The following is a 68,849-nucleotide window of genomic DNA, read 5'->3' as shown; positions in this document are numbered from 1 at the left end:
TCAGTCTGTTATATCACCAGTTCTAAAGCTTATCTTCAGGAGGAAGGAAGACTTAAGCAATTAGACCATCTGTATATCTGTTTATGTTTCCTCTCCCTCACAGTGATATTTTTAACCCATGAGTAAATTTCAGCTATATTTGTCAGAGTGATATAGGTCCATGTAATTATAATGCCACTGGCTTTGTCAGAGTAGAGGACTAAACAGAGCAGATGGGTCACAGAAGTGACCAAACAAAGATGAAGTCTGCAGGATGATTATTATTAGGCAGCAGAGAATCAACATAAACAGATGCTAATGCCTCCATTGCATGGAGATATTTCAAAACAAACATTGGTGTTGGTGTCTAAGAAGCTGTGATCAAACATAGGATAGTGTATGTTCATATGATATCACATCTCATTCTTTAAAATATTTGTTTTGTAAATTAACAGACAGGAAATAAAGGAGAATTGTCTGACTTAATGACCTGTCTGCACGGTCATAATGTCATTATGTCTGAAGGATATGGAGCCAATAATGTGGCTGTTCACAAATCCCAATTCTGTAACTGACACTGAGCAGGTCAAAACTGGAGAGATGTCAGATGGGTTTTGTTTCTGACTCATTGGGTGTTTGCATTTTGTGGGATTAGACATGGACAAGATCTCAATGTTGCGTTTTCAGCTCCCCATAAATCAGAAAATCTTCAAAGAATTTTGTTTTAAAGCACTGACACCAGGTGTTTTGAAAAGGACACACAGTTCCTGTGTCTTGAACTTTCTGGCAGTTTTCCAGCTAGTTTTGCTAGTGGCCATGAAAATGTCTGGAACTTGGGAATCCTCCATAGCAGAGATCCCAGCAGCCCCACGAGGGCTGGCCCACATGGCTGGCTGGTCACTCCTGGAGCCACATTTCACCTCTGAAATGGAGCTCACAGCAAGAGCATGGCCAGAACAGCTGTGGGGCCTGGGGAACACCTGCCCCTGGAGAGGTGCAGCCTCTGGCATGGGGTAATCTACAGAACACAAACTCAGGAGCTGCTGCAGGCACTGAATGTGTTGGCAGAGCTATAAACTCTCTTCAGAATCAGTTCTTGGGTTTATTGCGGCTACTGTCCACAATTTTCTAATACCTGAGCTAAAGCCCTGAATGCTGGCAGCTGGACCAGGTCTTGCAAAGTCAAGTATCAGAAACAAAAGCTTGATTAACACTGGAGCATGACTAATTCAACAGAAAACCTCACCCAATTTTGTTACCCACTGGCTTTCTGCCTACATGCATACTGCCAATGTTGCCACTAATAAAATTCCTGTTAGCGTTGTAAATCTGTTTTGCTCTCTACTGCATATGCTATGGGAATATCTAGTAATGCAGAGCATCAAGAAAAAATGTTAATTATTGAGTACAAACTATTTGAGGTGCTATGCTGCCACGAGACCTCCTCTCCCAGATTTCTCTGTTTATTATAGGCCTTTTATATCCATAAGTGAGCAAAGAGGAGGTGGGTGGGTATTTTGCAACTTGATCTTGGCCAAGATATTCATCCTTATGTACTGAAATAATTCTGTTTTCTGCTAATCTCTAATTGGAGAAGGTAGGAGGAAGTACACCTTTTTCAGAGCTTTTTTTTTAAAATAAATAACATATAATCTAGCAAAGTCCACAAAGTTTTTGTAAACTAGAGAAGGATTTCCAAACCCACCAATGGGGTCTCAATTGTCTGAATTTCAGCAAATGATCAAGTATTTGCTGGATGAGTGTCTGGAATTCTGACCCAGCGCTGTTCTGGGCAGAGGTTTTGGGGCAATTCCTCCTTCCTTACTGACTTTATTGTTCTGAATGGAATAAAGAAATCTATCACACAAGCAAGGCCACTGGGTTTAAATCCTTTATGTGAGGTTAGAATATTGCATAAAAATTGCAGAAAATAAGAATTGTTTTGGCTTGAAAGTGTTCATGGGTGAATCTCTTCCAAAGATGCTCTGTGTAAGGAGCTGTGCACAGTGCACAGGTTGGGATGGACCCATCTGTACATATATTTACATATATATGCCTGTACCTATAGTTACACAGGGATTCTATTTTTATTCACATCATTATAACTTTGCCCACGGCGAGTCTTCACTTGGAGAAATTATATTGTGAAAGACCTTATGAAATACTTCCATCTGTCTCTGAGCTCTCTGATTTTGTCATCACTATAAAATACCAATTTCCTATCAGATTTGGAATCTTGCTTTTGGAAAAGAAATCTCAATGTGTAATCAGGTAGTTGAGAAAGCACTGCTGTTCAGAAGCACCTGACAGAGGACCAGGGGACACTTCTTGATCTGTGTTGTCACAGCCATATACCTGCCCACTTCACAGCCTCACTTCTCACAGAGTTTCTCATTATCTCTGATGTTCCCATTCATGTAGAATCATGTTTCAGGCCAATCAGTTAGAAACATCACTGCTGGAAGCAAACCATTGATTTGTAAGAAGGAATTAATAATTGGCGATTACCTCCCTAGAATATGATAATGCTTGTGGACAGCAGTTATAAGAAGTATTATTAAAACAGAGATTAAGAAATCAAAAAATTGAAAATCCTGATCAGGGGTTCCAATAACACACTTAAGTGCAGAAATTCTGTTTTCCTGTTGCATAGTCACGTGCCTTTCATTATATTTAGTGTGTTTATATGTACATAAGCAAACTTTTAGCACCCCAGAAATCACATGTAAGTCCTGTCACATAGCATTTGATGCTTCAGATGAAAAGTTGGGCCAGAAGTGACATGTTACTCATTGAAATGAAGGACATGTCATACACAATTTCCTCTCTGTGTCAGGTTGAGTCACTTTGCCCCACTGTCTGGCATGTGAGATGTGTCAATGGCAATGGCTCCTACTTTGTGCACAACATCTGTCTGTAGCTTGCTGGTTAGATGAGCAAGTCCCTGCCAGCTGTCTTCTGTGCTGTTTCAAACTGCTATGAAACACGAGGTTAGCTGTAATATGGGATGTGTCATGGGCTCTGCTCATTTGGCTTTGCTCAGCTGGACCTTTGACATTGCCTGGAATTCCTCATCGTGGCTGGCCCCGGATCTGCTGTGGGTCGGGCTGTGTCTCAAGCATGTGACTTTCAGGATAAGGGAGGGATGTGCTACCAATGCCTTGTGAAGGCTGCCCTAGAACAGAAGCTGGACAGAGCTAAAGAATAAGGTAGGGATTTATTAAAAGGCCTCAATGGATCCACAAGAGCCCAGCCAGGGCTGCACCCAAGATGAACGAAAATTGCCACAAAATGCACGACCGGTCATGGGGTCTCTCACTTGTGTCAGTTCTGGTCCATTTGCATATTAGAGTTAATTGTCCAATTACAGCTTTACCCCACGAAGTCCATGGGCTAAATCGCCATCCTTGTTTTTCTCTCTTCAGTCCACCATTGTTTGTGCTCTTGGGCCTGAGATTTGGATCATTTGTCCTTGGTCCCCAGCTAGAGAAGGAATTATTTTGTCTCCCTACTCTGTGAAGAGAGCTCACCATCCCCTAGTATGAAGCCTAAACTTACACGCTAAAGCAGCACAGATTCTGAAAAATAGAAAAGCTAAAACCTGAGGCATCACTACCAGTCTTGCTTTCTTAGCATGAGCAGATGTGAAAATTGGCATGATTCTGAGATGGGGCTTATAAAAAACAAATATAAATTTGCATCAAACTTTGGCTTGGCAACAATTTTGGGAGGGTAATTTTAATCTAGTCTAATTAGACTAATTTCTGTGACTACTGAGTTTTCAGCACATGTGTCTAAAGAACCATATTTGGGAAAACAGTAGCAAAACTTGCAGTTGTGAGAGCAGATGCAGTGCCAGTCTCTCTAAGTAGAGAAAATGGTAGATTCTCAATTTGATATCACTTTTAGAGAAAAAAGATTAAGGGATAAACAGCAAATATACTGACATAAACCCTTGCATTATGTTTGTCCTTTATGAGGTGAAGCCAAGGATTATTCTAAGATGTAAACAGGATGTAAGCTGGGTGTCTGTCTGAGGCTCAGCAGTTTTTCAGCATCATTTTGGATGGGAATTAATTACCTGTGTTATTTCATAGCCTATGAGGCCCAAGATGATATAATGTTCCAGCTAGAGTAGAAATCTCCTCATCCTGCTCTTCTTCACTGCTAGAAAGATCCTTTGGGAAATGTAATTCAAGAGTCTGATGTTTTTGAGTCCTGGGTAAGAGATCCATGAGAGCTCTTATATATAAAATTTTATTTCCCTGCTCCCAGATAGGTTCTGAATGTTGTGATTTCACAAGGGCACTACATGGTATTCCTGGGACAGACTGGGAAGGGTTTGGTGTTGAGACACATCAGTTCAGCTCAAGTTCCTTGTGCTATGAGTTTTTTAGAATCATCCAGAGAGGATGATGGGCATATTTAATAAACCCTGAAATATATAAATAAATAAAAATTATCATCAGAACTGCCTGAAATATTAAAGAACATTGATAAATAAATTACAACATTTTCAACTTGGGCCCCTTTATGAAACATGTTTTTAAAATAGCTGTAAATAGCTGCAACTAAATTCTGACCCAAGGACTGGTTGATGGATTTAATCTGCAATTTAATTTTCTTCAGAAAAATGTAACAGCAATGAGAAAGAATTGGTTGATCAACTGGTGACATGATATTGTACCAATGCTGATGATCAATCCAATTCTTCACAGGCTCATACATCACTGTAAAACTGGTGAATTCCTTAACTTCATTTATGTTACTCCTGGCTTGCACAGACACAAGTGAAAGAATATTAGACCTTCTAATTTCTCCTCCTGCCCTTGCTCAAAACACCTGCACCTCTCATTCAAGGTTTTGTTGTGCAAAGACCCCCCCTGGCTTCAGCCACGGGAATAAATAACTCTGTCATCTGTGAATATAAGTGAGAAGACAAGATAAAATGTCACCTGGGAATTATTATGCAAAATAGAAGGAATGCAGAAGGCAAAACAATGTTAAAATTTAATTTGTGTGTTTTAATATTATTGTCTTTTTATGTTTTAAAGGCACAATATAAAAATAAATATGACAAAAGGATAGATGAATGTAGCATAATTAGCATGAAAATTACACCTAATTTGTTTTCTGGATATTGCTTTGTCTGTATTATAAACGGCATGTGGATACAGTAGAAAGTGAAATAACTCAGAATATTAAATTCTTTTAAGATTGTGCCATGGGAGCCTTGATGTCTTGCTCCATTCCTGTTTCTAATTTACTGTTCTTGTGTTGTCAGCAATAACCCTTGCACAAAAAAGCCTCAGTGCCCCAGCTCTGGGCTCTGCAGGTTTCTGGAGCAGGGTCTGCAGTGAAGAATAATGAGGGAGGGCATGTGCAGTGCCAACCAGGCTCCCTCACTGTTCCCAGGCAGGAGCTGGGACAGAGCCCATTCCTCTTCTTCCTGAAAGGCCAAGCAGACATTCACACCCTGGGACCTGTAACACCCCTGTGCTTTCCAGCCAGATGTGCTGGAGCTCATGATTTAGTGGCCTTTGATGAAAGCCAGAAAAGAAAATGTGGTCAGCTGTGTGATATTTGGGCGTTATCCAGTGATCCCAAATTGGTAGCTGGGCATTGCTCAGGACAGGGTTTCCTTGTCCAAGGTAGTGTGTAGAGGCATGTTTTCATAAACATCAATTTAACACCAAAAATGATGATTCACTAGCAGCTGTCTGATACAGGTCAAAATCTAGGGGTCTGGTTTTGTTGTAGGATTGCTCTGCCCAAATCTATCTGTTAGAGAGATTGCACCTGGCAGATTGAGATAGATTTGGTAATGAGATGCATCAGTTCAGCTCAAGTTCCTTGTGGTACCAGTTTTGTAGAATCACCCAGAGAGGATGATGGACATAAAACTCTCCTATAGACCTTGAGAAATCACTGACTCCATCTCTTCTCCCTTAGGCAGAATGAACTATACCTAAAGAATTGTCAAGAGTAATTTATCATTCTAAGCTGTTTTTAAAAACCTAAAATGATGGTAAGGCTCTAACCTTACAGTCCAGTCCCATTCTTGATATACTTAGCATTACAACATTTTTCTTATGTTCAACTTAAATTTTCTCCATTGCTTTCTGATTCCATTGTTCTTGTCCTGTGCACAATGGGCAAGGACACAATTTTCATCCTCCTTCTCTCTCTCCATCTCTTTCCCATCTTCTGTCTGAGGGCGCTCAAGTTGTCTGCAAGCTTTCATGAACTCTAAAATAATTTTATTCAACATATGCTGATCTCATAGTGCTAGATCTTTAACATGGTGTCTAGACATTCTAGATAATTAGCATTTTTACTTATTGATAGGAATCAAGGAGCCACACAGACATGAGAAGATATTTTATTTTTTAAGCCTTGAGTTGAATAATAGCTTGTCTGTGCAAATGGTATTGGGTTAGCTGACATGGATTTCCATGTTTTCTATAATATGGCACTAACCTTGCTGCAGAGATATCTTTTGAACTCTTGGGGACTTCCAACAAAGAATCATTTAAAGTGGCTGAAAATCTTGTCTTTTTTCCTTGCTCCTTCTCCATCCATGCCTGGATATATGGGAGCAAGCCAGGGGACACCTGGCTAGGTTTTACAGTTAATGTCACCAGCTGGCATTGACTCCATGAAGTAGGAGCTAAGTGATGTGATGGAAATGGATTTGAAATATGAGGAAGACTGTGAGGATGTAGCTTTAGCTTAGCACAGTATCCCTCCTTCACTTTCTTTAATGATTTCCCTTTTGTTGAATGTGACTAACAGATCTGCTCAGTTCTGAGGCTGCAGAGAACTCATTTGTTACAAAAATTCAAACTCATTCTTTTTAAGAAATTAAGCTGGATAATGAAATGATAATATTGATGTTACTATCTTGCAACATCATAATTTTAGAATTGAAATAAAGTCTACTCCAATTAAAATTTTTGCATGGAACATAAAACCAGAATGCTGTGATACTGGAAACATTTAGACATTCACACAAGCATTTAAAAAAGTTCCCAGGCACAAGAACAAACCTTTTCTTCATTCCAAGGATAAGTCAACTGAAGTGATCTTTGTACATTGAAATTACTGGTTGCACATTGTGCTGAAGAGGACACACTCATCACAGGAGGCTGAGCACAATAAACCAGAGAATGATCAGGCTCGAAAGAAAATGTAGTAGCATTTTAATAAGAAACACAGTTTCTTTATGAGGCCAAAATGCTAAATAAGTTAGCAGTGGGCTTTCATGCAAATGTTAAATCAGGAACAAAGACTGAGATGAGAAGCATCTATATATTAATATTACATACAAATTTCATTCTGTTCTCCGAAGTCTTACTTGTTGTGGCATAGTAAAGACCAACATCATCCCTAAATTACAAACATGAAAGACCAAATTTCCCACTGGAACTTGCTCTCACTAAGAATAAAGTTTTGTAGCAGAATCCTGGTTTCAGTCTTACATTTTTAAAGGGAAACAATGAGTAATCCATGTCTAAATAATACAGCCTTTAATTTCCATGGGAAGAGCATTTTACAGAATACAACATGTGTGGTTTTGCCTCCCTTTAAAATAAATCCTTCATTTACATCTTATCCACTGGAAAGCCAATCCTCAGGATGACATCAGGTCATTCACACACTTATTTGAAGTGGGAGCGAGAACATCAGTCACCTGCAGGTGAGAGAGAAAGGTGGGAGTGAAAAATCAACTGAATGATCAACCCTTTGGTGTGTTCAAGGACAGGATCTGTCTGTCCCCACTTCTAATTCCCCTTCTGTCTGGCACTTAGCAGGATCAAACCCTCTCAGTGCCTTTGCCAAGCAGGAATGTTCTGGGAGCAGCTGAGGGAAGGGTGCTGCCAGCACAGAAACCTCTGCTTTGCTCAGCAGCTCTCTGCTCCTTGGTGTGTTAAAAGCAAGCAGATCAAATAGTAATTGGCTACTGAACTTTATATTAGAATGAGAGTGAATTTATCTCATGTAGTCACTTTGGAATATCAGATTTCTTGGTTTCCCCACTGTTGGTGGTAAGATTTAGGTGCCTCCCAGGAGCAGCTCCAGGAGCCCCAGCCAGGTACACAGAGAGGCCAGCACCTGCCACAGGAAAGCACCAGCTCTCCAGGGAGAAAATCTCCTTCAGAATGCTGGAGCATCCCCAGAGAGCACCTGAGAGCACTCTGAGGGGCTTTTTTACAGCCCATCTCTGCTCTAATCCTTGCTCCAGTTCTGAGCTGCCTCACCCCTTCCAACATTCCCTCACCAGGCTCATTGAGTGCCAGACAAGGCAACAGGGCAGAAGGGCTCAGTTCCTCTCTAACTGATTTTTTGCCAAAACAGAAGCTCTGAGTGAAATTTGATATGCCTTCTTGCAGAGCTCCCATGGTAGTGGTGGGAGCATTGGTTGGCAGATTTTCCAAGTACTTTTGTTTTCTAAATAAGTCCTGTTTTTTGAGCATTGTTTGCAAACCTAATGCTAGCATTCTTTCTGTCAGTTGAGATCACTGCTATAGTCCATCTTAGACAAGGAGAGGTATGTCAGGGAGCACATATTTAAGCAGGTTTTAGCTGTGTTTCAAGTTGCACTTGGGATTGGGGAGCTGGTTGCAGTATGTAAACAAAAGCTAGAGCAGGATGTTTTGACTTCACTCACTGTGACAGCAGCCAGATGCAAAATCTACCTTCAGATGTTGTAGCCCAGAGTAAATAATGAGACTCACCAAGAACCTGACATCTATTTTTTAAAGAACTCTTTTCAAAGAGACAATCACTCAGACATGTGAAGGTCTATTTCACCTAATGTTTTGAATAAATTGGCAGCAGAAGCCAATGGCTTTGACAATTCTTTGTCACAGAGGTGTGCACTGCATCAGTATTTGTAACAATAAAGCTTTAGATTTCAAAACACCTGAGAATCTACAAAGGAAATCCCACTAAAAGAAGGACAGGTAAACTCCTGACTGGATCTTCAGTGAAAATATCCCTTCTGCCCAGTCCCCCATACCTGGTTACTTTTGGTTGCCAGAAAATCCTTGGCAATTTGCAGAATGCTGGAACTCCTTGGTTGACAGCATTGATGCTGACTTGTTTGGCACATAAAGCCATTGGGGAATATGGATGAAAAAGATAATGGACCCCTAAAAGCAAAAGCCTCAGAGAAGGAATGTCTGCTTTTCTGCTTTGGGAAAATAGTGTTTGGCAGCATGCACAGCAGTTAGTGGAGTGTACTACTGCTTATTTGCTGTCCAGCATTTGCTCCTCTAAAGGAGTTTTAGCTATGTGCTCTCTCTCACTGTTTTTGTCATAGTGAAGCTTCTGTACAGTGCATGAAATCTGTGCAAGAGCTTAGCTGCCCATGACCACAAGAGCAGGACCAAGCTGATTAATTCTGCTTATGCAAAATACTCAGACTGAAGCTTTTATTCAGGAAAATGTGTGAGTGGCTGGGTGAGACATGGCCATTTCCCCAAATCCACACTGCCCAGAAAGGTAATCATCCAGAGAACAGATGTCAGGGTACCAGTCCCACTACCTTTGCTCCTGAAGCCAGAGATACAGGAGAGGATAAGGAAAGAACACACACAGTGAGAAAATGTTTTCAGCTGTCATCAACAGTACAGCAAACTGAAAGCCTTTGGCAGAATAGGGGCTGTTATGAGTTCCCAGCTCTCAAGCTCTGTGTCTCAAGTGCTGTCCAAGCACACAGAGAGACTCCTGCCCTTGCCCCAGGAGTGTTCCCTGGGCCAGGGGGGCAGTGCCTGCTGATGGACAGCCAGGGCACAGAGGAGCAGCAAGGATAAACAGGAGCTTCAGCTTTGCAGCCAGCTGAGAATTCTCTCTGATCTGGTATTAACTGAAAATTCACAGGCAGAGCAGAGTGGCAGAAGCTCTTTTGGCTGCAGCTCTGCCTGAGTGAGAGAGGAATTTGGGATTTCTGCAGGTACAGTGCTGAGGAGTTCTCTTTAGTTCAGGGCAGAGATAAATTCTTCTCTTCCCCCTGTAAACCTTGGGGGTTTGTGTTCATGGCAAGTTAAATATGAGTTAACAGTGTGCCCTGGCAGCCAGAAGGATTCATAGTTCTATGATTCTGTGCCATTTCCCTGCAGGAAGGCAGGACAGCTAACTTCCCTAGACTCTGATGAGACGCCCCATAGCCCTGTGATCCTTTGTGCCTGCCTCTTTTATGACTCTCTGCTTGTGCATAACTTATCCTTTCATTAGCCTCATCATTCCTTTCATTATCCAAAAATCATTAACCTCTCATGCTATAGAAACTCAATCCTGCCAAACCACCAGGAAAGGTACCTGTGCAACAGACAGACAAGCCCACAATCAAATCACCTATATAATCTTAAAAATAAGCTACCTCTTCCTCCAAAAGCAATATAAGGAATGAAAATGAAAACATGCAAAATATAGAGAGGAATAAAGGGATGGAAGCAGCTTGTATTCACTTGAAATAATATCATATTAATATGAAGGGGATAATATATTTTTAGATTTCTTCAGATTGCATTTTCTTTTATTTGACAGAATAAAACAGGATCTGCTGCCTGGAAATATCACAGAAACATCTTGGAAGTCTAGTGAATAGAGAATTTTGGCAATAGCAATAGCAAAAGCAAAGAAAAACACTTAACTGAATCTTTTTAAAGCCTAACTCTCCTCCTTTTCTTTGGGTTTTGTCAGTTGTAAGAAAGGAGTTTTCCAAGGTGTGCTACTCTCAGTCTTTAAAGGAAGACATATATAAATATCTAGGAAAAAACAGAAAGTGAAGATTGCTCAGTTAAAATCCAATTTAAGTTTAATTTTCATATGGCTACCAATATTTCAGCTGCAATTCTTTTAATAACAATCAGAGGAGCCTCACTCCTACTGAGTACTACTTTCTTATAAAGGGAGCTGGACATATTTGGAGACCAAAGCTAAAGATGCAGGATTGTTTCTTCTCTGTGAAAATTATTTATTTAATATTTTTTCACCTCTTCAAGCAACAGAATGAAATTGCAGTCTCCTGTGCAAGTGGTAGAGACAAAATACTTAAAAATGATTGATGTGGCCAAAGTGTGTTGATATGTTACCTCAGGTAGTGAACTTCCCTGGAAATGGCAGCTGCTGCCCCAGGCTGTTTCTGATCACCCCCTGCAGCCTGTGTCCCCGGGCAGCCCTGCAGGACTGGGATGTGGGAGGGAGGCTGGCTGCTGCCAGTCCACAGAGCCTCCCAGGGACAGCACCAAGCACTGACCTGTGCTGGGCTGTGTGTGCAGATCCCTCTGAATTTCTTCATAGGGAAAGGTGCAGGCAGCTCTACACAGCCAGACTGAATGAACTGAGACATTCCCTTTTCAGCAGAAAGGTATTTTCCAGTTTCCAGCATTAAGGCACCAGCTGGAGGAAGCATTGACTTAACTCCCTTTAGGAGACACCTGTGGGATTAGCTCAAAGGAGTGAGAGTTCAATGCCATGACAAAGAATTACATGCCCATACCCATGGAAAAAGCATTTTGATAGAGCCAAAATAAGGAAATAAAATCAATATATTGAAATCCTTATATAGGGCTCCCACCTGCAGACTTGTCTGGTGCCAGCCTGTGAGTCTGAATGAGAAGAATTCAGATTCCTCCTACCCTTCCCCTTTCTAAAACATACAGGGAAGAACCTATGTGAGATGTACAGGAAAGACCATTGTTCATGCTGAGAAAGGACTGGAGTTTTCTTTAAAAGCCCCTGCCAGGCTGGGTTGTGAATCCAGATTTAGAATCCTGCCACCTATCCCAATTTGTCGTGGATGAGTAGAATGCAACCCACTTGAAAAAGAGAAGCAATAGTCTCTTTTATTGAGGCAAGATAGGAATTTGTCAGAGTTCAATAAGCTAGATGGACTTTAACACAATTTAACAGTGGTTTGACTAGATTTAATAAGCGCAGTGGCAAGGGTCACTTTATTAATTACTGCATGGAAATTGGTTAGAATGGTTCAACAGAGACCAGATATGCAAAGAATAAGGAAGACCCTCACACTGAGTCATGAGTTTCAGACAGGACCCCCTAAAACTTCTGAAATCCTTATGGAGCCTGGGTGCAGCTGGATCCAATCTTTGTGTCAGACCTGGACAATGGCTAATGTCTGATGTAATTGTCTGTATAAAGTTTATAATAATCAATATTGATACAGTCCTTGGAATAGCTAAAATATGCTGAAATTGAATTAATTTGGTAAAAAACCTGAGAAGCTGATTTTCTCCAAAAGGCATAAGAGTGAATTTTGGGCTGCCAACACCTGGTTCATACCTGAGCAATGACCAGAGGCAGGAAAGGGGTGACATCTGTGTCCTAGCTTCTCTGGTGGAGCCTCACTCCTGTGAAACAGGGACATTTCTGAAAGGGACAGACTGTGTCTGGATCCACAATCAATGAGAGCTATAGCACTCTGATATGGAGCTTTGGGATATGTCCTTCCTCCACCAGAAACATAAAATTGGTTGGAAAAGAGAAAAAGGAAAGGCACTATTTTAAGGCTGATGGAAGCAATTAAAGTTCATGTCTGTTAAAAAATCTTGTAAGAGATATGGTCAAAACATGTCTGCTGATGGTAGACCTGAGTCTTACTGTGGTTAACTCAGCTTGAAGAGAAATTTGGGAGTGGGCTATGATCTCTCCTGCACCTTCCAAAGAGGCAGGCACAAGCTCTCTAAAACGGGAAAACCACAGGAAAATATTATGTAAATCCAGTGTCATGTAGCTCCCTATCCCCCTGGGAAATTTTAGCTATATTCCCTAAGTAAAATCATCACTTATTTAGCACAGCTCACTGCATTTCCTCAAGAGGCAGAGGGCTGAAAAGCACAGAGCCTGAAGTGTGTGCTGGCCCTCTGCAGTAGTTCACTGTGTGGCAGAAAGATTTTCATAACGTCTGCTCAGAGTAAATTACTCCCCTGGCCTTGTATTCCTCATCTAAACTGAGCATTAAATTCAGACTGATTTCATCAGCAAATGAAGGAACAAAACAAGAGAAAAAATGTCAGAAATGCTACAACATGCTTAATTTAATTGGATTTTCTGTTCTGAATCAGGAGAATGAAAGAAACATTAGACAGAACATGCCCAAATGTTAAGGCAGCATGAGCAGCACCATCTGTCACAATATTTCTCTAGTTATTTTTAATCTCTTACATAGTTAAAATTATGTTTTCTTAGTGAGAGGCATTATTGTAGAACATTTATCTGTTATAAACAGACGCTGAAGTATTCATTATCCCCAGGATCCATTAGAAAGAATAAATGACTAGAAGAGAGGTGGTTGTACACTTTTCATGCTCTGCACCACTCGATATTTGATAGAAATGTTGGAATTGTCATATTAGGTCATGCTTGAAGGTCTAGTGAGTTTGTAATCCCTCTTCAAAGGTTGCCACCCCCATGTATGTCAGGGGACCTCATGATAAAATATCTTACAGAATAAACTGGCTTGGAGGAAAAGATTCTTCTTAAGCCCTAAGTGGTTACCAGTGACTGAGCTGAAAGGGAACAAACAATTTACCCCCTTTTGTTTCTGTCAAGTGTGCAAACCCATTTAAATCCCACAGAATTTTTGGCTCAAAGTCCATGAGTGGTCTGACCATCATCACCCTCATGAAAGGGCTGAGAAGAGGCTCAAGTGGGTGCACAGGAACCTCAGAGGGACTGACTCCTGCACTGGGAGGCCATCCCTGGGCACCTGGCCATCCCTGGGCACCTGGCCACAAGGCATTTGTGGCCAAACAGTGCAAAGCAGCCTTCTCACATGAGTGGTCTGCAGATATATTAGTGCAGACATCTAGCTGGGGTGTTCCAGCAGAGCTCCACTGATGTCAGGGATTTGTACCAGCTGAGCATCTGATCTGCTCTGTGCACATGCACAGCTTTAAATCTTGCATTTCTCTGCTGTGAAAATTATCAAAGAATAAAAAGCAATTAAAACGACTTCTTGAGAAAAGCACTTTTCCAACACACATAAAGAAAAGTTTCTGTTAATACAGCTTGGTTTGTTTCAGTCTCCCTAGCTCCTAACTTTTCTCTGGATTTTATGTCAAATTCCTCATTTCTGTAGAATGTGGTTTTGTTTCAGATCACCTAATGAATGGTGCCTTTTGACAAACACACAAACCGGGAAGCCAAATATTTAAAACAAATTTTCTTTAAGCTGCACTTGAGTGAGTATATCCCTCCAAACAACCACTGTAGAAGTCCTGGGCTGTTAATCCGAGTGAAGCAGTGACCAGCTCAGTGACCAGCTCAGTGACCAGCTCTGCCTTGAGCTGACATGTGCTGGCCAGGCAGGGCAGTGGCAGAGCTGGCACAGCTCTGTCCCAGGCAGTTCATTGCAGCTGCTCCCTCTTTGTGCCCTGCTGGAGGGACGTGACCTGTCCTGGCTGCTCCCAGCCTCAGGGAAGAGCTGAGCCCTGGGCTGGGATGGCTGGGAGTGCCAGGTACCTGATTATACAATGCTACAGTTTAATGGACTGCCACACTTTCATCGTTGCCAAATCTTGTGGGTTTTTTTTTATCATGACTCTCACAATATTTGATGTTGTACTCCAAGCTGCAGCATTTGAATATTTGGGGTTTATAGTTAGAGTATTCACAATTATGCACTTTTTCTTTTTTTGAGGTTATTTTGTAGCTCCTTAGCTGAGAGGAAAATCTCAGATTTGTGGCCCTAAAGATACTGTTATCATCTCCAGTTTTGTAAATACTTGCTATAGCCTATATATAATTCCTGCATAAATTGCAGATGCTGTGAGGGATAAAACCCCTCCTCTGGTGGTGATTGCTATATCTCTGTGGACAGCAGTGGCAGCTTAGATGTTAGTTGGATTGTGCTATGCTGAGTCATGGACCAGGGCTGGCAGAAAAAATTTAAAGTGTCCCAATCCTTTATAAATTTGCTCAGTAGGAACTGGGCACAGGCTCAAACACCTGCTGTTTTAAATGGACAATGCTACAGAGATGGAAATAAAAACATTGGGAACTTGATCTAACATGTCCAGAGGCAAACCTCTCTTCCTTTCTGTGCTTGTTACTCAGTTCCCATGTTTATCCCAGTGGGAAGGAGAGAGCACAGCTGAGACAGCCTCCTGTCCCCACCTGTATGGCAGGAACCCCCTGCTCAAACCAGCCCCCCATCTCTCCTCAGCTGTCCCAGGAAAGGCAAAGTTTACCTAAAGGCAGATTTATTCAGCTCTTTTGGATTTGGGCTACAGTTTCTGCTTACTGTAAACCTGTAGGTAAATAAACACTAAATAGATTGTTGTTGTTGTTGTTAAAATTATCTTACATCTCTTCAAACAGCTGCTGCTGAAGCTGGGCAGACACAAGTGTGTTTTAAGTCCTGTAGGTATGTGTGCCATGGCATTGACAGAGCTGGGAAACAGCTGAAATGCCGGGAAACACAGGAGCCCAGTGACTGGACCAGAGGGCAAAGGGAAAACACAAAACCCAAAACCTGTTACTGAAGGTGTTTACTTCATCTTGTTCTGTTTCCAGAGGTGATGGGATCCACCTGGGAAACTTTTCTCATAGTCAAACCTGCAGTAAAATCTTTTTTGACTTTAATATATTAAATAATGTCTTTTTTTTTCTCATAACTTTAAACAGCGTTTATGTTAAGTACTTTGATAGTAAAAACTTTTATGACTCTTTAATATATTAAATAATGTCTTTTTTTCTCATAACTTTAAACAGCATTTATGTTAAGTACTTTGAGGTACAACTATGTGGAAAGACACATTTGGTAACATGCCATCAGTTTCAGAAATAGAAGGACAAAGAAAAGACACCAGAAGGAATGCCCGACCCATCAAGAAAGGCAAAGCAGAAACCAGTTGCAAAATAGCTGCTTTAAAAATCCCTTTTTGGACATTAGGGAATTTAAAGAATCAGTCAAAAAATGCCCCATAAGAAGCTCTGTATGCATGGCAGCAGTCCCTAAATGTAAGTAACCAGCAAAGAAAAATCTTCTGCTGGGAAGGGGATTTTCTGAATCGTGTTCTTTCCTCCTTTTTTACAAACAGGTTATTTTTTGTTGACACCATGTCTCTTTTATAAGAATTAATATGGATTGCAAACCTAACTAATGTGGATAGTGCTTATCCAATGTGGATGCTTATCCAATTACTGCCTGCAAAACAGTTATGTCACAAATAATCTGGAGAGCAAGCCTGAAACCTTGGCCATGCTGGAGTCAATGTAATTCTTCCGTGTGCTGAGTGAGGTCAGGATTTGCTTGGAAGCACTTTACAAAGTGCAAAAATGACTACAGTCAGGAAAAGGGAAGGGTTTCTCTTTTCAGGTAAGGGAAAACCACCAAATCCTCTTGGCAAACAAGTGGTCTTAAAATACAAAATAACATTCCTTTGTAGAAGCGCCCTTTTAAAGTACACAATCAACACTTAAAGACACCAGTTTCACTTCCACATTAATCAGCTAGGCAGGGATTTGTGGGGGAAAAAGCACTGGGGAAAGTGTCAGTCAGCAGAACAGATGTTGAATGCTGTAAGAGGCTTATATGGAGATTATATTCACAACGTGTTTCAGGAATACATGTAGATTCTGTCTTCAAATTCTATTAGCTGATGAGTGTCCATCAGCTTATGGGCACTAAGACTCATTTTTGAGGCTCAGGCCACAGACCCTGCAGAGAAACAGAGCCAGGAAATGAGGAGGCTCCTGCACCTCCAATACCAAGGGTGCCCAGGGAGAAAAAGCTTCATTTAACACACTTGAAGAAGGAGAGGAACATGTCACCTCCCTGCCTGCTGCTGGCACACCACAAGAATCTCTAAGAGCTGGCTGAAGACATATGGAAAGCTTAGAGTGGCAAATACATCAACTTAATACTGGGTCTTAACTACTGTGGAAGGTCACCATGGGAGATGTGAATTTTGAGCAGTGTGAGGTTTAAGAAAAGGGCAGCAGGAGCGTGGCCCAGCAGCCACTATTGAAGTCCCAGTGCAAGACAGAAGAGCAGATCAGCCATTCTGAATATTAATAGCCTTGAAAAAGCAGGAATACAAGAAATAGCAAAAAAGGGAAGAAGTCAGTTTGTGATTTAGATAAAGAAGTTTAAAAGGAGAAAAACAAGGGATGAAGAATAAACTAGTGTCCACTTTCTCACAATAAAAGTGCTGTTTTCCCTCTGCTATGACTTGTTTACATGTTGAAGCCATCAGTTTGAAAAGCAGACCAAACCAGGACTTGTGTTAATTTATTATGCTTTCTCTGCAGAAAGAAAACAGTTTGTTAAATCATAATCTCTCTACTTTATCATGGTTTGTCTCTCATTTCACAGTTTAGTCTGATGCTGGAGTTTTATCAGGATGTAGCCCCTGACAAAAAAAATAAAAACCACACAAAAAACCAAACCAAACCAAAAATTTCCCTTCCTTATGATGACTGGGCATGGTTCATTTAAATATAAAAAAAAAAAAACACACAAAAAACCAAACCAAACAAAAAATTTCCCTTCCTTATGAAGACTGGGCATGGTTCATTTAGATATATTAATCTATGTATTGATATAATGTATTATCATTATATAAGCATTATCTTTCAGTTCCACCGCTCCTCTGTAGCCAGAATGGTCAATGTCTATAGAGGGACTTTATAATGTCTTGTAAGGGCTATTAATTGTAACAAAATAATATTCAGCACCTTGTGAAAGGTGCTATTTAATAAAAAAAATGCTTAGATTTTGTGATTGTTATTCATGGTGGCAAATTGCAGACAGCTGCTGAAATAATAAATAGATCTGATTCATGTGATTTTCCTTTTTGAATCTCTTTTTTTGCTTGTATCTTCTACTCAGCTTCTTATTCAGCTTTGGCTGATTTCTGTCTTGTTATCTTGAACTACTAAAATTAGACTTTATTCTTGGATCCCATCAACACAATAGACAGATGCAGACCTCTCTTCATCAGCAGCAAAGATATCTTGGGACAAAAGCTCATGAAAACTTTTGTTGAAGTACTGAATACACACATGAAGGGTACTCAGACCTAGGTGGTGCTAAACCATGGGGTTAGGTCTGAGTACTTGGGCCCCACTGAATTCAGTCAGGCTCATTACACACTGAGTATTTTAAAAAACACCCCAGCTTGCAGCAAGCACTGAAAAAACAGGAGCAAAGATACTACAAGATACTACAATTGGAAAATATAGCTTATTTGACATAATGGACAGGACAAGGAAATTCAAGGTTGTTATATATATTTATCTGCATAATTTTAGGAGACTTTCTGTAGTGCTTCTCAAGGATAAAGCAAAATATTTCAGTGCTGACTGAAAGACAATGCAGAGCACTTCCTATGAGTAGCTAGTAGTGAGAGAGACAGGGCTCCAGCAACACTCAGAGTTGTAAGAGCAAGGTGGAAATCTGTGAGTGGATTGGCATAAACTGCTGAGGAACGTGGAAAGGAGGAGGACAGAGTTACTGAGCTGCATTCAGGGTGTCCTTCAGATGTGGATCCTCACAAATGTGATTTGTGTCCAAGTGCTGTTCAGAAAAGCACTGGAAGGAGCTCATGGGTTACTTTGCAACAAGCCAGGCATTGCTGCATTTAACAAAGTGATACTTAGGGAGTCCTTATTACATGTACCTCACCATTTTCTGAGTGAAAGATTTATTCTCTTTCTTTATGACATTTAAAAACCTCCTTACTCAGGAAGTGTCTGCAGAAGAACAGCTGCTGTTTTTGCTTTGTGGAAAACAAAGTTGTTGCTAGTTGCACACACAGTTCTATTAACCCATACTTGTCCAGACAGTCAGCTTCCACTGATTCCATTTCTGCTGAAGCAGAATGGTAACATCCTTTCAGACTTTATGTTTAATGCACTTTCAGAATTTCATGTTGATGCTGTGCTCCAGCTGAGGCTTTTTCAGACTATACTAAATTCATGAGGTAGAATGACAATGCTTAAGGTTGCTCTGAAGTCCCTGGAAAAACATCCATTAATTTCAATTGCTCATGGTGTAAACCTTTAAAGACGATGGAAACCCACATCAAGAATGGAGAAGGCACTGCTCTTTTGGTGTGTTTTCAAGCTTTCTGTATACTCAGTGCTGTGTCTCTTATTGCTCTGTACAACAAAGGAATGTGCTGCTGCATTTAACAAGAGCTGCTGACCTGATTGCACTTTGCACAGATCTTTGTAAGATCCCACAGCACTTAGTGAGATATTGATAAAGTGAATTATCTGGAATGAAGACTTCATGTGGGCTCAGGATCCGTAACCCTTCTCCAGCTGAGTGTCCCTGCCCCAATGCAGGCTCTGGGGCACACAGCAGGGTGAGGATCTGCCCCCAGGCACACACAGCAGCTCTCCTTGGCCCCAGGTTACCTCTCCCACCCCAGCAATCCTCAGCTGCTCACAGCAACTGTGCAGCAATAAAATAGCTCGGTGCAGCAAGTGGGTGGACATTATTCCATGCGAAACTGCAAAGGGAACATAATTACTGTAGGCAGAATATAATTACTCAGAGTGGGATCTGGCTTGAGCTTTATGGGCTAAAGCTTTCCTTTAGAGACAAGTACCATGGAGAGTAAAAAACACAACCAGCCTGTGCTTTTGTTTTCGATTTCATATGGAAGATGGTTAGTTCATGAGCTCTGAGCACCGTGATGGGACATTAGTTCATTCATCTGTCGCCTGCATGAGTGCTATTCCATGTTGCACTTTATTGAATGTGTGCAGAGACACTCAGTATTCTCTACAAAGCTTTGCCTGTGAGAGCTGTTCAGGCAGCCCCTGCACCCTGTTCTACTGCAGCTCATCCTCAGCTTCTGCTTTCTGCTTCTTGCCTCCCAGAAAGCAGGAGTCTTCAGAGATACTTTAAGACCATTATCCCAGGGTTTTCTGTTGTTTTTTAAAACTTACATATTATTTTGTATTACCTTGCTCAACTGGCAGACAATATATGTTTTATGCTGGTCATCAGTAAGATACATTATTCAAAATTGCAATGAAAGAAATATTTTATTTAAATACATTGAAAGGTTGTATAACTCCAGTTTAAAGGTCTAGTATATTGATAATGTGGCATATTTTCTTCTGATTGCACTGCACTGAGAGTTGTTTTGGTCACAAACACAGAGCCAACTTCCATGAGAAAATTTTGTAAGGAGCTATTGAAGCTGAGCCCTTGTTTTATGCATAGTGCTAAAGCTTTCAATTACTCTTATCATGTTTGGGTTTTGGTAGACTTACTATACAAATTTTTAGTATAAGAGGTGAAAAAGAATATCAGGAAAGACATGTTTTCTGGTCCTAAAGCACACACAGAATCCACGAAAGCTAGACTTGCTGAAAAAATATGGGTATGCAAAAGACATGTGAAACCTTTATGTGGACCTTTGGTAAGTGACTGATTTCACAATCCTGACATTTCTCTGATGTTGATTTTTTTAATGAAACTATATATATATATACACACCCCTATATATATATACTCTTCTGAAAATGTAGTTTTGAAGATTAAAAGGCAATCCCCTTGTTCTAAAATCTTGTTGTCTAATTTGAGGCATGATTAAATACAAGTGGTGGACAAGAGATATTTGTAAACCTGAAAGATGGCATTGGCTCTGGGAGATTGATAGTGGCCGGTGTGGAATAAGGGCTACCAATTGCAGTGGGGAAACTGAGGCACAGAGAGGGAGGGAGAACACAGCAGTGGGATTAACTACAGACCTGTCCTGGTGCCTCTGTAATCCCACTGCTGTGTTCTATTCTCTTTTCATCTTTTCTTGCTTAAAACAGTTAATTTTCATTAGTCAAAGTAGCACAAGAAAGGGATTTTTCTAGTAAGATAGATAATATTCCTTACAATGAAACAGTCTTTACAAGAAATATATTAATTGTCAGTGCAGTTGTCCATTAAACAACATTTTCCCTGTCAGTACTGATTGGAGTTTCTTGGTATTGTGGGCAAATAAGTGACTTTAGGCCTGGAATCCTATTTCTCCTAGGCTGGGCAGGAGAAAAGAAGGAAAAGAGAAAGTGTGATTTTGTAATTTATATGATTTATGGCAATGTTTTCTCACATAATCATTTAATTGCTGTGACATTCGGTCCATGAAAAAAAATTGTGTGGGTTTTAACACCTGAAGTCATGAACAGAAATGTGGCTTGGTTTGGTTCTTTTTACATTTTATTTTAGAGCAAGAGAAAAATCAAGATTGGCAGCACCTGGGAAGAACAATCCTTTTCTTAACCACACTAAATATATAACACAGGAAGCAGTTGCAGAAACATCCTTGGAAAAGGCCAAAAAACATGATGGAGGGGACTTTGTCAGGAGAAAAGAAAGAAATTCACTCCTCTGCTGTCCATGTTCCTGATCTCTCTGTTCGGATTGCTAACAAGGGTGTTGAATGAGTAAGGCCTGCACATTTCTGCCCATCTGTCTGCTAAAGAATATTAACTCATATTGCATGAACCACCACACACTCAACAGATGGTAACAGCTCCCAATGACTTCTAATTTGATTCAGCTTTGGACTGATAACCCAGAGCTCCCATGAAACTTAGAGGCAATCTTTTGTTCGTTGAGCCAATAAAAGTACAAAGCCCTTTAATGCTACCAGTCTTCTGAGCTGTTAGCTGTCATAGACTGTTTCTACCAAACTTTCCTGTTTTATTTTTTTGGCAAAAGAAACAGGCTGAACCACATTACACTGCGCTGATGGAGATCTGTAAGTGTCAGTGAAATCTTATGGTAGATTCATTTGGTACCTGGAGCAGTGTTCCTCATGTCTGTGGGCATCAGGAACCTGTTCTGGTTTATTTCCATCAGTAATGCCCCCTGTTTCCCTCCACAGCCAGATGTGAGAGTGTCAGAACTTACTGGGTTTCTGTGTAAAATGTGTTCCAGTCTCCTCAACATGGCTGAGAGCAGAGCAGCTCATGAAGTGAAACCCAAACTTCCAAACTGCAGCCAAACTGCTGTGTCTTGCCAGGTGTCATTTTGGTGTCTGCACTGACACAGGACACTGTCACTGGCAAATACCTGGCTTATGCACTGACCCTGGTCCTTGAGAAGGGTTTGCACAGGCCATATTTCATACAAGAAACACACATCAAGTACCTTGTGGCAGCCCAAAAGGGCACATTTGCATACAACAGCACAATTTGGTATTCACGTACCAGCTCTGGTCCCAGGACTGGGTCAATAATGTTCTTGTTTTGGACCCAGTCTCACATGGTGTAAGATATTGGAGACCTACAAAGATGATAACTAGAAATGAATTTGATACCCTTGGTAGAAATCCAAGTATTTAAATGAAGTTACCCATGTTTTTTTGGGGAAAACAAGATAAGAATTAAGTCTCTAAGGTTAATATCCATTATGTCTATGAAGTACTGAAACCTTGAATATGAGAAAAGCAGCCATTCCTCATAACTGCTTAAATTTCAGACTGTTTAATCTCCTTCTTAAGGAAAAACTACTGTATTGCAGTGAGCAATATCATCTTCACATTACTTCAAGAATCCTTTGGTGAAGTATTGTATGTGTTGTATTTATGGGAGAAGCATGCCTGGAACCTGTCAGAAGTAATTTCAGCATCCTCATGGTTCCTCTGTCAGAGGAACCTGTCAGAAGTAATTTCAGCATCCTCATGGTTACCCCTGCTGTCAGTCTGGGCCACGGTTTTGGTTGTGAATTAAAGTTTGTCTGAGTTTATAATCTGCTTTTACCAGCCATTACAATGTTGGATAATGAATAGGAGAAAAGATTTCTCTAGACCTATTAGCTGGATCTATATTCTATGAAAATAGCACCCCACTTCAAAACACTTTTATCCCTCCAAGAGCTTTTGCATTAATAACATGCCAAGTATAAAGATCATTCAAATGCCTCAAGCAGCCCTTGATATTAAAAAGCCCCATTAGTAGGCTATTAAAAAAAGTAATTCCAGAACTTATGGGCAATCTTAGCATTTCTGGTTTTCTTTAACAGTGAGTTTCAAGGCACCTACTTGAACTTTGGGGGATGTTGCCCTGAGCTCAGACATGGTGCTATTCTGTTTAATGGTAATTTTTGTTCTACGTGAAGGAGGTCACTGCACTTCCAAAATTCCACTGCACTGAATTCTTCACGTAACTGGATGGAAGCTAATATTTTCCATTGCTCAAAAGCAGTGGAAGATTAGTTGTACAGATTTTTCATCACATTTACAGTAAACCACAGTTTTATGTACACATGACTCTGCTTACTATTGCTGTGAGAAGTGTAGGGATGTTAATACTCACCATCTGCTATGACATGTGCAGGGCAAAAGTAACTTGTTTGTAGTATCTTATGAACAACAAAAAAGAAAGAAATAGCAGTTGTTTGCTATTTATAAATATATATATATATATCTCAAAATTAATGAATGAGTACAATTAAAATACAAACATTTTTAAGTTTTATCCCATACATAAAGATGCTTAACTGTGATGCTGATGCTCCTAGTTCTCTCACTATCATTTCCAGATATCCACCATGGGGATAATAGAAGAAATCTTCTAAATGCCTCAATCCACCATCTTTTCCATGCCTTCAAGTGGTGTAAAAGCACAGAAACCTACTGTGAGTGAGAAGTTGTAGGATCAGGCCTTAATATGATTTGGACAGTTTAGCTGAAGCATTACTTTAATCTCTTTTGATTCTGGTTTTTTTTTTCCACTTGTCTTTTTTTCGTAATCACCTTGTCTCTGCAGGAATCCTTGCTTCATCAAGCTTTATTCATATTATTTTTTTTCCCCAATTCAAATGGGCTGAGACAAGTCAGTCTAAAAGAGAAAGAAAATTAAAAGAGCGAAATATATATTTTTGAAAGTATTCTCTCTTTTCCATTTGGAGAAGTACAACATTGTAACAAATGCTTAGAACTCTTGGATGCTTTTATTATTAAGTTTTGGAATATAAAAAAATATCTTAGCTTTCTTGACCAGTGTTCTATCCCACCCTGATATGCTGAAGTCAATAATTCACTGGAAAATTACTATTGTTTAATGTATGAAGTTTTGGGTAGATGTCATTGATATGGGAATGACTAGTAGATAATTTTTGGTTTGAAAGTCAGGCTATGTGCTCGCAGTGGTTTCTGATTACCAGATCTGTAAAGAAGATAAAATGCATGTCTCCCTGCTCTGGATCTCAGCTGGAGCTATATTTGAAACATCTCTGATTGTAAGAGATGATTCTATGAAATCTTTTTTATCTTTCATCGTTGATTGTAAGAGATGGTTCAGTGAAATAATTAAAAAACATCTGTTCTGTTCTCTCGACATTTCAGTGCTGCTGGGAGTCCCAGCCTCAGCCCCTTGGGCTGTTTTTGAGGCACTGGGGAGGCAGGCAGTACAAGGAGCCCATTTCCTCTCAGAGGGGAAGTGCTGGGCACATCCCTGCTCCCTTCTTCATCTCCATTAATTTCTGCTCCTGGGTCCTAAAGGGGTTACACATCACACAACAGCTCACCATGTCAATACTTCTCTTGTGCCCTTTCCCACATCATGGACAGGTCATTAAAATTTAATCCAGTTTTGAACAATCAGGGGCAAGTGGCAGGGCTTTAGGTTACAAGATAAATGCTTTTCTAGGTTAAGTTGAGTAGTAAATAAAATAATTTCAATTGAATGTGAGAGAAGACATCCAGACCTTAACTAACTGAAATGTGAACCTTGTATAAATAATTGACCAAAACAAATGCTGATTTTCTTCCCACTACACAGCCCCTATTTGACATTTTCTTTACCTAGCTCGAGATGGGTTAGGGCAGGGGGTGAGAGCCCCCCATCTCTGAGTGCTTTTGCAATCTCTGCCCAATTAGTTGTTTCTCTTTCTAGGCCAGACTTCTCCACAGTGCCCTGGGGAATTCTGGTAGATGTGAGAGGTATCTGTGCTTTGCAAATCATTATGAAACATGCAGGAAGACAGTGCTGGCATCCTGGGTCCTGCTTTAATGATTTGGCTGCTGCACCATGTTAGTCCTCTGAAGGCAGCCAACAGTGACAAATGACTGCCAATTGCTCAGCTTTTGCTCCCATGTACAAAACTTCCCTGTACCTGAAAATCAGGAAAAAGATTTCCATTAAATAGTAATTTCAATTGGGCTGGAAAGACAATTTGCACTGTAGAACTAATTCTTCAGTTCCTGTTCCTCCTCTGAAATGAATCTTCATCTCTCAAGTGACTTGAATGCAAATGCATAAATTTATCTTGTTTAATTTTAAACCTACTGCTTTTGGCTATCTCTTTGGGAAGAATAACTGCACAGATTTTGATGACAGTTATAGCCTGAGATGTAAGCACATCACAATAAGAAAGAAAAGGTTCATATTCAGGTTAATACAATTCATGCCTTATTTTTAATTTTACTCCTTAAAGAAAAAAAACATGTTTCCTGATGGGTTGTTTCTAAATAAAAACAGGGAGAAGTGGAATAATTTTTTTCTTAATACTTGTTATTAATGGGCCTGCCAAGTGGTGAATCATTTGCAGAGTGGAAGGTTAAATACACATAATGTAAAGCAGCATCTCTAAAATGTTAGGAATACCAAGATTTAAATACTGGGTAATGTTTCTGGTTGTAGCTGAAGCTCAGAAGCATTAAACAACTGCTGAAACTGTTTGACCTCACTCAGCCTCTAAACAATATGCATTTTGTTCTTAAAAATGTCGCCACTTCAAGCACTGGCATTAAGAAAGTTTGGCAAAGTGCCTGTAAATGTGAATGTGTTGAGTTTGGCCTTTGCCTCCTTGGGAGTCACTGCTACAATTAATTCCAGCTAAGAATGAAGCAGAATAGCTGATGATTTTTGAAATAATTCTTTGTTTGTGTCACTTGCCCTTTCTGAGCCTCCCGTTTTGATGATCCTTTTCAGATAAGCACATCCTTATTTTATTGACTGTCTTCTTACACTATTTGCATAAATTTTGACTTAAATTCTTTGGCCATTAACAGTAGTCCAAAGTTGTACGCCAGTGTCACCTGGATGAATCCATTAAACCTCCAAGGCTTTTGTGTGAATCTTGTCCTTGTAGTCAGTGCAGAAACACTCAAAGAGTTGGTATTTCAAACCCTCTTTCCAGGGGTAGCTCACTGTGATGATTGTGTGCAATGACTGTCCTTTTGCTTAAGAAAGCAGGGACAACCAGAGCAAAAAGAGTAATTTTCTAGAGTTTCCCTGCATCAAGGCTATTTGAGCCTGAGCTGGAATGATTTGCACCTATTATGGATGATCATAAAGGGATATTTCCTGTGATTTGCTAGTACATTTCATGTGCATACTGCATCAGCCTATTTGAACTGGAAAGATGTGAAAAAACTCCACTAAAAATAATGTTTCAAAGACATCATTGTGTATTCTTTTATAGGATTGCACGGAAATTTCATTATCTGGCTTAAACCCTTTTATTCTTGAATCTTGAACTATAGAGGAGTGCCAAGGTTCCTGGTTTCATAGTTTATCTTACACACAGGTGCCAGTGTGTTGGGAGAGGCCGGAGCTCTGGGCTTCCTGGGCACGTGCAGCAGCAGCCTCACGAGCCCCTGTCAGCTGTGCCCTGCCCACCAGCCATGCTCTAACATTCCCCCTTCCAAGGAAGAAACATCATGGCCCTTATTGCCACCACATGGAGACAAATCACTGCTGCTTTATTTAATGGTGGAAAATTCAGGTGTGAGTGAGTTTTGTGGCAGTAGAACAAGGAAAGCTTCAAAGAGATGGGAAACAATGAATGGAATGATAAGTTAACCCAGTGCAGGAGGACCGACCTTTCTTGATAGGAAAACAAAACCAAAAAACCCCAAAACCCCATCCAGGAAATTCTCCAGGACACAGTTTGCTGATAAAAAGGTCATAACATCATCTGGGAAGGATTTTCCCCTTAGACTTTGTGAAGAGGTTTCAGGTATAACCTGCCAGGTGAGGCACACTGGGCACTGCAGGAGCAGTCCCTGTTTGCTCTGTCTGTGCAGTGTTCAGTAGGTAGATGGACAGGTGGGGCCTGGAGTCAGCTTCCTTAAAATAGTGTGGCTGCCTTGAGATCATGGAGATCAGTCTGTACCAGCAGCTGGGGTTGGTTCTTTATTTCCAAGACTGTCAAACCTGAAAACCTTTTAAAAAAGTATGCAAAAAGAGGAAATATTTGCATCCCTTTCTCAGCTGTTTTTATAAACACTTAAATTTGCTTTCCATGAAAAATATTAGTAGTGAAATTATAGACATTACATGCAAAACTGTAACCTGTGGGATCTGCCTATCATGGTCTGTAAGGTGATCAAAGAAGCTTTCCATGAAAAATATTAGTAGTGAAATTATAGACATTACATGCAAAACTGTAACCTGTGGGTCTGCCTATCATGGTCTGTAAAGTGATCAGAGATTACTGAAATGGAAAAAGACATTGGTGACTTGCAAGTGTTACAAAACATTGCTTTTCTTTCAAGAGTACCAGCTGATTTCAAAACAGCCAGAGCTTTGCAGGTGGATGCCCACTGTACAAGAGGAGTGCCAAAAGGATTGCTGTCTAAATTGGGAAATTGGGCAGTAGTAGCACAGGCAAGGATGAGTGACCCTGGTTATATTCCAGATTGGACTGGAGTCACTTGGGCCTTGCCCCAGTGCCAGTGATTACAGATTGCCTCCCAGAGAAGTCATCAGCTCTGTGCCTTCTGCACAGCCTGGGTTTGTAAATGCATCCTGTCCCTGTGCTCTGCCTGCCTGCTTGTTCTGTTTCAGGCAAAGTATCAAAGAACAGAATTCTGCACACAATTGCCTCTGCATGTGCTTCCCTGGGACTCAGCATTTGTGGCAGTTCTACTTTAGAGATTATAGATTTGGGCACAGACTCGTGGCACTGCTGGAATGCCAGTCCAGGGTCAGAGGAGAGGATGTGACAGAGATGATGTCTATCTGCAGAAGGAGAGAAAAAAAAGAAGAGTTGGTAGAATGAAAGGCTTTGGGTAACTACAAATTTTGGATTCCAGACAAAGGTAAACCTCCTACTGGTTCCTAGCTCTCGGTGTTTTGGAACATTTATGCCATTATCTGTTCAAAAGATTCTGTTTACATCAGCTTGAATTTAGAATTTGGATGATAGGTTCCCTCCATAAAGGTTCTGTATGGTGGAATTCACTCCCTTCCCCAAAGTGCAATTATTCAGGAATATAACACAACACATAGACAGAGGGGGAAAAAATAGCTATCTGACACTAATGACCTTACTTTTAGTATGCAAAATGTCCAGATAAATGAAGGCAATGGGGGAGGTGACAGGGAAGATGACTACTGGGAGATTTGACACAGAGGTGACCTGTTTGCTCCTCTGACTACTGTGGAGCTAATTAAACACTGCATCCCTAGAAATAAAGTGCTGGAGAGAGGGTGAGTAGTCAGTTGCTCTCACTGCATATGTCACTTGGGATTATGATTATACCCATTGCTAAAAGGCAGTTGAATAAGCAAATGTTGTTTTGCAGGAAGTAGGAAAAAAATTCCATCTATTCCACAGCAAGACATGAAATGTATAATTCCAGTAATGAGCACTGGAAGTATGAGCTATGTTTTAAGCCATTTGGGTTATATTTTAATGCTTCCTTCCCCTGTTCTGCTTAAAGAGAAGGAAAAATTATTTTATGTAACAAATGCATTTTGTTGCTATAACAGTGAATATCTGGGTCTTTATGCTGAAATCTGTCTTGATGCTTTAAGGCTTTGGGGCTTTGTTAATTTTGTTCCCAAACTGCTCCATCACTGGCCAAACTACCTCAGCCCCGCACTGTGGGCAGTGCAGATCACCCAGCTGAGGATTTCTGCAGGGAATGTGTTTAAATCTCAGCAGATTTTGATACATTTTTGGGTTTTTGTCCTCACGACTCATTTTTTCCCCTGGATCTGATGGGAGTGCCACAAAAACCCAAACTCTGAAACCCTTGTGCCCATAACCATGGCTGTAAGGTGTCTGCTGTTGGTATCACCACTGTGAGGTCACATTCGTGTGCTCTCAGATCTGGGGTGTCCCAGGGGCTTCAGTCCAGTGTGAATGCTCCAGCTGTGGGCACATCGTATGGAGACCAGAGCTGCCATTCCTTGTGAGGGATGTTTTCAGTGTTTGCCTTGTGCTAACTCACTGGGATTAAATTTTCTCCTGTTTTCTGCTTCTAAATGCTGATTCTGCAATTGCTTTCAGCACTCTCCTGTGTCCTCTTCCAACACCTATCTAAATCAGACAACCTCTTACCTGTTTGCTGCTCCCTCCCTTGGCAGTGTTTCTGCTGTGTGGCTCTCCCGGTGCAGCTCTGTGCTTTCCCTGTCTGTTATCACAGGTGGCACAGCTCCAGGAGCACCAGTGAAACCCCTGAGAGGCTGAAGGAGAAGTTGGAAAGCAGATCAAGAGTCCTGTGACAGCCACAGTTAAATTTTCTCCTGTTTTCTGCTTCTAAATGCTGATTCTGCAATTGCTTTCAGCACTCTCCTGTGTCCTCTTCCAACACCTATCTAAATCAGACAACCTCTTACCTGTGACAGCCACAAATCTGCTGATTAACTGTTATTCATAAATGAGGCACCACAACCTGAGCTTTTTTTTTTACCCCTTTTCTTCTTTTGATGAAAAGAAGGAGAGAAGAAAACGCCACTTCTTGCCACGTCTTTGGGGCAATTCTCACTATCCAGTTTGCAGCAGGGTTAGAGCTGATACTCCAAGATTATCCAGAGCACTCTGTGCTGCTGCCATAGGCACCTTCTGCAGTGGATGTTCAGCCAAGCCCTTGCCAGACAAACTCCATATGCTGGAGTGTTTTTCCAGAGGCTGTTTCAGCCATGTGTGTGTTCTTTTAGCTGCTGTAGTGCAACTGAGTCAGTCTGTGGCTGAAGTCTGAGGTCAGCAGTGCCACCTCCTCTTGTTTCAGTCAGTGCAGGGAGCTGATGTGTGCACAGTTATTGAGAAAGGAATGTATTCTTTTGTGTTTCTTACAACGGAGTAGAATCATAATGTATGGCAATAAATATCTTAATTTTTACAGGAATCTTCCTGGACTACTTTTTTATAGACTGTTCAGTTAAATCTTTCTCATTTTCACAAATTCACATCAACAGTGGTATGGCTTAATTTGTACTACTGTGCTATATGTAGACACTCAAAAGGTGCTTAATTTCCATTGGAAATATTCATATGCAAATGTTCCATATTTTTGAAGTGGTTGCAGTTCTGCTGAGGAGGTAGATCCGCCTCTATTATACCACACAACAGATCTCTTTTATATTTAGATTTTTACTCTGAGAAGAGAGCAATGCACTCACTGAAAATTGGTTGAATACCAAAATTAAGTGCTAGCTTTGGACTGTCAAAATTAGATATTTTAAAATAAGGAATTAATAGCTGCCAGTTTCTGTCTCGTTGGTGTTGGCATGAGGCAGAGATGCTGTCAGGCCTGAGGCTGCAGTCTCTGCCAGTTGTCTGTGCCTTGTTGCTGGCCTGGCCCTGCTCTTTCTGTGCATCTTGGTGAGGTGCTGTATTTCTGTCATGGGTTTCAATGAGGGAAGACATCTCTGCATCATGTGGCTCAGTGCTGCTGGTCCTGTGGCAATGGAGAGCTCTGTTAGGAGAATAATCCTCTGGCTTTATGAAAAGGAAAAAAAAATAGTGCTTTTAAATATCTCTGGAGAACAAGTTTGGTTTGGGATTTATTTTGTTTGTGCTGTATTTCTGTCATGGGTTTCAATGAGGGAAGACATCTCTGCATCATGTGGCTCAGTGCTGCTGGTCCTGTGGCAATGGAGAGCTCTGTTAGGAGAATAATCCTCTGGCTTTATGAAAAGGAAAAAAAATAATGCTTTTAAATATCTCAAGTTTGGTTTGGGATTTACTTTGTTTGGTTGTTTGTTTTTTTTTCTTAAACTACTGTAAATTATAGAAAGATTTTTGTATTCTTGAAATTCTCTTTAATGTTTGCAGGATAAATATAATTCAGCAGGAGGCATTGATTTTAAAAAGTATAAATTCTGGTCTGTTGCAAGACTGGAAGTAAAATTTTAGTTTTATTTCTTACATTGAACCATTCCCTCTTGGTCGAGGGCTGGCACTGCTGAGTCAGAGTAGTGCTTTGAGCTACTCCCAAACTGGTGGCAGAACCTGCATGATTTAACACAGCTTGTAATCTTCAAGGGTCTTTTGTTTGCCATCTAGATATTTTGAGATATGTAGAGTTTTTTCAGTTGTTTGCACGAATAGACTTACTTTGCTTTTAAACTGAGTAATTTCCATGGAGAGAAATACTTCCAAGATGGCAAAGAGTTAATATTGCTGTAAGAGGAAACTCTGGAAGTGTCTTTTTACTGTAAATGGATGGGCAGACATTCATTATTTTGGACTTAAATCCTCCATTTGATGCAAAAACCCCTTGTCATGGGTCAGGTTTACAAGCTGCTGAAAGACTGAAAATCAGAATGATTGGAAGCAAAGCTATCAATGTGAGGAGATGTGTCAGCTCTTGCAGGGGATGGGATTGCAGATGTTCATAGGAAGAACACTAAATCCTTGTCCTGACATGAATTTTTATAAACCTTTCTACAAGCAAGAGGAAACAAATAAGGTAATACACTTGTTTCAGTATTCATCACATTTGGCTCAGCTAAAAGTAGTGATTAGATATTGTAATACATCATAGCATTAGGTTTTATGGGTGGAAAAATGACTGATATCATATGGAATATGAACTCTGAGAAATTTTCCTGCCCAACAACAGAATGACACTGGAGCCATTCATAGTCAGAATGCTTTTTCTCTGTGTTTTGTTTGTTTTAAACTGCAGTATTGATGGGGAGCACAGAAACAGCAGCAAAAGCACCCAACAGTTGGGGCTTATAGGGTTGGGATATTCAATGTTCAGATTTTAAATTCCTACTCTGAATCATAAACAACATGAGGATTTGGAGTATGCCAGGCAATTAGAATGGCAGCCTGACAGCTAGGTTGGAAAGGTTTGCTTCAAGGTGTGATTTTAATTTTTTTTTTAAATTTTTGAAGTCTTCATGGTCTCGCTGGATAGGATCCTGCTCTTTGTGAGACAAACAGTTCATATTTGTGGGTTATGTACTTGCAGCAATGTATGTGTCCATCCATAATGAATGCCTGCAGTAGGACACAAACACAAAATAACCAGGAAATATAACATTTTATTGTAAATACTGTAATGATTCCATGTCAGGGGATAGAATATAAGAAAATAAAGACAGTGCAGAAAGTGATCTCACCCCTAAGGAGTTGCAGCTGGGCCAATTACCAAAGATTAGGAACAGGCCTGACTTTAACAGGCCACAGCTGTGACCAGTGAGGAGAAGAGTGCTATAAAAGAGTGGGTTGGGTGGTTGAGAGGGAACTGGGCTCAGCTGGCTGCTCTGTGAGGGTGAAAGAGTCAGTGCTCTGAGGAGCTGCCCATGAGACAACACCAATAAGGTATGAAACTTTTGTGATAAGGAGACAACAGTATGGAACTTTTGCAATATGATGACAATAATTCCACATGCAGATAATTTTTCAAGCTCTGCATCAGACACTCTCTGGTCAGAGCATGTTTACCACAATGCCCAGTGTAGCTGTGAATCACAGTCTGAAGAGATGTACTGGAAATAGGGTTGCACTATGAGCTGTTGTCTTCCCTCTCATTTAGGGAGGTCTCTAATGATTGGATCTTCTGGACAACCATAAAACTCTGTTTTGCTGCCATGAAATGTTAAGCATAGTTGTTGCTGCCATGAGCTTTTAGTTAGGCTGGGAAACTGCTCCAGGAGCAGTCTGAGACTGGGATGTAGGAGTAGGAAAGAGCAGTACTGGAGCAGCAATAAGGGAAAAAATCCAGCATGCAGGAGCAGTTCTTCTGTTTATAGTGGAGGGATTATAGCAAGCAAGGCATAGGTGCTGCATGAGTGGAGATCAATATGAATTCCATCCCTTACAGGCACATCGATCTCGGGCACGCACATCACTCGTAATCTCCTGCTGTAACTGGCAAACCAAAGTGTAAAAAACGAGGCTGGCAGGGCTGAGCTAGGAGATTAAAGAAGAAAAATGTTAAGAGGTATGCATTTTTGGTTCTTGAGATGTGAAAAGCACAAGGTCATCTGCTGTTGTGACTAGGTTGACTATAAAGTCTAAGTGACTCATTGATTTCATACACCTAGCCCATAAAATATTTTGGTTTATATGATATAATCTTCCTTTCCATTAACCTGAACCGAGTCACTTTGTAAGCAGCTTGAGTTTAGCATATCAGTCAAAGATTGATTGTGCCTGGGAAGTGTGTCTAGGTTTGGGAGGACACTGTTTATGGGTTTTTCAGAGTTTTTAGAGTTGAGTAAAAAAAATTGTAGAAATATCTGTGAATTGGTAAGTAGCTTTCTCTGTTGTTTGGGGGTTTTTTTGCTTTGTTTTTTTGAAAGCAACATTCAGTAAAGAGCAAAGGTCTGACATCCCTTTTAGTCTTTCCACTTCAAAGAAGTCAGTAATACCAGCAGGAAGAATTGACCTTGTTTATATCAATACCATTCTATGAATAAAACTAAATGGCATCTTTGATCTTTGAGTTGGTTGTGACTAATTGTGCAGTCTGCATGGATGAATATAGGCAGGCAAGTCCTTGTGAAGCAAACACAAGCACTTAATCTTTGGTGGAGAGTAAGGAGATTTATTATAGAATGCAAACCCCTTTCTTTTAAAGAGCAAGCAAATCTTGCTCCAAAAATAACATTTCAAGACAAACCCCGGATATGTTCACTGACCATGTTAAGAGTGTGTAGGTAAAAACTAGAGGTGTGCTATTGGGTGGAGGTTCTAGTGCAGGACCTGAGCAGCCTGATTTATTTGTGTGTGTTGTCCCCACTTCACACAAAAGAGTCAGATAATGGGGTTATGCCAGTATGAGATTAAAAAGGGTGTGTCAAAGATGTATGCAATGACTGACACATGGAAGGAGTTCAGGAAATCACTTTGAATAAGAAGTTTAGTGATATTTCATATTGACATGAGGTCAGGTACAAGTTCCCCATTAAGCAGCATGAGCATAACTCTGGTTCCTTTCTCTCCCTCTGTATTTCCTCGGTGATATCTGTACTGTTTCTGCAAAGGTTGTATTTCTGTGCCTCCTGGGAGGCAGGGCACAGGTGAAGTAGGCAGTGGGGACCAGGCTGATCTGCTCCTCTAGGTGTGCCCATGCACACCTGTTGAGCTATTCCTGTGTTTGTGTTCTAAATTGTCCAAGAAAGGGCCTTTATGATTGATTGTAGCTCTCTCTGCACTGGCTGCCATCCTGAGCATGCAGTCTGGCACCTTTTCAGGATTTCTGCCTGGCCCATGGCTGTAGGAGCCCTAAGCCTTGAGTTTTATACAAACTGCTGCTCTTTCACAGGCTTTGAAAGCTCCATGTGAGTGATTCACTGAAAAAGGCTGTTTAGTGATTCTGCCAAGTGCAAAAGGGAAGCTGAGAAAACAGAGAAAAATGAGAGATGTCAGCAAATATAACTCTCCCCTCACTTGTGCAATGTTTTTTTTCTCTGACTCTGTGGAGATGAAGATGTCTTTTGTTCCTGTCTCAGCATTTATTCCCAAGCCAGTGCCTAAGGAGATTACTGAAGCCACTCCAGAGTGCCAGTTTATCCACAGTGCTTGTGTACCTTAACTCTCTCAATCCAGAGCTCACAGTATTTGTATTTATTTGTTTACCTTTGTAAAACAGCATTTAAACGTAATTGTTTATGTACTTAGGTTAAGACTCTGATTTTTGTTGCTGCTGTACAGATCTCATTGTACTGTCACTGCTCATGTTGCACCATGACACGTTTTTGGTAACTAATGTTCAGCATTGAGATTGTGTTAACTTCTGGGGATGGGGAGAAGGACAATTAGTTTTAATACATAGGGCTATTTGGGATTGAAATCTTCAAGTCTGACACAGATGGCAAGAGACTGTCAGTGTGTTTTACTACAAATTAATCTTTCCAAGCTATGCTGAAATGCGATATTTTTAAATGAACTTTTAAATGCATTGTAATCTGCTGTTCTGTGGGAGCCTTAGACAAGTATCTCATCACCTGAAAATTGTATGAGTGGGGCATCAGAGACATGGCATTACCCTTGCTTTGATTTATCATGATTAAGGACATAGCTAAATTAATTTGGAGTGCTTTCCTGCATGCATGGCGGTACAAAATACAGAGAGGTTAAAATGGATGGGTGAAACTAATACTTCGCTTTTGTATCAAGCCCTCCACACAATCTATTGATTAATGAGTAAGGTACTACATGCAAAACAAAATTTATTCAAAGCATGACTCATTTTGCAGTGAAAGAATTGCTTGGAAAATTCATAGGGGGCGTTTTTGTGGGACATTATTTCATCTGAAAGAGCTGCTTCAGAAGTGCCTTGGCCCTTGGCCATCACACCACAACTGCTTCTGGCCAGAGCAGTGCTTCCTAGAATGTATGAAAATGTTAGCCTGGCACACTTACACACAACTAAAGCAAATTCCCATCTGTGAAACAACATGCCACCTCACCTGAGAAAAGATGAGTCTGATTTTGAATAGCTAGAATTTTTGAATTCTTTCTGTAGAGGCAGTTGCAGTAGGAAGGATGATTAACCAAATATACATAGTTTTGGAAGAAGCTTTTTTTTTTCTTTCTTGTTGACAACCCTGTGATCAGAGTGATGCCATCCATGCAAAAGGAAGTGTTTCCTAATTGGCTTATAGGTAACTGGAGGAGAAAACAATTAAACACAGACAGGTATAATAACAGCCATCCATCAAAATAAATGATTCTGTAAGTCTGAGAGCTCTGGGTGTCCTGTTAGTTCCTTCTCTGAATTTAAACAAGGGCCACTGAGGCCAGCTCTCTGCAGGCAGAGACTACTCCTGACATTTCTCAGCAGGATGACAGTGAGCTCCAGGCTTCCCCTCACTTACTGTGAGCAGAGAAGAGCCCAGGGGGCCTTTTTTTGGAATCCCTACTTGAAGATACCAGTTTGAGCTGTTATTTTATTATTTAGTTGTTGCACAGAGAATAATTTACGTAATTTGGATGGCTGAGGTTGTGCAGTGGGAAGCTAGAGGTTGAGCCCATAGGAAAGCTGCTGTGAGTGTGGGGTGGCCTCAGTCCCAGTTCAGGTGGGTGCCAGTGGCTCCTGGATGCCTGGGCAGGAAATTTCAGCCCTTGAAAACTTCCATAGTGACCCTTGGGAGTTGCTATGACCCATTGCCTCCTTCAGCCCCCTCAAGAATAGGGCTGAAGGAGGCAGTGGGTCATAGTGACCCCCAAAAGCAGCACAGGGCAATGCTGTGGTGTGCTGCAGCAGAAAACAGAGGGAGGCAGACGAGATGGGGCTGATGGAGCAGCATGGGGGCGAGGAAGGGACAGAGGAGAGAGCCTGGGATGTGGCAGGGACTTCACCTGGGTAAGGGAACAAATCCTGCCTTTGGAGCAAATCTGACCCCTGTGCCTCTCTGAAGTGATTGGTGCAAGGACAGGAATCTTGCTGGTTGCTAGCAGCAATTCCTAGTTCATGAAATATGTGCTTCTCACTGCGAAGTTAATTTATTAGAATGCAGCAAAATAAGCTCAATTACTCAAAAACTGAGCAATGAGATTTGCTTGTTGGTTTGCTTTTGTATTTGTCAGTAAAATTAAAACATCTTTCAGAACTAGACAGAATCAAAGTATATTAACTTAATTGGCATGTTATGTAGATTAATAAAGTTTAATGCTTGAAGGTTGTGAGTATACTTAGAGTTTATTATGACTGTTAATCAGAATTAAATGCTCTGAGGAAATTTCAAAGCCATAAGGACTTTTCTACTCATATAAGCCCTTTGGTATTAACTTACTGCCGATACATCAGCTTGTCATAAAAATGTAAATGAGGAGTGTATGGGTACTGCAATATCCTTTTAGCATGAATTTCTTATATGCTTTTTCTGGGAGAGTCTGATTTGCACACAGAATCTGCCAGCAGTAGAATGCTTGCATGGTTATTTGGTGCTGTTTTCTGAGATCCTGAAGTTGTCCCTGGGTGTCCCAGAGCACAGAGAACAGGTCCTTGGATTGTGCTTTGGTTTATTTTCGTTCTTAATTCACACCATATTTTTTAGAAGATTCAGATAAACTGTGACTGTTTTGAATTTGGCACAGGTACAAGTTGTGTCTTGATGGTTAAAAGTGGAGTTCAGTTATGGGATGAGAAATATTAAAACTTTCGGGGCCATAGGGAAGACGTTTTTGTTTTAAAATCTGCTACATGGAGTATCAGGTTTTGTGGCATTGAGTAGTGCAGGATAAAGGAAATATTTTGCTTTGCTCTTTGAATACCTTGTTAGAAACTCATATTAAGGGCACAGGAGTCAACAGCAGTTTTAGAATTTTGATTATAAATATTTCAAAATATCCAACCTTTTTCAATTCCTTCTTTAATCTTCTAGCTTATAAATTCAAGATTAACTTTGTGACTAATTCTACAAACCTTGGTGGAATTTTGCCCAAGGATAAATTATCTCAGGATGTTGAATTACATAATTTCTAAACAGAGGTGCTTTCTTAGCAAACCTATAAACTCTTTTAACTCCGTTAAAAGCAGTACAGAAGTAAGGGATCCTTGTTGTTTTGTGCTGAAAATGCAAAAGTAATCTCTAGAGTTCCTCATCCCTTGCCAGTTTTGTTCCTATTGTGTGTACAGTAAATTTCATAAAATATTAACCTATAGTAAATATTTAATACATAATTTATTTGCATTATATAAGTTCACTCACCAATATATGAAGTGCTGAATAGATTGTTATATAAATATTTTAAAGTGACAAATATATAAATATTTAAATGGTCAATATAAATATTTTAAATGTAGGAACAAGGACCACATTCTCCCTTTTTTCCCTTAGAGTTGAGTAGGTGTAATTGCTGACAGCACTTTACTCTGCAATTTTAAAGTAAAAGCCTTAGACAAAGAAATGTGTGTTTTCATTTATGTCAGTAAACTTTGGACTAGGTCAGTAAATTAAATATAGTGAATTTCAGTATTTCATAAGGACAAAAATTTTATTATGATTTTATGCATTGAATAGAATTTGAGGAATATTACAAAGAAACAGGGCAAGTATTAGCTTAAATTGAAAATGAGAATGATTATAAATGTATTGGTTTTAGCTGGTTTCATAAAATTGTAAGGCTAATACAAATGAGAAGACTTGGGTGAGAGAATCAGTTTTTGACTAATAGGAAATGAGAAGAAAGTTCTTTGAAAGTTATTTTTTTAACATCTTTTAGCATAAGAACAGGAAAAATTGATGTCCAGATTAATCTTCCAGCTTTTGTTTTTCTATACAAATATCCCTGCAAGCTATTGGGGAAGATGAGTAACATTATAAAATTTACAAAGAGATATTAAATGCTGTATTTGCCAAACTAATTTAAAAATTAATACATGTAAAGGGATAGTACACTTAGGAAGAAATGGTATGAATTTCCTTTGGTCAGCCTGATGCTGTTTGATGCTTTGTGTGCCTACATGGAACTTGTCCCAACAAGGAGAAGCCCAGCAGACATCCTGGGACACCCAAGAGTGTGAACATTTTAGCAGTTGCACCTAAAATACTCATATTATGTACAGAGGAGGAAGTGATTCATGCATTTGTGAATGAGACAGGACAGCCCATCCATCATTTCCTGGAGGAAACAACAAATTCACTTTAGAGAACTTGAGAAACTTGCTGAACGATATAGTTGTTTATAACCATTGGTGGTGATTGTATTATTTTTCTTTCCTTTTTATTCCCCATTTTAATGAAAGTTTCTTTTTCAAATAGTGTGACACAGAAAGAATCATTATTTGTTTGGGGCTAATTAAAGCCACAATTATATAAGCTGTCAAACAGTTGAAAATTAGGAAGTTTCTGCTTGACTTCTTTAAAGATATCTCTTATTAACAAGTCTAAATTCCTGTGCACTGTCCAAGAACAAAACCAATCAGCTCTGAATAACTTATTATTTCTATATTAATTAAGCTTAATCATCCTGCTAAAAAAACCCACACAGATGCTAAAGTTTATCGTCAGATCAGCCGACATTTGTTGCCTCTTGTGGCATGAAAAACTTATTAAATACATGATGCTGAGCTGTGCTTTCTTTTGTTTAAGCAGAAGCAAAACCACAGACAAAGTCAAACTTTCTTACTTGGAACTGCACTAGACAGCTTTTGTGAACATCCCAACATTTGCAGAAAGAAAACTTTGTGTGAGAATTTATTGCAAAATAGGAATGGCCTGTTTAGAGAAGATGATTCTGTCAAAGCTGTGCTGGTGCTTTCTGGGTGCAAATGAGAGGTGAAGTGTTTTGGGGGCAGCATTGCTGAGGGGATGGGGAGAGGCTGTGCAGCCAGAGAGTCTCAGAGATCTGCCAGGAGGGCAGGCTGCACTGCCAGCTGCAGGCAAGGTTTGGTGCCTTCCTTGGTGCTGAAGAGATCAGGTGAGCTTCCTTCAGGTCAGGCTAAGCACACGTGGAGTTGTGTGTTGGAACATCTGAGCAGTTGAGCTGCATCCCCTGCAGAGTGCTGCGTGCTGGTGGATTGCACAAGGGAGGAACCAGATGCCCAAATCTCTTCACAGCTCCTCAGAACTGACAGCTGTCAGGGTCTGAGCAGCCCAATCCCAGCCTGATTGGCTCAGGACCAAGACAGGTGCACCTAAAGGTAATAAAGAGCTGGTTTGAAGCACTCATGATGTGGGTGCACAAAGGCACATGGACCAGTATTGTATTTGTATTCTATTGTATTTGTGGGGTGCCCCAATGAAGGCAGGAATAATGAATCTGTCTCCATGTTCTCAGAAGGTTAATTTGATTTTATGATACTATATTATATTAAAGAATACTCAACTACACTAAAGAATACAAAAAGGATACTTACAGAAGGCTGAAAAGATAATAATGAACACTCATAACTCTTTTGAGAGTCCAACACAGCTTGGCACTGGTTGGCTATTGAGTCAAAACAATTTGCAGCAGAAACCAATGAAACAATCTCCAATCACATTCCACATGTGAGCAAAACAGAGGAGAAGCAAATGAGAATTTTTTTCTGTTTTCTCTAAGGCTTCTCAGCTTCCCAGGAGAAAAATCCTGGGCAAAGGGATTTTTCAGAAAATATGAATGTGACAGACCAGATATGAATGTTATTGTTTTGCAGCTTAATGTGGACACTTTATGATGGACTGAAGAAGTTAGAAGGATTTTTTTTTTTTAAATATTGCAGAGTAGAATTAGAAAGGGAGAATAGTTAATTTTACCCCCTGAAATGCAGCATGATTGGGTCAAGCTGAATCTGACTTACTGCACAAATTAACACTCTTCTGTTTGCAAATAGTAGACAAGTCATGTTCCAAATGCTTGAATATGAATCAGTGGAAATGACCTGCTCACTAGTAAAAAACAATGGTTCATAATAGTTCATTGCAGGCATTCAGAAATTAAAGAATGATTACTTAATTTTGGTAAATACATTCCCAGATGCCTTAGTTTTCTCTCTTGTGTCATGTAAGAGTTACATGATAATATCACAGTAACAACTTCAGGAGCTCCTTTAGAAACATAAATTTATAGTGGATGGGAATTTTGAGTGAAGTTTACACATTAACAATGTATTATGCAGTGTTGGCTTGAATTTGCTGGCTCTATTATGTGTGAACTCTTTTCAATCAAAGGCATGATAGAAATACCTTTATCTTCCTAGACCCTGTACTTTTTAGTTGATAGAGTTTGATTATGCAGATGTTAATTCTATAGTAAAGTTGACTGGGCTGGCACAGGTTGTTACTCCATCATGCAGGAAAGTAAAGAATATAATCTACTTGTTGAGGAGTAAGGGAAGTAAGATAAGGAAGGTAATAGATGTTGATGTAGTTCTTCAGATCTGGAGAGATGCCTTTAATTATAGCTTGCTTGATTGGACTTTGTCAAAGCTGATTACATTTTTCCTCATGAGTATTAGTGTTCATTTGAAGTTAAATGGACTGCACCTTCACATTTTGAACATACCCCAATGGTAGCAGATCCCACAAAGGAAAAATAATAGGTCTCAACTCAGAGAGGTGGTGCCAAGTACAGGTGGTGCAGTAGCCTTCCTGGGGATTATGCAGCTGCTTAAACTTTAAAACATGCCTTAATATAAAATTGACCTCACATACAACTAGGCTTCAAATTAGTCTGAGAGTGAATCAGTGGAAAAAAACTGCTTTCCTTAGCCAGGGAAGTATTTCAAGTTCAAATAGATGTAGTTTCAAAAGAGCTGATAAGTATTTCTTGGGTTATTATTAAAATTACCAAGATCTGTCTTTTTATTGAAGATGCACTTTTAAAATCCAGATTCCACACATGGTTTAATCACTTAGCATAATGGTAAAGTGGGTACTCACAGGCATGTGTTACAAGGACATACTCATATTTGGGAACGTTTGTGAGATCTTGTTTGTTTTGGTAGAGATGGAGTTTAGTAATGTTTAGATTCCTACAAGATAAACAAAAACACTTTCCTTGTCCTCTAGTGAAAGACCAGATAGTTGAGCAGCACGAAATACAAATGAAATCTGTAACTTATAAATACTTTAAATGAAAAAAGAAATAAAATTGAAAAAAGTAAAGTAGAAATGAGTCTCTTTGCTGCAGTGGAGCTCCCTGTTTTTTAGCCAGTGCAAATGTCTGTCAAATAACACACCCCAGTCAAATTACTGTCATTGTTAGATTGCTTCTCTACAGAGGCTTATGCTCTTAGGTTTGAGTTATCATTTAGAAAAAATGGTATTTCAGAAGACCAATTTTTGCCAAGTGCTTCAGGGTCCTTTGAGAGCAGGTCCTTGTTGTACAAAAGTACTGTAGGTATGTACTTTAGGGAGAGGTGTTGTGATGTTGATAGTAAGGCAATAAAAACTACTTGAGGGAATCAAGGCACAGAAAAATTAAGCTCTCTTGGAAACAGCTAGTTGAGATAACTTCAGATTTCTCCTTAGCCCCTTCCTACATAAACTGGTTATTCTTGCACTTCAGGGACAACTAAGAACAAATCTTTGCAGCAAAATGAAAAGATGGAGAGAGCACTGCCTGTAGCCAGCCCTACAACCATGGGGCTTCAGCCAAGCAGAGCAGAGGAGTGTTCCAGTGCTGCAGAGAGGTCTCTGGACTTCTCACAGATCATGGGGCTCTGCCAGCACTTCTGAAGTGGAAGCAATTTGTAAACACAGTGTACAAGGGAGAGCAGCAAGCCTTTGTTTGTAAATCTATGTAGCATTGTGTTGAATTTCTATGTTATGTACTTGGCTTAAAGGGAAGGAGTGAAGTACATTTTAAAAAAAATATTTCTCTCATAAGGAAATAAGACAAAGTATTCTATCCACAAATGCCTGTTCAAGCTGCTTCTTGCAGCTTCTGTGTGATGATTGATTTCTGAAGGCTCTTGGGAGAAAAAAGGCTATCAGCAAAGGCTGAGTTCCTCCCAGAAAAACCCCTTTTTCTCAGCAAAAGAGAGCCAGTCACTTGCACAAATGCCTTCTGGCTTTTTCTGATGCCTGATATATCTTTGAATGTCTGTTATTAACACATGAGAGACCTGAAGAAAGTTCACTGGAATGGGTAAGAAGGGAAAGAAAAATCCAAGTGAGGTCAGACGCAGCAGATCCTTTGGCCCCTATTTGCATGTTGTCCTTTCTAGTGTGTTGTAGTTAGTTCAGATTTTGCTTCCAGATGAACTGAAGGCTGATACCATGTGCTGTGGCTCAAGGCAAAAGAAATACACACTTTTCCAGTGGTTTCATTAGACTGACTGTAGCACAGAAAGAAAAGAGGGAGGAAATGCATCAGCTTTGCAGGGCATCCTTAGAGGGAGTGTGTTATCTGTTTGTGTTAAAAGAACAGTTCTGCTCTCATAAATCCTCAGGGGATTTCTCACCCCTGAGCTTTGGAGAAAGCAGGATGCAGTAGTGCAGTGCAGGAGGAGTAGAGCTGTGCTGGCTTAGTCTAACATGCACCTTGTGCCAGCATGAGCACTGGGCTAATTACCAGTCCCTTTAGTCCTGGAATTACAGCTGGAATATTACAAAAATACAGTCCTGCAATATTAGTCCTGGAATTGCAACTGCTTATATTAATATTGAATTTGGGGAACTCCCTTTGCTTTGTAGAGATAGGCACAGAAAGGAAGCATTTTAATGTCAGTAGTAGAAGATAAAACAGTTTTATTGATCATGGGACAAACCAAATAATCTCTGCTGGAATATTTAAGTGGAAAGATGCTCTGAATAACAATCACACCTGAGAGTTTTTCCTCTTTTTAAGATAAGAGGTGTGGTCTTAGGAAGAAATTATTGCATTTTACCGTTGAGTGCAGTCCTAGTAGGATGAAATTCAACAAAAATCCCATAATCCTGGATAAAGTCTAGATTATGAAAGCTGTAGTCTTTTGACAGTCTAGAGTATCTCTGTGTAGGTAAAGAAGCTTGTGCTTTATGAAGGTGAATGGAGTATGTGTCTGGAAGTACCATTTTCTGCTCTACAAGCAGGTGTGCAGGACAGGGGCTGCCAGTACAGACACACTGACACAGTTCACACACAATTCACTGTTCTCATGCTGTGTATTCACAGGGTATTGGCAAAAAGATATCTTGGGGTTTTTTTGCTTAGCAGTTTAATCTCTTCATAAATTTAAAGTGAAATCCAAGCCTTGTGGTGAGGTTGTGTCTGTGTTCAGGGCTTTTCCAGCAGGGCTGCCAGCACCCCTGGGATTGCCTACCTGTATGCCTCACTTCCCCTCCCTCCTCTTGGCTCATCTTCTACAAAGGTATTTTGGCAGAGGTTTCTAGTATAGGTCACTTATAACTGAATTTTACCTTTCTACTGCTTTTACTTCTGTCACAGGCAGAAATCAGTAAGGAGACATGCCATAGGAACAGCAGCAGATACCTGACTGCCTCATGCCACTGGCATGCAATACCTCAAAGTAAAACTTGCTTTCCATCAAGAAGAAATTGTCTGGATTATTACTCTTTCATGAAAAGTTATTAATTTGATATGACTTGTCAATCTTATGCTCTTTATTAGTTGCTGTACAGTGGACATTTAGAATCAGTGGGGCTGAATGCTGTGTAAAATGGGAACAGATTTAAAACCCACAACCAAAACTTAAAGAAAATAAAAGGGTATGTTTAAGTTCTCAAGAATTTTTGATCTTGATGCTCCAAAAATGGTGTTTATTTTTGTTGCATTTCAGAAATCTTCAGGATTTTATTTTTGCTGTGAGATTTAGGATTCAGTAGGACCCAGACCTTAAGAGAATTTTTATACTCTTTAAAAATGTTGTGGGCAGTAAAAGCTGGCAATATTTTTAATGTCTGAATGTTTTAGGATCTCTGGCTTATTTTGTTTTAACAGTTGGTTGGCAGCTTTGGGCCCAGTATGCAGTAAAAGCTGGCAATATTTTTAATGTCTGTTGAATGTTTTAGGATCTCTGGCTGATTTTGTTTTAACAGTTGGTTGGCAGCTTCGGGCCCAGTATGAAGTGATCATGGTTGACATCACAGGATGGTGACACCTTTAATTCAGTATGGTAACAGCCTCTTCCTTAAAGAGGGGAAGGGAGATGTGTGAAGATCTCTCTATTAGAGAGATGCACTATTGGCAGAGAGTTAAAGGATTGGGTACCTCATAATTCATTACTTAGATTATATTTTTTGCTAGCTGCTTTGAAAAACAAGAAGGAGAAAAAGGTGAAGGATTTAAACTTCTAATCTCAGTTAATTGAAGAATTATTTTTCTCCCTGCAGCAAATTTTTACTTGCATTTAAAAGCTGAAGGATTCACATTGTACATTCACTTGAAAATAAAAGATTTGGGATTTCAAAATTACTGTCCTCTTGACTTTTTATCCCTCGTTCTTGGTTATGGCCTGACTAGGCTCTATCTGCTATGTTCTCTCCTGATTCCTTCTGCTGAGCTATCCTAGTGAAGCACAGGAGTCTTGGCTTGCCCTTGTCACTGTTGTGGTTCATAAATCAGGCTGAGGAGAGCTGCAGTGCCAGGCACCCCTGTTCAGGCTGCTGTGTCAGTGCTTCCATTCCAGAAATGCTTTGATCTCTCTCTTCTGATTTTAATCAAATGCTGACTTCTCCATAGATGAAGAAACATCTTTAATTTTTAATTTTTTTTTTTAATGAAAAGTGATTCTGAGGTGAACTAACACTTTTCTTGGCAAAGCAGTACTTTAGAAGAGAGATTTTCCTTTAGTTTGAGTTTTGGGTTTTCTGTAGGTTCCCTCCACACACACCATACATGTTTTCATGTACCAAGTCGTATGTGAGTTTCTGCATGTGTTGTTCTTTCACTCTGCCCCTCTGCTTGGGCTCTTTGTTCAAGACAGGGAAAAGGATAAACTTTTAGGTGTTACTTACATTACAGAAAACAGCTTTTACTCTGAGAGAAATGCTTTTGTCCAGTGAATATTTCTGATTTTCCTTTTAATACTTTGGAAGCAGCTTCTACTTGTATTCTGGTTTTGAAATGTGTCCAATAGTAGCAGTAAGTACCTTTCAAATTGGAGTCAAAATGCTGTATCAGAAGGAGTACAAATAGTGCATTATTTTCTTGTGACTTGACCTGTAGGCTCAGTGTTACTAAAGATGCATGCACAAAGGCAGATTTTGACTGTATAGAGTTCAATTTCTTATCAAGTCAGTTTTTAAAAAACTCTCACTATTAGAGAAAGGATAAACTTTTAGGTGTTACTTACATTACAGAAAACAGCTTTTACTCTGAGAGAAATGCTTTTGTCCAGTGAATATTTCTGATTTTCCTTTTAATACTTTGGAAGCAGCTTCTACTTGTATTCTGGTTTTGAAATGTGTCCAATAGTAGCAGTAAGTACCTTTCAAATTGGAGTCAAAATGCTGTATCAGGAGGAGTACAAATAGTGCATTATTTTCTTGTGACTTGACCTGTAGGCTCAGTGTTACTAAAGATGCATGTACAAAGGCAGATTTTGACTGTATACAGTTCAATTTCTTATCAAATCAGTTTTTAAAAAAACTCTCACTATTAGACGTGTGTCCTGGAGTGTAGTTAGTGTTTGGTATCTGGAATGTGAGTCGTTACTCAGATTTGATTTACAGGTGTTGTTTGTTATGTAGATAAATCAGATTGGATTGGAAATGCTTCTGTGTGACTAAAAATTTTACTTTCAATATTCTGCAGCTACTGATTTGTCCCAAATTTCTTGCAATAAAAGAGGATAAAGTTTTGTAGCTGTGGGGAAGCTATGATGGGTGGCTATTGGCAAATGCCAGTAGGCAGCAAATGATTAGATTTCCACAGGGTGGATCTGGGGAAGGGGTATGAGGTGAACTTCCAGGAGGATCAGGAAGAAAAAAATCTCCCTTAAAGATGGGGTTTATTTTTTCAGAGAATGAATCATGACTGATACCCCCTCTACAGGAGGGGTTCTCTTTATAATTTTGTCATTATGTGATCTGGACTAACTTCCCTACCATGTGTTGGTTAAGCCAGTTCACATTTTCCTTCAGATTCCCAGGAGGTCAAAGAATTAACTGTGCAAAATTTTGCTGCTTTTTTTTTTTTAAACTCCAGAACTTTGCTATAGATGTTTGCAAGCTTGACTTGTACAAAAGCCTGAGAAGGATCTTTTTATTTGACAACAGCTGAATAAGTTCAGAAGTATAAACTCCAGAGATAACAACTTATTATTGTGCTTGCATTTTATTTAGCAAGATTTGTTTTTACAGCAACTGATGTGAGACCTGATGAGAAATGAGGTACCTTCACAGCCTGTGTTTCCCACCAGCTCAGATGCCAAATGCTTCACGAAACTACAAGTTGTATTCAGTGACTATCAGTGACTCACTGTCATTTTGATAGCACCACTTCATTCTGATGTTTCACTCTGGTACTTTTTTAAAGAGAAGGTGTCCTATAAAATGCGAGAATGGGGCAGTGGGAAATTAGGGGCTCTTCATGCTCTTAGGCTGTGCTGTAAATCATTATTTAAACTGCTTTTTAGTTCCCTTTGACTGGCATGTTTCTATTTGCTAACTTGCTTTAACTAACTCTGTGCTAGAGGTGTGCCTCTAGTTGAGCTGTTATGGAGAGTTTCTGACAATTTTAAGGTGTTTCTGAAGATGAAGTTAGGAAAACTTAATTAGGCTATTAAGCAATCAAAAAGCTTTTTAACATAGTATAGTACACTTTTACTTTGTGAGAGAAAAAAAAATAGTTGATGAAGGTTTGGATGTGCATGTCTGTTGAAAATTCTCTGAAACGTGGCCTTGAAGCCAAAACCAAAGGATTCTTCAAGAAAAAGTGTGGTTGTGTAATTACACAGTCTCTCATAGTGGGTGCTCCTTCATTTGTCATTATAATAACAATATTCATAGAATGAAGGGGATGATAATGTGCATAAGGAAGATGAAAAGAAGATTCATAGTTTTTATGCAGATTACACAGCTTGCAGTTGAGAAGCTGGTCTAAGAGCCTGAAGGTATTTCTTCTGCTTAGCAAAGATAAAAATTGGAAGGTTGTCCATAAAATGGAATTACTGACTCTCATATATTTCTCAATCTCCATCTTTTTTATGTTAAGAACTAAAAAGGAAACTAAGAATGGAAGAGAAAGAAGATGTAAAAACTTAAAACGGAAACAGGAAGGAAAAACCAGCATGGTCTCTCTCAAAATCTGATTCTGTAATCCTTTTCAGTTTGTCTGAGTATTATCTGCAGCTTTCAATCACCTGGGTTTCCTGATTATTTTCACCATGAATTTTTGAATTGGAGAACATCAAGTGTTTAAACAGGATTGGACTCTAAGGCTCTATTCTATGTAGTTTCCATCAATCTGTGAGTAAAAAATTACTGAATTGTCCCAGGTATCAGCATGACAACAGCTGCTCAGTGTCTTGCTTTATGCACTGCTATTGGGAAATATTTCTGAAATGAAAGTCTTCCCTGAGCACTACCTAGTTACCATGATAAATTTCCATTTCCAGCACTGTTTGTAGCATTGTAAGTGCAGCAGTGATTTACATCATCAGTGTCAGAAATGCTGATGGATGGGGAAGTGGGTGCCTCATCCAAAAAAGCAATTGCTGACAGTTACTGTTTCTTTAATTATCCACGATGATTTAGGTGGGTTAGCCAGCATGCTCCAGGGATTTAGGTGTTTAAGGAAAGATGTAAATTAAGTAGAGGAAGGTTCTTCTGAGATATTTAGAATTATACTTCAAATCCTATTTATTTCAGGTAGGCTGATATAAAACATAAATACAATAAATCTTTCTGACCGCTTTTGTCTATTTTGGAACCCTCCTTTAAGAAGCTGTTTTGCTTTCCTGATGTTTATTTGTTGTGATGCTGGGAAGGATTTTTTTTCAGTACCTAAACCTATTCCTTTTGAAAACAGACCCTGCACAGGCCAGGACTTTCTGCCTTGTCTTTGTGACTTTTGTGGCACTTTGGGCTGCTTTATCAGAAGCATTTATTGATGAATTATACAAATGACTCTCCCCACTGAGCATGTGTGAAGGTTCAAGTTCATTAGAAAAAGTTAAGTAGAAGGTGAGAAAATTCACTGTGGTATATTCTCAGAATGCATGTGGGGTTTTTACCACAATATTTATTGCTTCTACTTCAGATAATGTTTTTTAATTGCGTTTTGTGTGAAAGAACATAATGGAAGTTGGGTGTCTTTGTTGGCTCTCTACAGCTTAAAAATTATTTACTCTTCACTGGTGATTATCAAATATGCCATAGAAATACTATATTTTTAATACTATCTGCAACTTTCTTGCATGTGCTAAGCTTTGCAGTACCTCATAAATAGTAAGGAATAGCAAAAACCTTTTGGAAGTTTTTCATAGTTGTTTTTATGCTCTGACACCTCATTTCAGTTGGGGTACATGTGTACAATGATAGTTTATGTAGATTTTGAGGGTTCTGTGGACTCTGAGGGTTGAACTAATATAGTTGTGATGCAGGCTTTTATTTTGTGACCTAGCTCAAAGGGAAGCACAATCCTTCCATATTGTTTGGGTGACCTCCAACAAATAAAAGAATAGAATCAGGTGCTAAAATGTAAATTTATGTAATGTGCCTGCACAACCTGAAATAACCAAGACTAACTGCTAGTGTCTGCTGCATTATCTATGAACAAAAATAGATGGTACTGGCCTAAATTATTCTAGACATACACTTAAAAGGCTTTACTTGACAAGAGCATGCTGTAGAAGGGGAGCAGTAATCTTTCTTGTGATGACCCTGTCAGTATGGGTGTTGGAATTGCTCTGTTGGCTTTCAATCAGGGATATCTAAGAGAGTGTGAGGGTACATAAATATAGAGTCAAATTCTTCTGTCAGACAAAAGCCCACTATGTCAGGGTAGGTGAGGCCAAAGTTGGTGCTGCCTCTCTAATGGATGGCTGGGGTTTGCATGTGGATTAACTGTGGAACTGCCAGTGATGTGCTGTGAAGTAACTGCAGAGCCCAAGCCTGGTATTGGTGTGCTTATGTGAACCTTCAATGGCTGCTGCAAAACATTGAATTAATCCTAATATTGTGTGGGTTTTAAGAAGTTATTTTATGGAAACTTCTTTTCTTAAATCTGTGATACCCTCAAAATTCAGTGGGCTCAGAATCCACAGTAGCCCATGTGAGCAGCCTTATGAGTAAATTAAATTGCTTGGCCTATTGGTGTAATCTTCAAATAATGTGTGGTGGGATTTAGCTGAAGACCAAAATTGTAAGTATTTTCCATTTGAAGAGGGACAAAGTCTTTAAAGTGAAGAATCAGGGCTTAGACTGGTTTCTCTGGGAGTGGTTATTTGCTATTTAGCAGTGATATGTTCACTCTTCTACACTTTTTGTAAAATGCCACTTAGAAATGAGAGAATACTTAAAAAATGATGCAGACAGGGCGAAATGGAGTTCTTGTACGTGACACTTGGAAGTTCTGCTTTTGCAATATGTAACAGTACAAAAATAAAGCCATGACTGACATCATTGATTCTTTCAACACAGATCTTTTAATCAAGCTTCTTTGTCATGTGAGAAATGAATCCACTGATGGACCAAATGACTTTTTAATAGAGTCTAGGTGTCCTTTTTTATGTAGGAAATGTGCTTGACTCATAAGCATAACCTGGGACAGCCCTTATATGCTGCCTTTGTTTTGTCCTGGTCCTTTTAAGATAAGAAGGCAACAGCTTTTAACAGATCCTGTTATTTTTATGTCTTAATGTTGTGGACATATATGAAAAATGTGAAATCATGGGGCCAGAGTGCATGATCATATCAGTGAGAGGTATTTATACTTAATTTAACTTTTCTTGGGAAAAGTGGATATGACAGCCGTGAGTAGCTGCTAATTATATCTAGCCCCCAGTAGATGGAAATATTGCTACAATGTTGGTGATTTCAATATCATGAAGTTTCTCTGTTTCAGGGACCTCGTGATTCTTTCCTTCTTAGACTTTAGCTTGTAGACAACCATAAATCATCTAAGCTGGTATCATAAATATTATTGCAGAATACAAATCTGATGCCTTTTTTTGGCTCTTATTCATTATTCATGTTTGGTGAAGTTATACATGAATATTGGTTAACATGAAGATAGGCATTTCTAATTATGTTCAGAATAGAACTAATGTATCTGTAACTGTGCTGGTCATCTGGTAATGACAAACTGATGGACTTTCTAATTATGTTCAGAATAGAACTAATGTATCTGTAACTGTGCTGGTCATTGGTAATGACAAACTGATGGACAAGGAAGGAGGAAAAACTTAATTTGGTTTCTAGGTTTGATTTATATCTCAGTTGTACAACACATTTGGTGGGAGGGGGAGAGGGAGACAGCAGTAGAAATTAGAGGTAATGAAATATTGCAGTTGGTATTATGTGCTGTAAAATGTTAAACTAAAGATGTTGCTGTTAAATGAGGAAGAAATGGAGGTTTCTTAGAATTGTTTGACTGTTACTAAAGAAAGCAAAATAAAGGATATGTGTATGTCTGAATATATGTATATAAACATATATATAATGGAAGTGGAATAAATAGAAAAAAGATGGATAAGTATGAAAAAACAGAGCAGAAAAATAGATTCAAAGAAATACACATACTCTTCCTGGTATATGCCAGTATACTTATACACATATTAGTAAATAAAAATGGAAACTGGAATAATATAGGGTAGTTGTAAAAACTAGGACTGGATGTTCTGTAGTTGGTTTGCCCACATGCAATTCAACTTTCACTTATTACTGACAAAGCTTTGTCTAAGCTATTTCTGAAAAGATCCAGTGGCAGTCCATGGGTTCCTTCACTGCTCCAGAGTTGGCTTGGCCATTAGGTAATTATAGTAATTATCTTGGTTCATTTCTGTCTTTCCTGTTTAACTTCAGCCTGTCTTGCACCCTCCTAAGTCCAGCTAACAGAGAGGAGGACGTGTTCCCATCTTGGCTGTAACTGCTCTGACATTGAGATCCACTCCTAAGTCAGTGGATCTCAATGTGCTTTAGTGGCAAAAAACTCTAAAAGGTTGACCATTGGTGTTCTTTGCATGCTTGCCCACGTGTATAGGTTGAAAAGGTATGGGGAGAACAAAATTTTAATTCTGATAGTGCAAAATGAATCCTACAGGAGCCCAGTAGTTTTAAATGTATTTTGGATGCCAGCTCAGGAGGGGGAAAGCCCTATCAATAAAAGATCTCTCTCAAATGCCCTGTTTAAGACTATTAATTCTCTTGTTTTGTTTCACTCTTGTGGCTTTAAAATTCTGTTCCTTCAGATTGGCAATGAAGGTGATTTTATGCTACATATGATAAGCCTTCCTAAGCATAACAATAAATACATTTGCTGTAAGCTGTTTGTAGACCATGGGGGAGGATGAGAGGAGAGGCCAGGGGAGCTGTGGAAGAGATTTACTTGCTGATGAAATATTCCATGAACAAAATAAAGGATAAATCTGAATAAATTATTTGCAGCAGTGGCTTGGTTTCCAGCTGCACTGGCAATGAGATAATATATTTCAATATCATTTATGAATTAATTTAGAAAGACCTACAGTATTTAAAAAGCTGATGAGAAGGTCACCAGTATAAAGCTGCTTTGAAAAACCCAGCATGAATTTTTTCACAGAGAACATCAGATTCCAACATGCTTTTCAAATGCTGTGGTTTTGTGAACACTATTCTTATGTTAAATTGTTAATAATTTTGCTAAAACTTTGTGGTTAGAACAGAAAAGTATGCTAATTCTAATGAATATTTAGCATGGAAATGCTTTCTATAACAGTTTTTAAGCCAAAAGAAGAGAGTAGTGAAATATTGCAAAATGTCTGTACATGAAAATGTTATTTTTGAAATTTTGAAATAATTTGAACAGATGCATTAAATTCACACATCAAAGCCTTTTATGCATTTGTGCATTTATCTCTGCTTTGAGCACTGCTCAAAGTTGCTTTCCTCTCCCAGGGAAATCGGCATTTGTGGATCCCCAACAAAGTAAACTTTAGGGTCTATTCTCAAGCCATTGTTGTGGGTGACTCTATTTTCTGATGGTTTAAGGTCAGGAATAGTTCAACAGTAAGACCGATGTAGTTTGTTCAGAACAAAACGTGTGCTTTCCTCTAAGGTGTACAGTAAAACAAGTGTTCCCTGTCCAGGGAGTGATTGGCATCTGACTCCATTGATTCAGAAGTGCTGAACAATTGCTTTATTAAACTATATTATATTACATTATACTATATTAAAGATACATACTATACTACAAAGAATTCTGAAGCAAACTTGTGACTGTCTCCAGACAGCCAGGACACAGCTTTTTCCAATTGGCCAAGGAAACAAAACAATCCTCAGCAGAATCCAATTAAGAACTCCCTTCGGATAAGCAATCTTCCTAACACATTCCACATGTGCAAAACAACAGGAGCAGAGAATAGATACAAGAATTGTTTTCTTTTTCTGAGGTTCCTCACTGTGATTCCCAGGAAATATCCTTGGGAATTTGTGCCTGCCTGCTCTCTGTGAGGAGAGGTGTATCTTGCCTTCAGAGCCCAAGGTCTGTTTCTGCCTTTTGATGTTCACTTCTGTGGATGCACTTGGGCTTCTATGGCTTAGCCACAAAATGAGTATCTTGATTCCTCAAGAAAATGAAAAAGCTTGATCTGCCTTAAGCCAGGGGTGCTTGGGCTCGTTTTAACTGCTGCCTTTTTTCTTGTTTCTTTTTCCCTGATGCATTTTCACTCGATGCAATCAGACCATATGTCTGATTTTTGGGAGTAAGGGGTGGTATCAGACATATGAGTGTGCAATTTCTTATAGTGGTATCCAGTTCTTGGATTATTGAAGGAGACAGGAGTAACAGGACTTTTGTTATTTATCTTGTTTTCAAGATAATATGTAGATTCATTTTACACTTTTCAGTAGAGTTTATTTAGAGGTATTGGTAACCCCTAGGAAAAAAGTAAAATCTTTGCATCCAATAGTGTATGCAGAGGAGGTTTTGTCAAGGGCTTGATTTTATTATGCTGCATCTTGTCACAATCAAAGCTTCCTGAGAAAGAAGGGAAAAAAACCCAGTTGGTTGTCTCTAGGCCACAGTTATTTGAGGAAAGTTAGAATAACAAATGATTGGACAAAATAGTGGTGCAAACTCAGGAGAAAAACATATGCATGTCTTAAGAAAAAGCAGAAAATTATGCATGCTTCCTCTGTTGGCTTTATGTGTTACCAAGAGGCACCTTAAACAAGGTGAAATCTGTCCTTTCTTGTGGACTATAACCAAGGGGAACTAATTATCAGGAAAAAGTTGTCTCCTGTGGACTCACAATCAGCCTTTAAGTCAGAAGAAATGATAATGGAGAAGTGTGTTATTAAGTCTAATGCATGGTTTCCAGAGAATAAATCTGAGAGGTCATTCAATAGGGTATTATCATACAGAAGCTTTCCAGCCTGCCAGATTGTGATTTGGTTAATAAAATATGCTGAATATTTAACAAATTTGCATCATGTACGCTTCCTTTATTGCTGTTGAATCAATAAATGAGAAAATGTAACTCCCAGGAAACTTTAAGATGAGGATAGAAGTGAAACTCTTCCTTCCACAAAGCCAATCTATTGCTGTGAAAAACAAAATGCCAACAAAAAAGAACACAAAAAAATCCTCAAAGCCTAATGAAATGACTTTGCAGGCAGGGCCTGCTGCTAAAGCATTTTGCCTGCAGGATCTGGGAGCAGGGAGCACAGAGGAGGCTGAGCCTGGAGAGCAGCCCAGGGTGCTGCAGCTCTGCCACAGGTGGGTGCTGGCTTTTGTTTTCAGTGCCTGCTGCTGAACCTGCCTGCAGTCACTGGGGGCTGGCAGGAGCTGTGCAGAAAGCTCATCCTCTGCCAGATAAACTGGAAAATGTGATAGAGGAGATGGGTTTTGGGGGATGGGGGTGTGGTGGGGTGAAGAAGGGTGATTTGAGCAAGGAAAAGCCTTACCCAATCTCTCCTCTTGAAGACTGGCCATGGCATGCTTTTGTTCTTGTTGGTTTTTTGGCTTTTTTTTTTAAGAAAGGTTGATAAACCTTTTTCTCAAATGTTTGAACTTTTGTTTTTCTTTTTTTGTTTTCCAAGAAACCTGGGGTGAGCTTCCATAAGCTTCATAAGCAAGCCATTGAATTCCTTTCTAGCACTATTGTTAGGTGCTTAATTTCAAACCTCCTTGCTGCATAAATAAATGCATTGCATCTGACCCTGAAAATCAGTTCATCACTCCCCTTACAGAATTTTAGAACAGGGTATTCATTCTTCGTGTCTTTCCTTGCATGCCACCAGTATTCCTTATCTAATGATTCTTCCTGTTCCCCTGTGGGCAGTTTCCTACATATTTTTGGAAGGGTCCTGCCTTTTGGAGGGAATATCTTGAAATGAAATTAGGTTTCAAAGAGATTGAAGGCTTTTATTAAATTTCATACATAGGCTTGTGAATGCCTTTGAAAGTTTGAGTCCAGTTGCACACAGAATCCAGAGCATCTCCTCTACCATGCTGCCTGGTGTAAGTTATTTTAATGGGCTTCACTATGTAGGTAGAGTGGAAAAGAATTTGTCTCCTGTGACTCACGAATACAATTTTTCTTTTTTTTTTTTAATTTATGGATTAATGCTTAAGTGTCTATATATAAAAAAAAAATTTCTTGTCTTGTTTCCTTCCCTCCTTTGACAGTGAATGTGTCACAACTCCCTCTGATTTTACAGAGGTGTTGGAAGGAGAAACAAACATTTTTTGTTGCTGAAGAGTTTTAGAACATTAAAAAATTATTTTAAATAGAAAAGTTAAAGGAAAAAGACTATATTTAAACTATAGTTTGTCTTTTAGCAAATAAATAAGAAACAACCTAGGGAGGCAGCATTAATTCAAAATTAAGAAGCTTCACTTAAGTTTAGAGGTTTTATTCTTGAGCTTTTCTAAGAGCTGTGGTGTGACTTGAGGGGTGAGTTTTTATGCCTTTCTTTGCTCAGTGTGAAAATGGCCATATTCCTGTAAACTGAATTATTTTATGAAATAATTTTCAGCTTCTTTTGGAATGAACTTTTGATTTGAAGTGTATACTTAGAGCAGCTCTTTTTATGAAAAATTGATCACAAAGAACAAAAAATGAACTAAAAATCAGAACACTGGCTGGGTTCTCTTCGACTGTGGCATGCAATTCAAGTTTTTTTGTTATTTGTCAGATAACTCCTCTGGTGCACTGAAGTATGTAAAAGGAAGGATTGATGTATTCCTGGGGAATCCTAGCTGGTTGGAAGCAAAGTTGTTCAGCTCTTTTGTTTTACTGATTGTGAGAAAGTGAAGCTTGGTGTTTGTTGTCTTTTGAGTAAAGGGAGGCCTCAAACTTGGCCAAAGGTTTGGAAGCTGAGCAGTCTCTGTAGGTACAGGGAGAGAAGTCAGAGCTGTGCTGCCCTGCCAGCTGCAGCATTTCCATGGCTTTGTCTGCTACAGTCTGTGCTGGAACAATGAAAATTATATTCAAGTGTTATGTATAGAGTGCAGACTTCTTGCTGTAGGCCATATCAGATGAGAGTTCATTCATGGTTCAGTTCTTGATCTAGTTCTGTTTGATGTCAATGTTTAATTTTGTCAAGGGAATAGGAGAATATGCCACTGCCAAATCCAGGGATGCTGTTGATATTTCCCTTGATCTCTAGCATCTTGTTGTAAATGCAAATCCTTGGCAAGACATGACTGGCATTGAATGAGTATAATACATCCTATTTGTGTTTTGGGATGCTGTGGTGATAAGAAAATGGCAAAGTAGAAGCCTGATTTGGACATGAGGCTTGCACTGCCTTTAAAGGGATGGTGCTAGATCTCTCTGGAATTTTAGTTAATTTTCCCCAACTGTGTATTGCCAGCTGGGGGAAAACTTCCATGACTGTCAGTGCTCCATCTTGTGTAAAACAAAATGTGATGTTCAGTGCATCTTTTAGGTGGGGACCTGGTCTAATACAGATTTTGCTGGTAGTAGCATTTTCCCTCCACTTCATTTTCTTAAGAGCATTTTGAAACTTGAACTATTTGGAGAACAGTTTGGCTTCTCAGGTGGACTTCAGAAGACCACAGAAATTGCAGTGATTTTGTTAAGACAGACACACACAGAGCCAGCTTAGTTGATTTACCTCATTAATTCTGGGGATAGAGGACATCTGATACCAGGGTTGAGTGAGGATCCCAAAGGCAGTGGCGTTGCTGGGGTGGGGAGGAGGCAAAGGGAGCTTTGAGGTCCATCCCTGTCTGTGTGCCCCCCTTGTTTCCAAGCCCTGCCTCTGCCCCAGGGTGTGCAGAGCAGGAGAGGGAGCTGCAGGCAGGGGCACAGGGTTGGGGCAGCTTGATCTCACTGCTGGCCTGTTCCATCCACAGCTGGGCTTGCTAAGCTTTACTTTCAGAAATTTTGGGGCACTTCTGATTATTGATGCCTTTAATATTGAAAAAAAATACTTAAAGCTCCTAAAGTAAATATCTATCTACATAATGTATTTGCAATAGGTGATATGATGCCCCTAAATAATTGGGTTTTTTAGGCAGATGTTTTAGTTTTGTGGTAGAAACCATGTTTTGAATAAAAAGCATGGCTGCCCTGAACCAAATTTCTTAAAATTACCATTAAGAACATACGTATATATAGGGGTGTGAGCATATAAATATATATATTTGTAAACTGGGTTCAATGTGTATTTTTAGATGTACTTTGCATAAAGCTATTGAACATGCCAGTTGTATAACGTTCAACAAGGTTAAATGCACTTAGAATCTAACAAATCTATATCCTCATAGCATTAAGATATGTGGGAAGATACAATTTTCTAGCAAGTCAAAAATGTGCAGAACTGGATTAAGATAAAATTCCTGACAAAAAGGCTTTGTAAATTAAAATTCTTAAATTGTGGAGTTTTTGCAAAATTTATTTTTTGCTGTTGAGAAAAAGTATCCTACAAAGCAATAAAGGTGTTCTTGTGCACCAGAGCAAAGAGGTTCTTGCATTTCAGTGTTTGAGAGTTGTTAGAAGTGTTATTTATTAGTTGTCTGAGATACAAATAGAAACCATTAGAGCAAATGAGATCCTAATTAAAAGAAGGCAAATTGTTGCTGTTGGATATTGAAAGAGGAGAAACATAACATACAACTGGGATCTTTTTTTCCATACAGTTTTATTGGATGTGCTAGAAAGAAGGTGGTTATTGGCCTTAGAAACCCTGAGAGTAAGGCCACAAGTTTTAATTAACAAACCCTGATCAGTTGTTAAGTTCTTGCTGTTATAAATACTAAAGATTGACCTCTGAAGTTCTAGAAAATTAGCCAGAAAATTAACCAGAATATTTTTATGGTTTGGTTTTAAGGAGAACGTTCTGGGCACCTAAGCAAACTTTTCACACCAAGTTTGAGATTAGAGCAGGCTCATTCTGAGAAGTGGGGAGTGCACAACTGAAAGGATCATATGTCATTACATAAATACTTTATGTTTGCAGGTAATTGTGTAGTAGATAACTAGCTCAGAATTCAGGTAGTTTTTGTGCCTGTGCCTTATAAACAGGAGAGTTTTCATTGTGCCTTATTAAAAATTTAAGTGGAATGAATGAATGAAGTCTGCTAAACCATGTCCCCAGGCCCCAAAATCAAGAGATTTAAGTGAAGCCATTCAAAACCCCATTTTTTTCCTTCTACTCTGAAATAGTTTGAGGTATGTTTGATTTGCTTTAAAATGATTAAAAGGGATTAATATAGACATTTCATTCAACTATTTGCCTTTATGACATCTGCCACGTTATCTGCATGTCAGTAAACTTTGGTTTAGTGCCAAATAAGTAAAAAAATCACTTGGACTTGTGGTGACCAGGGTTTTGCCACCTTCAGGCCTATTCTGTTGTCAGCTTTTACACAGGTAGAAGCTGATGTACATGAATTTGTTGTCACTACTTTACGCTGGCTCTCCTTGTGTGTCCTTTTGGTGCTCACTTTTACAAGGTAATGTTTTGTTTGAGGAGTTACAGCAGTGTAATGTTAATTTAAATGTAGCTTTTTGTTATGGTAACTCCTTCACATGGGCAAATGATGGGAAGGATTGTAATTTGAGGCTTGTTTTTATTTAGATAATAAAATTTGAATGTGCTAAAGTGCTCTGCAGCATTTCAGCACCTTGTTCTTGCCCACAAATAGGAATTTTTAAAAGTCAGTGTTTACAGTTGGACTTTAGGAATTAGTTATAAACTGCCTGTGTTTCCTCAAGGTCCCTGTGCTGGTGTCATGAGCTGGAGTCTGGCACATGCAGCTTGATCCAAGGCTGGCCAGCCTTATTAGGGGATGCTGTGCACACAGGGCTGGGCAGGTTTAGGAGGCAGCTTTGCATGAATCTGCCTTGCATGCTGCAAGCATATGGAGATCTGCTTCAGTAGAAGAGGTTTTCATCATATTACCATCATTTATTCAAGGGATGAATAATGGACCCTCATTTGTTACACAGCATAATGAGAGAAAAAGCAGACTACTATTTAAACTTTCATTGAAAATGATGTAGGTGTTTTTATTTCTGGTATTACACCATACTGATTATTTCAGAAACTTTTTCCTTTTGTTAGTTGTTTTTTTTCCTCAGTTTGTTTTCCACTTTTGCTTGTATTTCCTCAAACTTATAGCTACAATAACAGCAGTTCCCCTCAACAGTACAAGGTTTCTGCTGAGGGCTGACTGGATCTATCTGTCAGAGAAGGGGAAGAGAATCTTTGCTCACAGGCTTGACAAGCTGGGAAATGAGGGTTTTAAACTACAGGTGCCTGTGAAGGGGAATCTCAGTCCACCCCACTCCTGCCAGTTTGACTCCAGTGCCAGCAAGAGGTGCCTGCAGGAAGAGGGGAATACAAGTCTCATTTCAAAAAAAGGGAGGAAAGAAACACTCAAGGATCAGGGTCAGTCAGTCTCACCTCTGTGCCTGGCAAAATGGAGCAGATTCTCCTGGAAGCTGAGAAGACACATATAGAAAATGAGGAGTTGATGAGTGATAGCCAGTGTGACTTCACTAAGGCCAAATTGTGCCTGACAAACTTGGTGGCCTTTTTTGATGAGGCTAGAGCACTGCTGAATCTGTGTAAAATTTTCCAGCTTTATTAGTTCTACTTCAGTCCAGTTACTGATTTTATTGGCAGGTTTCATGAGTTTTCTTGTTTTGTATGTCTGGTGATTTAATCAGGTAAAGGTAAAGAAGTAATCCACTCTACTTTTTTTCTTTTTTTTTTTCCTTAAGGCAATATATGAAGCCAATAGTTTTAAATTTCTTTCCACTGATAATGATTCTGAGGTAAAAATCAGATTTCTATTAATTTGGGCATACAAACATTTTTTAAAAGTTAGAAATCAAAGGCAGTAATTCTTGAGCTGTAAAATTTCTGCTCTTTATGCGACTGCCTCCAATGACCTTCTGCCTTTATAGGCAGAAGATACCTTCCAGACTTGGAAGAGTAGCTGCCACCCTGTGCCTGGACTGTGCAGAGCACCTGACACAGTCCTGCTCCACATCCTGCTCTCCAGACTGGAGAGGTGTGGGCTTGCTGGGTGGAGGGGGTCTGGGATGACCTCAGAGCCCCTTCCAGTGCCCGGGGGGCTCCAAGAGCTGGAGAGGGACTTGGCAAGGGCACGTGGAGTGACAGCACAAGGGGGAATGGCTTTAAACTGGAAAAAGGCAGGTTTAGATTAGACATGAGGAAAAAATTCTTCCCCTTGAGAGTGGTAAGGCAGTGGAACAGTTTGGCAGAAAGGTTCTGGCCTTCCCATCGGCTGGGTTGGATGAGGCTGGTCATCCCTGGTCTATTCAAGGCTGGGTTGGATGAGGCTTTGAGCCCCCTGCTCTTGTGGAAGGTGTCCCCCCTCTTTGGCAGGAGGATGGAACTAGGTGATCTTTAAGGTCTCTTCCAACACAAACTATTCTGTGATTGTATGATTTGCTATTTCCAGACTGAAATATCTTTGATTTTTTACAGATGCTAAAACAATGATTACATAAAAAGGACTTATTTTCTTGCAGATAATGCACTTCTTTCTATTTTGTCCAAGGAATGCTTGGACCAAGGAACACTTTCCTAAGTGAGGCAAAAGTGTCTTGAAGGGAGAAATAATTATTTTGAGACAAAGTATATCAGTTTTAGGCACAGATGATGTGGATATTTATGCTAATGATGGTTGAGTCTTGAGGTATGTGTACTGTGGTTGTCATTGGCAACTTAACATTTGGTTCTGTGGGTAATTGCAGCTGGTACCATGTCTGACTGGTAAAAGCAGTATCATGGTTCTGTAGTTAGAAAAAGTGACTAATAGTAGGGTTTTTAATGCCTCCCACTGCAAAACAGTGTGTCATTACAGCTCTTTCTAAATATATCTCATCATGCATTTATCTTTTCCTGTGCTGATTGACTCCTATTCTCCTGAGATGTATTTAAGTGTCATTTTATCTTTCAGTGGCAGAAATGTTGATAATTTATCCTAGAAAGAAGATGACATTGAACAATATTTTGAAAAGGTAGAAGAATTTCAAGTCAGTTTTGCTTAGGTTGGCAAGTGCTAGTTCTAGTATTTGTAATTTTTAGTAAAAGGAAATGACATTGATTTGAGGGGATATTTGGAGAATATTCACAGATTGTCCTGTAAATTTGTTTTCAGTTGTCAAAGTAATGCATTATTGCACTCCACATGGTTGCTTTGTTGTTTTTTTCTTTTCTGTAGCTGCAGAAAATATTTAATGTTTGGAAAGGAAAAAGCTGAGCACACCATTATGCCTTAACAACAGATACATTCAATGACAGATGGCTATGCATGTTGAGTGTTGTTTTTAAGCTATAATTGGATGCTTATGTAAGTATGCTTAGTCAAATATGTGTAATTAAGCTATCTTGTTAGGCAGGCTAACTTACAGGGCAGGCCAGGTCTCAGAGATGTCAAAAGTAATGGCTATACTGGACTTGTTCTGTTGAAACACTTACCTAAACAAAACCCAAACAGAAGCATCTGCTGTTTTCAGTTATTGGTGTTTACTGCAAGGCCTTCAAAATCAGATGAAGATGAAAATTAAATGACATAAAATGCCATGGGAGGTTTTGTCTGCTCTATTTTTAAACCTCAGACTGTGGTATGTGCCTGAGAGAGGGAATGAGGGAGTCACAAAAGACATTTATTCTTAACACAGCTGGTAGCTTCCTTATTGTAATGAGATGTAATAGAAGTGCAGAAATCTCTAGCTGAAGCCAGTAAGTTGGTGGATGCTAAAGAGAGCCTTAAAAATTGATATGGTTGTCTGAACTCCATTCTTAGTGAGGAACATCCTCAATTCACTGTGAACTTTAGGAAAACTGCATAGTCAATGGGCACAAGGTGTTCCTGCTTCTTGATGACCAGTGACCCCAAGCTGCAGAAACACCAATGGGCTGTGCTCATCTGCCCTGCTGTGATATGGAAGGAATATTTTCCCCATGAGATAAAATGTCTTTGATGTCCAGAGCTGACAAGAGTACTGGGACATTTTTTGTTTGGTCACCTATGAGATGGCCTTGATAACTGTTTTGCATCAGGAATTTTTTTTCTTGTAATTATTCTGTTCAGTCTACCACTGCTGCTATGCTTGTAGAGAAAGCCTTCATTCTCCTCTCCTATTATGAAAATACAGGAAAGCAGCAATTTTGGAAAAGCTCCTCATTCTCAAACCAAGTTTAATTAGTTGCTATATTAACATGAAACTTGGCTTAGGTCTTTAAATTAATCCAAAGTGATGAACTTGCCAAAATCATGAAAAATGTGTTCTGTACTTATATTTCTATTACAATAACTTCAAAATATGACTGTTAGTGATTAACATATTCTTCATGGACTTGCCTAGAAAACAACATTTACACACATAGGCCAAGGTGTTTTCTGCTATACAGTTTAGAATAAACACCTCTTTTACCATCAATGTGACATTAGAAGTATAAAACAAGACCTGTATTTCAGGTTTAAACTAGGACCATCGTTGTTTTGAATGCTTCTATGTTTTCTGTGCATAAATCATACCAAATTTAAACAGAAGTCCTCTTCTGACAGAATGTTTTTAATAGTACCTATATTTGATATTCTCTTCACACACTTTCAGCAAGATGGGTTTGCAGGAGGCACAGTGATCATCCACTCCTTTTCTCCTGATTGTGGCCTCTGAAAGAGCATTTGCTGCTGTCCTCCCCATGGGTGGATTCTGTACTCGAGGTACCCAATAGAATCTTTGCTTTTTGGCTGTGAATCTACTCCCCAGAGAAAAGTAGGATCACATGTATCTCCTGTGTTTTTGTCTCCTTGAAAGGTTTTGCTGTCTGTTTAGAGCTGTATGGCCTGACATTTCTCTGTTGTTTTCCCCAGGAACTGCATAAGGAGAAACTGTATTTCTGAATTACTTCTGAGAGGGAGATGTTCCTAATTAAGTGCTTTAAGCTCAGGCTTTCCAAACATCTTACTGCATCTAGTTTGGAGTCTTGAGCAGTCACAAGGTGATTTCAAGTTGCTGGGCAACCAGGCAATGCAGTAAATATGGAAAATATCAGTATTTTCCCCCGTAACTATTCCCACGTCTTTATAAATTCTGACATATGGATTACTCTTGTTTTCTGTGCATCATCAGTAAGTTGAAAATGTCAGGACTTTTTCAAAATTAATTTGACTTCCCTTCAAATGAAAAGACAACATATGTACCATTTTAATTGTTGTCATATTTGGATTACAGAACAGAATTAGTTAGAAAATAATTTGGAGCTTTAACCCTTGATCTTGGTAAGGATTACCTTACCTTCCATATTTAGCAATTTTCAAGGAACATTGTTTAATACAAATGTTAAGCTGTAACTAGACTTTTGTTTCTCTATTTATAAGGTGAATTTTTCATTTTACCTTAACTCTGTGGCTAGATGTAAGATAAAATGCAGCCCTGAAATGTTTCTTACAATTGAGTGTTAATACTTGGTGATAGTAATGATGTCAGTCCATACAGATAATTCCTTCATTTGGAAGTTTATTTGTGTATTTTAAGCAAGAAGACCAAGTTCCAATATTTGCCCGTTGCTTACGGAATACCCTGAGTAGTAAGGGACCCATGAGGTTCAATTCTTGGCCCCCTAAGGACCCCTCCTACAGTCTCACCCTGTGGCTGGAGCATTGTCCAAACACAGCTTGGGGCTGTGACCACTGCCTGGGGCTGGACCCTGTTCAGTGTCCAAGCACCCTCTGTGGGAAGAACTTTTTCCTAATATCCGACCTAAACATCTCCTGCCTCAACTTCCTCCCACTCCCTTGAGTGCTGTCACTGTCATGAGAGTGAAGAGATCTGTGCCTGCCCTCAGCTGCTCCTCTGGAGGCTTCTCTGGATAGTCCAAAGGAGGCTGCAAAGAGAAGATTCTCTTATCTTTGCAGCCTCCTTTGGCTGCTCTCTGACAGCTTCATACCTTTGTGTACTGTCACTGTCATATTTTCTGAACAATCCTTTGCAAGGATTTTTTTCTCCTGAGAAGCCTCAGAGGAAAAGACAAACAATAATTATCTGCTGCTGTGGAATGCAACACGTGCATCTTTGATTGGTCCATGTGAGTTGTTTCTACTTAATGACCAGTCATGGTCCAGCTCTGTTGGACTCTGAGAGTCAGGGGTTTTTATTATTCCTTCCATTCCCTTCTAGCTTTCTGTCTGTATCATTTCTCTCTTTGTTTTAGTATAGCATTTTAATATAATATAATAAATCAGCCTTCTGAAACATGGAGTCAAGATTCTCATCTCTTCCCTCATCCTGGGGACCCTCAAACTCAACCACAGTGTACAATCCCAGGTCCTCAGCTGCCCCACGGGCACAGCCTCAAAGCCCTTCTGCAGGGCAGAGCAGCCCTCGAGAGCCAGCAGCTCCTCCCAGCCTGGTGCCATCAGCACCCTTGCCCATGGTGCACCCAGATCCTGCAGCCAGATTGCTGATAAATGTGTGAAACCAAAGCTTGTTGTCCATTTGATCTGACTGGGAAGCACAACTGTCTTCTGTGAGCACACAGGATGTTGCTGAGAACTTTGCTTTTAAATTTGCACTTGTTACCAGATGAGATCTGAAGGAAACCCTTGGCTTCATTAAGGTGCAAGGCACTGGAAAAGATTTTCAGTCTTGGCTTTCCCTGCTGGTTTGAACAATAATATCTTCTGTTGAAGGAAATTCAGATGTTTTATTTTTTTTGTATTAGTTCTATCAATTACACATGTTCTTGCATATGAACTTTTCATCATTGGGAATAGAGTATTGGAAGAAAACAAATGCTGCTTCTTGTTTGCTCCTACCTTCTTAGACAGAAGAGGGACAAAGCATTTTTGGAAGTGCTTTCCTTGCATCTTCAGACAATCTTTGGTTCTATTGTTGTCTATGGTTTTCAAACAGTTAGAAATGTCTGCATTAGTTTTGACATGGTCAAAGATCCTTTATTTTTTGTACTTTCAGTAAATAAAAAAGGAAACCTTACATTTTTGATGTTGCTGTCTGGTTGCTATTAATGGGAGGGAGAAAAGTGTCCTGTTTGATGTTGCTGTCTGGTTGCTATTAATGGGTCTTGTATGTATTTCTTAGCACAGTTCATCTTGATTTGAACAGAAAAACAGTATCACACTTCCTTAAAGAAAAAACCTGAAACCACCATGCCCCAGAACAAATAGACATCCTAAATAAAGGAAATAAAGGGGTGTTATGCTAAATTACCTTGGGCAGTGAGGAGGCATTAAAGATTGAATTCATTCTTCTGGGATTTGGGATTGTTTTAATGATTGCTTAAAAACAAAACACCCTAACAAACCAAATAACAACCAGCAAAAACCCATCTCAAAGACTATTAAAAACTTATTCTAGAATTTAAACTTTTACTGGGTTCTAAGTAAATGGTAGCCATAACTTTGTTTAGGGTAATAAACACCTTTGTCTCAGTCCTCATTTTCAGTCTTTCAATGCATATGCTTGTGCAGCAGCTTGTGGAGTTTTAAGTTACAGCAGAATTATTGTATATATAGCTCAGAGAGGAATTGTAATAAAAAACATAGAATTCTGAAAAATTTTGATTTAGTCTTCATGAACTTTCCACTATTTTTATCTTTCTACAAGGTAATGGAAGCCCTTGCAACTGGCTTGATGCAGTTCTTTTCATTGCTTTGTTCTTAATAAATGCTTTTAAAAGAGGAATTCATCCATTTCCTCTCAAAGCCATTGTGGGGATGCAGTCATTTTTCACATCAAAGCCTACCTTTAGAAATGTTTGGAAATGTAGGCACCATCTTTTAATCTTTTTCTCTTTGTGAATATTTTCTGCTGGTTTGAAAGCCTTAATTCGACTCTGACAGCTTTGCACTCCTCTCTTTTCAGTTGCTTATTGCTCTGGCTTCACATCCCTGTTGTTGCTCTTCAGCACACCTCACAAGCAAAAGTATCTCTAAATATTATTGCCACTGCCAGTCCAGCAGTATGAGATACTTATTTTTTTTCTCTCAAAATACAAATTTGTGCTTCTTAAAGTATATAAAAAATTCAGCCTATGTAGTCCAAACTGTGTATTAGGATTTCTACTCATCTGGCCTGGGAAGTAGGTGTGACTTTAAAAATCAGAATATGTGAACATTTCTCTATCTTTTTATAAATAAACCTACATACTTGTGATTTCAAGTTAGGTGAGGACGCAAAATTGATAGAATTTTTGCTGTTAGATCAAAGTTATGGCCATTTTCTCCCCTCATCAAAAATAGATTTAAAACCAAACATCACTTTCTATTAATCACATTTTCTAAAACTAAAATCTGTGTTGTAGCATCTGTGTGTTTTGGTATGAGGATTTATTTTGTTTTTGTGAGGATATATCTCTATAAATATCTAGCAATGAGTGCTTCACATGTGGGTAGTTGGTGGTTGCCTGGTGAATTCAACCATTATATTTATCATAATTTTGTGTGCAGTCAAAATTATTTATTGAGATATAAATTCATTTGAAGGTAACTTCTCTCAGGCAAAGTACTTCAAAAAATAATTCTCATCTTTCATTCTTTCAAGCTGGCATGAATATCCATATCTAGCTACAGATGTATGGATATAAAAATATATATAAAATAAAAGCATTTATGAGCATTTTCCTATAAACTAATCTAAAGCTGCCAGCTACGGAAAACAAAATAGAAAGCTCAAGTTTATTGTATTTTAAATAAGTTTGGAATGTTATTGGAATAAACTCTATTTAAGATCTCCAGCAGTAAATTCCAGGTACTGCTGGCTTAAAATATTGCACGCTCTTTAAGTGGAGAAGCCTGGCAGCTGCTCAGCAGAGTTTCTGTAGTCAATGGTCTATGTGGGAATGTGGCAGTGTTAATTTCAAATTTAGATGTATTTTCTTGCACCTAAAGTTACATGAATCTATGTCTTGTAAAGGTTCTGGGAATTTAAGAGCTGTTTAAGTTTTTCAAATTCTTTCTGTAAAGCTTGCTATTTCTGGTGGAGAAAGCAGTGGGACTTGATGCTTTTTATTTTGCTGATAATTGTACCTGTATTCTGTATAAAGAAGGAAAATGAGAACCTCACAATGTGTCTAAGCCTTTTTGGATGTATGTTCAGCACAAGACAATTTCACGCAGACTCAGGCAATTATAGTCTCAAAAAGTCACTGATGTGTGCAAAGTTCTTATTTCATATTTCATGTCTAATTGGGAAGCTGCAGCTACCATACTTTTAAAATTTAATGAAACATTGAGCCTATTTAAAGAAAAACTGATTTTATCTTAATGTGTAAGATGCAGTAAAATTTGCACTTATTTTCCCATATCTCCAATATTTTTTGTCAAAATTAAACCAGAATTTATCAGCAAATGCAAATGTCTAGTGATCCCTTGAGCCTTTTTTTTCATCCTGAAAACTTTTCCTGTTTTGTTGATCATTTTCTTCAAAAATTGAGCTAGATTCTTTAAAAGCTAAGCTTAAAAAGCTCTTTTGTTAAACAGGAGTGCCTAATAAGGGTGGGAAATTTTGTGAGAAACATGTTTTAGTGTAGTCTACAGATGAAAGCTGTTGGAGGGTGATGATTTAGAAGCTGTTTAACCCTCAGTGGAGAAGCTAAAAACATTGTCAGAGAGAAAAGGAATTGCCTTATGTTAATCATGTGAAGGCTATTTTTGGAAGGGAAGAGAGGGTGTTCTTCAATCCAGTTCCATAAAACAAAAAGGGAATTCTAGGAGCAGAGATGAGATATTTGGTGTGCTCTGTGTCATAGAATTGTGGTCAAGGTGAGTTTTCAGCTTTCCATTTTCTTTGGAAGGTATGTGTGCCATGTAAAAGAGAATTTTAAAATCATATCAGAGGAAACCCAGGCAAAGTTACTTCCATGTAAAGTAAAAATGTTATAAAAAAAAGTATAATATCCTACTTATAAATGCAATGCTGGAAGAATCGCCTAATCTTTCTGATTTAAAATAAAAGAGAAACAAAATCATAAATAGATAGTGATCCATAGTTAGCTCCCCACCCCTGGAAGAATCGCCTAATCTTTCTGATTTAAAATAAAAGAGAAACAAAATAATCATAAATAGTGATCCATATTTAGCTCCCCACCCATATTTTCTGGAAGTTATATAGTTTAGACTAAGGGGATGTTTCTGAAACATACAATATGAGAGTATTTTATAAATATTTTTCAGATAGCACCTTTGGAAATAAAACCTGAAAGGTATTTTGGCAATTGCCTTATGTCCTGGAAGTTTGGAATAATTGCAGAGATGGTATCTGACTTGTAATGTGAGAATATGAATTTGAACTTGTAAGCTCATTCCTTCCTAAACTAACAGAAATCAGACTCTTATACATTTACAAGTCTTATTAAACATATTACTAAATGGCTCAGAACTGTTAATTTTTTTATTTTTTGTGCAATAAAGCTTGTCTTCATCGCTGGCTGTCAAGGTGGTTTATAAAGGAATTAAATGTTGTTACAGCAATTTGTCATGTTGGGATGCTGACATGTAGAAAATGAAATGGTTTGCCAAAGATTACTCAGCAGACTGATGGAAAAGCAAGAATAGGCTTTAATCTCTTCATTCTGAGTCAGTCCAGTCCCATAATCATTGGGCCATGGAATGAAATGTGAAGGATTATAGAGGTTTCATTACGTGATGCTGCTCCTCTCTTCCTGTGTTCTTAATGTGGGGATATGTTGTTTGA

General features: G+C 39.2%; 1 long non-coding RNA gene across 1 annotated transcript; it reads left to right on the top strand.

The window, feature by feature from the left end:
- The first annotated feature begins 32,419 nt into the window (after positions 1-32,419).
- Positions 32,420-42,244, top strand: LOC120506122. Its single transcript, XR_005628434.1, has 3 exons — positions 32,420-32,479; positions 32,982-33,101; positions 42,101-42,244. It is a non-coding gene; the product is annotated as an uncharacterized LOC120506122 (long non-coding RNA).
- Positions 42,245-68,849: the final 26,605 nt, after the last annotated feature.

This window comes from Passer montanus, unplaced genomic scaffold, assembly GCF_014805655.1.
Source record: "Passer montanus isolate IOZ18808 unplaced genomic scaffold, ASM1480565v1 scaffold38, whole genome shotgun sequence".
NCBI lineage: Eukaryota > Metazoa > Chordata > Aves > Passeriformes > Passeridae > Passer > Passer montanus.
This window is presented reverse-complemented; position numbering and strand designations above follow the sequence as displayed.